This window comes from Idiotropiscis lumnitzeri, unplaced genomic scaffold, assembly GCF_059441095.1.
Source record: "Idiotropiscis lumnitzeri isolate Australia: NSW breed Sydney's pygmy pipehorse unplaced genomic scaffold, RoL_Ilum_1.0 HiC_scaffold_59, whole genome shotgun sequence".
In the NCBI taxonomy this organism is placed as follows: domain Eukaryota; kingdom Metazoa; phylum Chordata; class Actinopteri; order Syngnathiformes; family Syngnathidae; genus Idiotropiscis; species Idiotropiscis lumnitzeri.
The window spans coordinates 78,405-150,493 of NW_028283597.1; the positions used below are offsets into that span (position 1 = coordinate 78,405).

Here is a 72,089-nt window from a genome sequence, read left to right on the forward strand (position 1 = left end):
GAGGAGTAACATGAGTGACACATGTGTGTCAACAGGGGGAAGTATGATATGAAATTGTTCCCACATATAGACTTTTCAACAAAAAACTTTTTTTTAGACAAAGTGTTAGTTGTTTGGGTTGCAATATTGTTTGGTTATAATTAATGTGTTTTCAAAATGGATTACGTTGTTTCCAACAACACATGATGATGTTAAAACAGTTGGAAAAAGTGTTGTGTAATCGAATTATCCTGACATTTGGAATTTCAAGAGTGATTTAAAGTGAAAATGATGCATTTTGTGAATAATGTTTGTAACAAGTGGGACAGTTGTTGCAAAATTGACTCAAAGCGTCATTTTGCATACAGTCTGCAGGACTTGTGGAACGCACGAATGGAACTGACTTATCAAGACAAAGAGAAAAAAAAAAGAGACAATGGCCAGACTGTGTTTCAATCACAGCAATGAGGATAGTGCCAGCCGAAGGAAGGACACTATCCCCTTTTTATCCTATATGGCCTCACACATAGACTCTCAGGTTCATCAGAACCACCAGCAACTGGCACATCTGTCCCAGTCCACATGAAAGACATGTTTGACCACAATTACTGGCCAGTGTGTTTTGATCCACAGATAAACCACGTCCATGTGGGAGACCAACTCTTCCTCAAGGTGCTGAAACGACCTCGTTGGGACAGTGAACGCTGGGACGGCCCTCATCAGGTGATTGCAGTGACCCCGACGGCAGCAAAGGTCGAGGGGCGTGGCGGCTGGAACCATCAGTCGCAGTGCAAGCTTCTCCGGTCCCTGCTGAAGGCTGAGCGACGCAAGTCCCTTGGAGAGGATCTCCACCACGTACACTCCAATGTACCAACAAAAGACCACAGTTGGAAAGAGGGTTTTCCGTGGCAAACACACCCCTCTCGGAAGGATGGAGCAAGCCGCCGAACAGCAACTGGGCACTGCCCTGTCGACCAGATGCATCATCTACTTCCTTGCAGGGCTGTGCCTGGTCAGCGCACAACCTCGAGACCAGGACAACGTCAAACGCAGACGAGTTGCACAGGCGCAGACTGCTGACTACACGCACATCAAATAAAACCTGCAGCCTCTGAAAAAACGCTCAAGGTCACTGATTCATGTAACTTGCATCACAGAAAAGAGTTGCAGTTGTGAATGTTTGATGTTCCGGGTTTATTTTGTACATACATGTATTGGACCAAAAACTGCATTAGCTTTGCTTTATTATCTTTTAATTGTTATTATTTTTTTGGGCTTCTCGTTCGGGGCATGGGTTTCTACCCTTTTCTCCAAGAATTTTTGAGTTTTTGGGTAGTTTTTCTCCCCCCTCAAGCGACAGCCTTTGATGATGAGATTTGAAACTTGATAAACAGGAGGGATATGTTAAAGAAATTTAAGTTTGTATGTTCATCTGTTAGTTTTGTTGTTTAGTTTGTCATCTTAGCAAGTTTCAAACTATAACTAATCTTACAGGCCCCCTTTGTTGCACATGCATTCGTATCTTTCTGGCCTCTAATTAAACTTTCGACAGCTACGGGTGCCAGGTACGGCCTCCTCGCGAATGTGACTCCCCAACGCCAGAACCCTTTTCTGTAAACACCTCCCTTGGGGTGTTGATGACCTCTTTAACCCTTCGTAGATAATGTTGGGGCCCGAGGCCTCTTAAGGCTGTAACTTCTGCATTTAGGGAGGTCCAACACAAGGCTTGGTATTTCTAAAGCAACAATATCGTCATGGCCATAAAATAAGTTCAACACGTTAAGCCTTGTGAAAATACACTACACAGGTCAAATGAAGTTCAGAGTGAACTTTTGCTGTTAGAATAAGCAGAAGTATGAACAAAAGGTGTCTTGTAAGCTGAAACCGTTAGAATAGGCAGGAAGAGGGTGGGCAAGTGGGATGGAGTCAAATGTCAAGTTTTCCATTCTGTATGTATTGCATATTCAAATTGCTTATGCTGATGCAAATAAAAACCATGTGTGCAGTCGAACACGCTGGCTTCGCCTCGGAGTTCGAGGGCTGCCCCACGCGTAAATGACAGACAATCTTGGCTGGTTGATTCATTTGTTCAGGCTTGTTTTGATAGAAACATCCTTAACAGGAAGGTGCTCCTCTACGGCTTAACTGCCACGCACGCCGGCCGGAGCTCTGGTACGGTCCGAACCGCGCGAAACGTCGCCACCGATCGTGTCCGGGGGAACGTGCTCTTCTTCGTCCACTCTCCTCTTCGCCCACGCTCTTCTTCGGCGCACGCCGGCCGTCTAACCGCTCCAGCGCCCTGTCGTGCCGCTCGGCGAAACTACAATGCCCCCGAATATTTTTTAGACCCGCGAAGCACTGAACCCACGAAAGGTGAACCGCGAAGTAGCGAGGGTTCACTGTATGTATAAGACCAAGACCTACAAAAAAGTCTCTTGGAGCAATGAGCTAGGTTTTACAGGAAGTCGGCCACTTTGAATTTACTTAAAAGGGGGCGGGTCACCACAATGGACTTTGTGTAGAAATTATTATTGGGGCCCGAGCAGCGACCGCGGCAAGGTCCCTATTGTTTTTGTAGAAATTATTATTAGGGCCCGAGCAGCGACCGCTACGAGGTCCCCATTGTTTTTGTGGAAATCATTATTATTTTTATTATTATTATTAGGGCCCGAGCAGTGGCCGCTGCGATGTCCCTATTGTTTTTCTAGAAATTGTTATTAGGGCCCGAGCTGCGACGGCGGCGAGGTCCCTATTGTTTTTGTAGAAATTATTATTAGGGCCCGAGCAGCGACCGCTACGAGGTCCCCATTAACCGCGATAACCGAGGGTTCACTGTATTACTCTTACTCGATCTTGGCGCCGCTTTTGACACTTGATCATAACATATTATTAAAACGCCTTGAAACTTGTGTTGGCATTTCAGGTTCAGCGCTTTCTTGGATTAATTCGTATCTGTCGGAGACGACGCACCGTGTAATTCATGGCAATGCGTCTTCTGATCTTTGTAAGATCACACGCGGAGTTCCGCAGGGATTGGTACTAGATGCTACCGCTTGGTGATATTATACGGAAATATCACATTAGTTTTCATTGTTATGCTGATGATACGCAATTATACATGCCGTTGGATATAACGAATCCGTGTGATTGCTATAAATTAGAGGCATGCCTTGCCGAAATTAAACTATGAATGTCTTTCAATTTTTTGCGTCTTAACTCAGATAAAACCGAGATGCTGATCATTGGACCAGCGCGTCATCTGTACCTTTTTCAAAGACACCACTATGAGTATCGATAAATTGCCCAAAAGGATTCAACAAAAAATCTCGGTCTTATATTTGACACAACTATGTCGTTTCAAATCTTAAATCTTAATCCATGCGTTTGTTACGTCTCGCCTCGACTATTGTAACGTTTTGCTCTCGGGTCTCCCCATGTCTAGTATTAAAAGTTAGTTCAAAATGCAGCAGCTAGACTCTTGACTAGAACGAGAAAGTTTGATCATATTACCCCGATACTTGCCAATTTGAATTGGCTTCCGGTCCACTTGAGATGTGATTTTAAAGTTCTGCTACTTGCCTATAAAATATTGCATGGCTTAGCACCTTCCTATCTCGTTGACCTCGTGGTACCATATGTTCCGTCCCGAAACCTTCGCTCACAAAATGCTGGTCTTTTAGTGATCCCGCGAGCCAAAAAGAAGTCCACAGGTTCTAGAGCGTTCTCTATTCGGGCACCAATGCTTTGGAATGTACTACCCTCAGGTATTAGAGGCGCCACCTCAGTAGAAATGTTCAAAACACTATTAAAGACGCATTTATACTCTTGTGCATTTAGTTGAACTATTTGTTGGCCTGTTTACTGCCGCTTTTTCTCTTATCTTCTCTTTTCTGCCCCCTTTTCCCCGGCTGGGGGATTAGGTGACGGTGACCCACTAGGAAATTTAAGGCATTGACAAACTGGGCATGCACCTGTTCCAGTGATGTCGTCTTCCTGCAGCGCGACATTTATTTATATACTTTAGCATCTAATTTAATTATTTGTTGGCCTGTTTACTGCCGCTTCTCCTCTTTTCTGCCCCCTCTTCCCCTGCTTGGGAATTAGGTGATGGTGACCTGCTATGAAGATTACGGCACTGACCAACCGGGGAGGGACCTTCTCTGCCGAAGTCGTCTTCATGCAGCACCTCTTCTGATTTCCCTATATTTCAGCACTTCGTTGAACTACTTGTTGGCCTGTTTACTATTTCTGTTCTTTTTTTTCTGTTCCCAATTCCACGGCTTGGGAATTAGGTGATGGTGATTCACTTGGAAGTGGCTGTTCTGAATTTACCCCAAACTGACTATTTCAAGATCAAAGGCTCAACCTCGGATATGCTGCCATGGCGATTACGGTCCTGGATGAGGACCCACTCCACTAAAGTCATCTTCCTGCAGCACTTCATTTAATTGACTCTCACATTATCTCATCTAACATTGTATAGCATCATTGTATGTGTCAAACGTTGCCCACTTGGCATCCAAAGCAGCCTGGTCATCCTGGAAGGGGGTTTCCCCCCCATCTGTGGTCCCTTCTCAAGTTTTCTCACTTTTCCCCCAATGGGGTTTTGAGTTTTTCCTTGCCCTCCTGGGGGTTAAGATCAGTGGATGTTGATTGTGGTTATGTAAAGCCCTTTGAGACTGTCTGTGATTAAGGGCTATACACATAAAATTGACTTGACTCGACTTGGACCAGAATAGAAGTGGATGAGGGAAAAAGGGAGGGGCGGTGTTGACTGATATTGTGCAGATGGAAGTAGGCTGACCGGGTTGTGTTATTATGCTTATGGAAAGATAGAGTGCTGTCAAGGATGACACCCAGACTCTTGACCTGAGGGGATGGGAAAACAATGGAGGGGCCAACAGGAATGGGAAAACTGCCAACTTTGGATTGTATTGATTTTGTACTGAAAAGAATAACTTCTGTTTTGTCGCTGTTAAGCCTCATGAAATTATTAGAAAACCAGTCATTGATTTCAGATAGACAGGAGGTGACGGAGGTGGGAGGGAGTGATATGCTGGGTTTGCAGGAGAACTAGAGCTGGGTGTCATCCGCGAAGCAATGGAAAGCGATATTGAATTTTCGGAAAATGCTGCCAAGGGGAAGGAGGTATATGATAAATAATAGGGGGGCCAGGACCGAGCCTTGGGGCAAACCTGAGGTGACTGGGAGGGACTTTGATGAGAAATATTTAAGCTGGATGAACTGAGTGCGGTCTTTGAAGTATGAATGGAACCAGTTGAGGGCGGTGTGGGTGATGCCGATGGAAGAAAGTCTTTTGAGAAGGATGGTGTGTGAGATGGTGTCAAAGGCCGCAGTCAGGTTAAGAAGGATGACAATGGAGAATGAATCTGAGTCAGCTGCAATGAGGAGAGCAGAGGTGACCTTGAGTAGAGTTGATTCAGTGCTGTGAAGTGCACGGAAACCGGACTGAAAGGGTTATTGCAGGTGAGATGAGAGTGGAGTTGAGTGGCGACTACATTATCTAGGACTTTTGAAATGAATGGTAGGTAGGAAATAGGGCGGAGGTTCAGGAAATAGTACTGAGCGGCTTTTTCTTAATCTCATGAGAAAATGTACTTGGGCAAGCACAGTCGAAAAGAGTCGTGCGTTATCTCAGCCCAGCCTCACATTCTTCCCCCGGCACGGGTCTACGTCCAAGGGAAGGTCCTCTCCAGATTAATCATTGTCTGGATGGTTGATTCCCAGCTGGTCCCCAAGACTGGTATTCCACGGCTGGCCTTCTCCGGCGGGCAGTCTCTCCGTCTCTCCTGCTGGTATTCCCCTGTAATCTTGTCAGTGTGCATGTATGTGTGCTCCAAAATCAAATTATGTCTTTCAGAATGTGTTTTTGCAATGGCGTCCCCTTGAACCCTCCAATCAATCAATCAAATTTTATTTATAAGAGCACTTTTCATACATAAAATGCGGCTCAAAGTGCTGTACAATAAAAACATCCAAATTACAACGAAAAACTAAAACCCATTCCACCCACTCAACATAAACACAAGACACATCCACATACACGCCTGAACTCGCACACACACAGAACACTCGCATTCACACAACTTAATAAACCATCTTAGTAGAAAGACAGGGTAAGGCACAGAGAAACCATATGAGAAAATGTACCCAGGGTAGGTCATCCGCGCTGAGAGGGATGACGGCTCACGCCCACAGGGAGCTGCGCCAACACACAGACCCCTAGCCCAGACTGACCGGGGTAGACCCTACACATAGTGCAGAGGGCCCCGGTCCGCCGGGCCTAAGGAGCCTCCGGGATGAAGCCCCCTGTGAGAAGGCCAGCCACACCTCCCAGCGCGGAGGCCCCCCTTGAGGAAACACTGGAGCTAAAATATATAAAAGAAAATGATAATGCTAAACAAAAAAGAAGCTAAAAATTAAAGGACAATAATATAAAAAGACGAAGCTAAAATATATAAGAAAAATTATGATACTAAAAGACAGAGAAGAAGCTAAAAATTAAAAGACAATAATATAAAACGACGCAGCTAAAATATATAAGAAAAATGATGATACTAAAAGACAAAGAAGCTAAAAAAAATTAAAGACAATGATAATATATAAAATGACAATCCTGAATTAAAAGACTAAGATAAATTATTTAAAAGCCAAACAAAAAAGGTGAGTCTTGAGCAGGGGTGGGCAATTATTTTTTCCATGGGGCCACATAAGAAACATTAAATATTGTGGAGGGCCGGGCCAAAAGGCTGAACTCAATTCTGCATAATATTAATTGTATTTCTTTTTTAAAAAGCAGTAAATAGCACTGTTTTGACAAGCTGGCATTAAAGTTAAGCAATGAAACTAAATACCAAATAAACTGAAAAAATGAGGTTGCCTTACAAAAATGTATTCATTCAAATTTCTCAACACAATGGTAGACAAAATATTAAAATTTTTTACTATTTGTGACTCATATTAGTAAACATATTCTGTCACATTCACTTCAAAACACATTTTGAGTTCCATATACTGTTGGATAGTTGTGTAAAGGTTCTGAGCATTTTAAAGACATCACAATATTGTCTTTTTGCACCAAACATTAAGCATGATACAACATATTGACTGTCACTGAACTGTGATTTTGAGAAAAAGTGTCCCAGTTCATTGTTATCTGGTGCCGTTTTTATATTTCTCTGCATGTTTCGTCTGGTAATGCCGACTCAAATTGTAGTCCTTCAACACGGCGATCTGCTCCCCGCAAACTAAACACACAGCTTTACCTCTAACTTCAGTAAATAAATACTTCGCTGTCCAATTTTTGTTGAAAATTCTACATTCGGCATCTACCTTTCTTTTTGTAGCCTGAGCGGACATTTTTGAGGACGAACGTTGTCTTGTTGTGATTCAATCGCGCGCATGTCTTGATAAACGCATTACGTCATTATGTGCGACGCACATTGTGCGGGAATAAAAAAAAAAAACAATTTCAGAATAAAAGCAGTGCAGCTTTCGCCCATGAATGAGGTGAAATTAAAAAGTATGTTTATTTTGAAATTTCCAATTAACCTTACACTCGCGGTCAGAGTCAACCAAAGGTATGTGGCCCGGGCCATACAATGCCCAGGTCTGTCAAACGGGCCAGTCAGTGCCACCCGGCGGGCCGGATGTGGCCCGCGGGCCGTGCAATGCCCAGGTCTGGTCTTGAGCCTCCTTTTAAAAATATCAACAGTCTCTGCGGACCTGATGTCCTCCGGCAGGCTATTCCATAGACGAGGACCAGAATGGCTGAATGCAGCCTCGCCATGTGTTCCAGTCCTCACCCGAGGAATAATTAACAGGCCGGTGCCAGAGGACCTCAGGGTCCGCGAGGATGGCCCAAGACCGTTAAGGCATTTAAAAACTAATTGAAGAACCTTAAAATCAATCCTGAAACACACGGGGAGCCAATGCAGCGATTTTAAAACTAAATCCAGTGCCCAATTTGGTATGTTTGCATCTCTATGTCCTATGTGGAGAATGTGCTTTGTCATATTTGTCCATGAAGTGCTGTCTGGCTTGTCATCAGTTTGTAATGTGCAGACTGAATATGTATGATGTGAATGTGAGTGTAGGTCATGAAAATACTATGTTCACACATTTATAAACTAAGTAATATAACTTTAGCATGTGAAAATAATATCATAAATCAGTAAAGACCATGACTACAATCAGTCATTCCTATGCGTAGTAGAATTAGAATTAGAATTAGAAATCCCTTTATTGTCATTGTACTCAAGTGTGCAACGAGATTAGAAGGCTCCCCTCTCCAGTGCAATACAACAATAAGACAGACAAATATATAAATTAGATTAATAAATAAGAGAGTGCAATGGAATTTAGTACAGAATAGGGGATATAAAAACACATCACGATGCTGTTCTGCAAGGTAAGGGTGTTCTCGTGTGTGTGTGAGAGTTCAGAATGGAGATGGCTCTCGGAAAGCAACTGTTTCTCAGTCTATTGGTCCTCGATTTGATGCATCTGTAGCGCCTGCCAGAGGGCAACAGGTCGAACAGGTGTGAGTTTGGGTGGGTATTGTCTTTGACGATGTTGAGAGCCCTTCTGAGGCACCGGGCGGTGTAGATGTCCGACAGTGAGGGGAGAGGGCAGCCAATAATCCTTTGCGCTGTTTTGACTGTCCTCTGGAGCCTCACTCTGTCGGCCTCAGTGCAGCCGCTGTACCAGGTGGAGACACAGTACGTCAACAGGCTCTCAATGGACGAGTGGTAGAAGGCTAGCAGCAGCTTCCTGTCCAGGTTGAATTTCCTGAGGACTCTCAGGAAGTGTAGACGCTGGTGGACCTTCTTTACCACTGCTGTGGTGTTGTGAGTCCAAGAAAGGTCGTCGGAGATCTGTACTCCCAGGAACTTGAACGTGTAGACCCTCTCCACACACATGCCTTCGATGCAGAGGGGGGGCGGCACCGTCTTGTTCCTCCTGAAGTCGACGACAATCTCCTTTGTTTTTGCAGTGTTAAGGTGCAGTCTGTTGTCCTTGCACCAAGCTGTCAGTCTCTTTACCTCCTCTCTGTAGGCTGTCTCGTCACCTTCCGAGATCAGACCGACCAATGTCGCGTCGTCAGCAAACTTGACGATGGTGTTGTTGCCATGGGCCGGGCTGCAGTCGTAGGTGTAGAGGGCGTATAGGAGAGGGCTCAGCACGCATCCTTGAGGGGAACCGGTGCTCAGCATGCAGGTGGAGGACGTGTAGGGGCCGAGCAACACAGTCTGGGGTCTGTTGGTCAGAAAGTCCTTAATCCAGATGCGTGTGAGGGCAGGGAGGCCGAGAATGTCAAGTTTGGCGACGTGGATGTCTGGGATGATTGTGTTGAATGCCAAGCTGTAGTCCACAAAGAGCATCCTTGCATAGCTCTGCTGTTGTTCCAGGTGGCCCAGCACAACATGCAGAGCAGTGTTGATGGCGTCCTCAGTGGATCTGTTAGCCCAGTATGCAAACTGGTAGGGGTCCAGAGTGGGAGGAAGGCAGTCCCTGATGTGCTGGAGAACCAGCCTCTCGAAGCACTTCATGATGACTGGTGTGAGAGCAACAGGACGGTAGTCATTCAGGTGGACGGCTGGTGACTTTTTGGGGACAGGAATAATGGTGGAAGTTTTCAAGCAGGAGGGGATGACTGCTTGAGCCAGGGAGCGGTTGAAGATCCTGCAGAATACATGTGACAGTTGGTGGGCACATGTTTTGAGGACCTTGCCTGGTATTCCGTCGGGTCCAGTAGCTTTCCTGGGGTTAACAGCCAGGAGCGCGCGCCTCACATCGTGTTCCTCTACGGTGAGTGTGGGGGAGTTGGAGCATGAAGTGCGGGGGTGTGACGGTTGGGGCGAGTCAAAGCGAGCAAAGAAGCAGTTAAGCTCCTCTGCCAGCGATGCACTCGGGTCTGCAGAGGTCGTGCTGCTGCCACGGAAGTTGGTGATGCTCCGTAGACCCTGCCACACCTCCCGTGGTCTGTTACTGGCAAGGTGGGCCTCCAGCCTCCCCTTGTAGGTTGCCTTGGCTAGCTTGATGCCTTTGCTCAGGTCAGCACGAGCCACCCTGTACTGGGCTTTGTCGCCTGACCTGAAGGCAGCGTCACGGGCCTTGAGGAGAGAGCGAACCCTGCTGGACATCCAGGGCTTCGCATTTGGGAAGGTCCGTATAGTCCTGTGTAGGGACACAGTTTCCATGCAGAACTTGATGTAGTCCACTACACAATGTGTGTAGACATCAAGGTCCTGATGATCAAAGAGGCCCCAGTTTGTGTCTTGAAAGCAGTCCTGTAATTCACTCATGGCGCCGTCACGCCAGGTTTTCACAGTCTTTGTGGTGGGCCTGAATCTGCGCCTGAGAGGGATGTATGCAGGTGCGAGCTGCAAGGACAGGTGGTCTGACTGGCCGAGGGGGGCGAGTGGGAGGGCCCTGTATGCGTGCTTGATGTTCGAGTACACATGGTCGAGAGTGTTGTCTCCCCTCGTTGGGCACTTGACATGCTGGTGAAACTCTGGGAGTACAGTCTTTAAATTGGCCTTATTAAAGTCTCCCGCTACTACGTGAACGCCATCAGGGTGGGCCCGCTGATGTTTATTGATGACGCACGCGAGTAGCGAGAGCGCCGTGCTAGTGCTAGCGTCGGGAGGGATGTAAACAGCTGTGACAATCACGACCGTTAGCTCCCTCGGGAGAAAATAAGGCCGGCATTTAACGGACATGAACTCGATGTCGGGGGAAGAGTGCTTCTCGACGATCGTGCTATCGCCGCACCAGTTCTCATGCACGTAAACACAGAGCCACCCCGCCCCGTCTCTTACCGGTGTCCCTTGTCCGATCCGCGCGATGTAGCGAGCGCCCGGCCAGCTGGATGCTAGCATCGGGGACGTCTGCGTGCAGCCAGGATTCCGTGACGACGATCACACTGCTGTCTCGCACATAGCGGTTTCCCAGGATTTGTAATCCCAGGTCGTCGATTTTGTGGACCACGGATCTGGCGTTGGTGAGGTACAGACTCGGCAGTGGTTGCCTATGGGGCTGCCGTCGCAGCCGTTGCAAGACACCGGACCTGCAGCCCCGCTTCTGCTTCCTCTCTCTGCGTCGCCTGCGCCGCCTCCCGGTCCCGATGACAAGCCACGGTGAGCCGGGCAGCCTCGCGAGTTCGTCCGGAATTTTGCGATCATAGCATATTCAGTAAATATAAACCTGCTAAATTAAATAATTGACATTCTGTCCCATAAATGTTTAAAATGCCGGTAATTGCCATACAATCCTTCAAGGGTCGACGAGCGATGTTCGGGAGGAGGAGCAGTGGTGGTGGTGCGTTTCCCTCGGGCATGTGTCGGTAAATCCAGCGGAGTTCAGCGGCAGTGGATTGAAGTTGTCCTGACACAGGTTGATGACATGACAGGAACAGGCAGAAGTGCGAGAAGCAGACTGGCCTGCGGGTCCACATGGCAGACAGGTGCTAACTTTGATAGGTAAGCTAAACTTTAGCCACAGTAGACGCGTCAGCGACTATGCAATCGGTGGGTGGCATTCATGAGAATCGGGATCGCTCAACATACAGATAATAATAAATAAAATCACTGTAACTGGAGGGATTGTAAACTGCTAAAGCAGGTACAACAAGCGGATCCAAAAAATTTCTGAGAGTTACCGGTGAGCAGTGGCAGCCAAACGTGCCAGCGTCCACTCAACCGGGAGATGATTCAATATTCACAATATTTTATTATTTTGTCGTACAGTTGTTTAAAAATGGCTCGCTATCGCCCCCTAGAAAAAAAAAACAACAAAAAAAAACAGCCCCATATCTCTGTTTCACCAAACTGAAAATTTGATGTGTACAAAGCCAAGACCTAATAAAAAGTCTCATGGAGCCGTATGCTAAATTGAACAGGAAGTCGGCCATTCTAAATTTATCAGAATCCGAAATCCTTTTATTGTCATTGTACAGTGTGCAACAAGATTAGGGAGCTCCCCTCTCCAGTGCAATACAACAATAATTTAATCAAATATATAAATTAGATAAATAAGAGAATAAATATTGTGATGGAAAATAGTATGAAATTGGAGAAATACAACACAATACGTCGCTGTTCAGCAAGGTAAGGGTGGTCGTGTGTGTGTGCATGTGTGTGAGAGTTCAGAATGGTGATGGCTCTCGGAAAGAAAATGTTTTTCAGTCTATTAGTCTTTGATTTGATGCACCTGTAGTGCCTGCCAACAAATTTACTTCAAACATTGACGAGGCTTTGAAAACAAAAGCTGCTCTAACTTTAACTACAAGCAAATTCCTCTTGAAGATTCCTCACGTTATTTCTCGGAAATATTTCACATTTCCAACGTGCCAGTACCCCAACGTTGTCCGGGTGGCGAGGGCCCTTTATAGCTGCTCGCAGCTCTAGTTTTTAATTAATTTTTTTAAATCAATGGTGATGACAGTGAAATATGTCTTGTCTGGTATCATGATAGCTGGAGGATATTTTGTCATGATATTTTAGTCAGGCCTGATAACAGTGATGTATGCTGATTTAAGGCTACTTTTATTTTGAAATGCCGTATCACATTTTGGTGGGACCGCATTTGATGGACAACTGGGGTTGTCTAGTGTTCCCCAAAATGGGTCTGATATCACGATAGCTCGAGGGTATTTTGAAATGATTATTTTAAAATCAGTGTTGATGACAATGAAATGTGCATATTTCAGGTGGGTTTTTTTTTATTGTGAAATTACACATCAGATTTTGATGGGACCATTTTTGATGAACAGCTGGGGTCGTCTAGTGTCCAACAAAACTAGTCTGGTATTACGACAGCTCCAGCTCTTTTATTTTAAAATGCCTCCTTACATTTTGATGGGACTACTTTTGGTGGAAAGCTGTGTTGTCTTGTGTCCTCCAAACCTGGTTTGGTATTACCATAGCTAGAGGATATTTTTTAATGAAATTTTAAAGTCAGGCATGATAGTGAAATGTGCAGATTTCAGGCAACTTTTAGTTTGAAATTACAAATTAGATTTCGATGGGACCACTTTTTATGGACAGCTGGGGTAGTCTCGTGTCCCACAAAACTGGTCTGGTATCACGATAGCTCGAGCTATTTTTTTTTTAACTCAGTGGTGATGACCGTGAAATAAGCGAATTTCAGGCTACTTTTATTTTGAAGTGCCACATCACATTTTGATGTGACCACTTTTGGTGGACAGCTGGTGTGGTCTAGTATCCCCAATCCTGGTTTGGTATCACGATAGTTTGAGGATATTTTTTAAAGATTTTTCTTTTAAATCAGTGTTGATCACAGTGCATATTTCAGGTGATTTTTTTATTTTTAAATGCCACATCAAATTTTGAAGTGACCACTTTTTGTGGACAACTGGGGTGGTCTGGTGTCCCGCAGAACTTGTCTGGTATCACGATAGCTTGAGGATTTTGTAATGATTTTAATTTTTTTAATCATTGGTGACGACAGACAAATAAGCAAATTTTCACGCTTTTATTTTTAAATATCCCATCAGATTTTGATGGGATCACATTTGTTTTTACGGTTCCGTCACCACGCGAGTGGCTACCTGCTAAAGCAGCACGGCTCACTATTTGAGCCTTTTTCGCGTGTTTTTTCCTTTACCCAGTTTTATTTATTTTACCTCATCGCAGCAATGGACATCCAAATTGCGGTGGTTTTATTGCTGCTGGGGGCTGTTTTTTGCGTGATCGTGTCCGGAGATGTCACTGGGAGCTACGGATCAATCGTTTACACAAGAGATCAGCTGTTAGCACTTCGTGCTAACCCCGTGCCGACTCCCGGAGCGAGACCCGATATCCCCCACGAGTTGAGGAGGAAGAGACGGGGGATGTCGCGCGGGGGCGAAACGCCAGGCAAAGAGGAGGCGTGACCACCCCGTCCTCCTGTCCGTTTTTATGGGAAATGTTAGATACCTTCCCAAGAAAATGGACGCGGCACGAGAGGAACTTCCAATGAGCTAGCTTGCTGATGTTCACGGATTCATGGCTAACAGACCTAACGCCGGACACCGTCGTGGAATTTGACGGCTTCCAAATACTACTTGCGGACAGGACACTGGAAAGAGGAAAGAGGAGGGCTGGCTGTGTTTGTTAATGATAGATAGTGTAACCCTAGGCACATCACAGCTAAGGAGCAACTTTCCAGTCGGGACAATGAGCTGCTAGCTGTTAGCATGCGTCCATACTTGACAAGCATCGCGAGTTAACAAGGACGTGCACGTAACAGGTGCGTGAGTAAACTGCTTAAAACTTTGATCGTCATTCAGCTGACCTACAAATTGAGACGCTACAGTCAGTTTGACGTTTTTGTTTGCTTGATTGTGGATTGACATGGAGGAACAAGACAGTGGAAAGCGGACATTAAAAATGACGGAGAAAAGCTGTAGAAGATCACAAGCCTAAACGGATGCAGGCACGCAGGTGCAAATTTGCTCAATTGACCTCCATGCAACGTCAAATTGAACAATTGATGGAGGATGATGCAAATGTTGACGCTGTAAAAAACTGAGCTTCGTGTTTGCTTTAGCGGCATGGAGCAAGAATTTGTGGACCTCAATTCCGGTGTGCAAAATTTAAAGACTGAAGAGGATTTTGCCGATGACCAAAATAACTGGTTTGATCCAAAAAATGTAATTAATGGAAATGTGAGCAATGGAAGAAGGACGTTTTGAAACGTGCAGAGGAAGGATGCAATAAACAAATATCACCTGATGATAGTAGATCTGCATCAACTAACTACACCCATAGAAGTAGAAGTAAAGAATCTAACAGACAGAAGCTCACTTCTGTCAACGTCTTCAATTAAATTAAAGGCTCAAATGGAACGAGCATGTTTAAAGGCAAAGGCTGCTGATTTACAACAAAGGTTGGCACTTGAGCAAGAAGAAGCTGCAATTAAGGCAAAGAAGCAAATGCATGCAATGCAAACGGCACTCCCTGAGTCTGATGCTAAATTGGATGTCTTGAGAAGATATGAAAATACCCAGGAGGATGGTATCCACATTCCTGATGAGTGTGTTACAATTTAAACAAGGAAAAACATTCAATTACCATCACAGCCTATCAGAGCAACAAGCAGTGTTGACCTGAAATGCTCCCACTTCGACTATTCCAATGGCTAGATTTCCACATCAGACAGAAAGTAGAGAACAACAGGGACATGTGCTTGATGGCCTTTGCCAAGCAATCTCACAGCAAGCCAGTGTCGCAGAATACTTAGCAAAGAGTCAAAAAGCATCGCTACTTCCCGAACTTTCCATTCCTACGTTTAAAGGCGACCCTCTGCATTATAAAACCTGTATAGGTGCCATTGAACATGGGATTGAAGGCCGTACAAGTGATAACCGTGATCATCTTCAATTTTAGCTGCAGTATACTAGTGAACAACCACATGAGTTGGTGAAGAGCTGCATCCATATGGAACCTCTGACAGGATATACCAAAGCAAAACAAATCTTGAAGGAGTTTTATGGTGATGACTTCATGATAGCAGAAGCATATTTAAAGGAAGCCATGGATTGGCCAACAATCAAGTCTGAAGATGGTGTTGCACTTCAGTCTTTCACATTATTCCTTATGGGCTGTTTGAACATAATGGCAGATGTTAATTACATGGAGGACTTGGACAACATGGCTAATATAAAGGCATTGGCAAACAAACTTCCATACAGACTTATAGAATCTTGGAGAAAATTTGCCTGCAATCTCCAAGAAAGAACAAATAGAAGAGTGAAGTTTAAGGATTTTGTTGACAAGCACGAAAGATTCTATAAAACAGAAAACAAAATCACAACACACAGAAACACCAAAATCAAAGAAAGTCTTCACAACAGTCATTGTGCCCGCCAAGATGGAAAACAACAAAACCACCACGCCAAAGGCAGAACCTGTTTCAGTGGATGCTATTGCCAAACCATGTGCTAATTGTAATGGAGAGCAACAGTCTCACAATTTGTAAGGAATTTAGGAGAAAGCATCACAAGGATAAGATTGACTTCTTGAGGAGCAAGGGTCTGTGTTTTGCATGTTTGATGCACGGTCGCATTAGCAGTTGCTGGAAACAAAAGCTTCAATGTCAAGAATGCTCTAGACTGCATCCTACAGCACTACACATTGTCCATAAACTTCTGCAAAGAAACAGCCTAAGACGATTGTGAATAGCAGTACCTATTAAGCGCCCTCGTACAAACAACAGAAACCTGGGGTGTCACTGGGGCCTGTAAATAGGACTGCATCCTTTCAATAATTCCGGGATGGGTCAAGGCACAAAAAGGAACCAAGACAGTGACGACTTACTGTCCGGTTTAAAAATGCCCTGACGCCTTTTTTAGACTGAAATAACTTACTAAAGTTTTCGTTTTGTGCCATTCAGAATGGGAGAGGGAGCCAGGAGGCGAAACAGCCGTCTTGCCAGTTCAATCCCGCACACCCTCTGACTCTCACCCTCCGTTCTGCCTTTTTATTGAAACTAACTCATCAATAACTAATCACCAGAAGACAGAAAAGCATCAACAACTAATCACCAAGAGACAGAAAACATCAATAACTCACGGTATAAAGGTCAGTTTAACTAAAGCATCAATAACTAATCACCAGGGACTCCAGCAGGCAGAAAATCATAACCCAAGGTCAGTTTAACTAAACACATCTTCAGGATACGGTGTCTGTGTGTGTGTGTGTTAAAATAACAAGTAAGTGTCTCTGTGTGTGTTAAACATTAATGAGTGTATAAAAACATGATTATGAATACACAAACTGATTACCTATCCTCAGCCCATCTTACATTTCCCCCCTGTTGTGGATTTAAAAATCATGTCCTTACGGCTTTAAGACAGATCATCATAATGAAATCATACAACAGTGTGATCATCAGTGGAGGAGCGAAAACCTCACATTAGGGAAAAATTCCCCTCCTCCCTTCCGGCGTAGAATGAGATCCTCATAATTTGATGACCATCAGGGAATAAAACTTGTCCCTGGGGTGACTTGGTGGAGGCCCTTGCCTCGTTGTAGGAGAGGACAGTCGTCCTTACCTCCCGGATCTTCGTGTATGGTGTGTGTGTGTGTGCACGTGTGTGGACAGGGGCAAGAAGTCCATGTGTTTTTACGTTTTAGTGTCCAGTTTGAGTTCGTCATTCTCAACATTAATCAGGTTGTAACGGTACATTTGGGCAACAAACCTACGATTAACCATCATCTTTGTCATAAAAATAATGCAACATGAACAGACTAAACATAACAAAATGAAAACTATAATTATCCCTATATATTGTTTTTTTTTAATTCTTCATAGTGGTCATAACATCAATAATTGTTTCGTTTTTATTAAAAATTTAAATGCAGTAATGTACTCCAATCAAGGCTGATATTCCTTTGTTATGTACGTCATTAATTTCCAAACAATATCTAATCTTTTTGTTCTGTGGCTTCAACATATTTATCATCTCATCAATATTAGCACCACAGAGTACTGAGTTTCGAGATCCTCACAATAGTCGTTCTCAAAATGATATTTTTTTTTATCAATTTAGCTTTGTTAAGGTAAGATATTTTATTGACAATCTAACATTAATATGCAAAGAACATGTACATTAGTACGAAATGTAAAAAAAAATTGTGGTGGGGGGGGGGTGCGAATTGTTTTCTTCTTGGTAGGGGGGGCATGACAGGAAATAATTGAGAACCACTGGTCTAGTCACACACCAGCTCGGGTTCATTCCCTACCAGAGAAATTACATTCCATGTCCCCAGAGCTAGGCGCTTTATGTTGCCGGGGATTGGACTGCCTTTGACTGCCTCCTAGCTCAAAGGAAACCCAAATTCTTTGGTCCCGCCCACTGGTAGTGAGCCGAAGCCCTTGTATTAAATAATAAATAAATACATAAAATAAAAAAATTAATAAATTTAAAAAACGGACCGATCCACTGCTTGGGTTAGTTTGACCCACCTTGAGATCCGTTCCCACTCAGTGACAGTGTCTACAAGCCACTGCCACCAGGCCAGTGAACCGACGTCCAGGCAGTGACAAAAAACGTGATCAAATTACATTGCTCATCATAAGGTGTTTGTGAGACGCTCTTTGTATGTTTCCTCAATTAAGACCTGTTTTCCATTGGTGTATTTGAAAAAAGTGGTGAACCTGTTAAATTCACTACAAAACGTTAAGAAGATGAAAGTAATGTTTGAAGGAATATTATTTTTCTATCGACATGCCGGCGGGCGGGCACAGATAGAGAGTGATAAAGCAGCACCTCCCGCGCGGGGCGTGCTGACGAAAGGCAAGCGCTCCTCCTCTCATCGCGTCCTTATTAAGACAGAAAAAAGACGCTGTTGAATTTGACCTATTCGCAGTTCGAGCAGGTGCTTAACGCTGGAGAATATCACCACTTCGAAGTTCGAACTGCTGTTGAAACGGAGAGGTAAGTGTTTTTCGTTTGTTTTTATTCAAAACATGCCTCGAGTGCATTTGTTCATGGTTAGAGATAGTTGTGTGGAAAACACTATACAAAGTAGCACCATGGATGTGGGCCTACAACACTGGCCTAGCAAACATGTGCTCCTACATCGACATAATTGACGAGCTCCAGTTAAGCATTGAATAATTATAAAACGTCATGGTGCTTTTACTCATTTAAAGAACTAAACCGACGCGTATTTTCATCCGGTGGTCAGGTTTGCATTGAATGTGAGCACGAGGGACGCTAGCTTGTTGCGTTAGCTTTGCGGAGCTAACAGCTTGCACTTTTGTTATAGAACAACAGAATGCAAGTACCATGATAATTTCTGTCATTAATTTTTGTGTAAGACACGATGTTCACTGGTTAATTACATGATTCTTAAAGCAAAGGTTACTGTGAATGCAATTTTGGTAAGATTTTTGTAGTCACACTGCATAAATCTGTCTGTCTGTTGTTTAAACTTCAATATAAACTATTATGGTTGAAATCGTTAATTGGGATGGAGGGATTGATATTTTTTTAATTTATAATTTATTTTTCTTACACTGATATTGTTAAAACTCCATTTAGCCTATAGTATTAATAATTCTCAACACAAAACTGTCTTTTTTCTTTATAGAATAAACAATGCCTTCCCTGAGATGCAGGAAGTCCCCAAAGCAGGATACTATTGAACATGCAGTCAAGGGTCTGGACAAGACTGCAGAGTTAGAAGCGAAGTATATAAACTCATTTAAAGGTATGATGTTAACGCTTTTGCTAAGATATATTATTGTTTTCTGATAACCAAGCTGACATCGTTTTTTAAGTGGTTATTTTACATTAAGAGTGTCTTGAACTTTTCTTTTGTCAGTTTCAAGTTATTTCAGTGAGCGTGAAACCTGATGGTAGGAGTTCTATCTAAATTAAGGCTGTACTTGATGACGCCCTCCGGCATTTTTATACCACAATAGACCGGTGAACAAGTCCGATATTGATAGTCTAGTGTAAAGCACGTTATACGTCACAGAGATCACGTGACGCGATCCAATATGACTGTGTATACAGTGTATGTCATTGTTATGAAACTAAATAATCTTAAAGTTTTTTTTTTACGTAACCAGGTGCCATTGACATTTGTACTTTCAGTCCTAATACATACTGGCTAATGCAATGCTGGAAAATGAATTTTGGCTGGTCTGTTCCTTTAAAATCATAAAGAAGGGCTCTGCTCTATCCCTCACAAGAAGCAATGTTTCAAACCACCCTACATTAGTATAGTGGCCCAAATGAATATGATGACTCCTTATTTGTGTGCTTAAAAATATGACGAAGCTATCTTGATTTCCCTGTTAACTAGGTCGAGGAGTATTTACCAAGGCCCCTTTCAGGAAAGATGACTTTATTCTTTATTATGGAGTACAGAGGAAAATTGATAGATTCTGATAAATCTCAACGCAGGAAGATGGATGGAAGAGGCACTGTCTTTTTGGAGGTGAGGCAAAGATTGAGATGTTATCTTATTTTTGTTTTTATTTAAAAAAATAAACACATACTCATCCCATAAGTGTTAGGGGAAAAATCATTCTCTAAGCAAAAATGTATACCGTATTTTCGCACCCAAAAGACGCGCCGTGTCAAAGGGCGCAACACCTGTTGAGGCCGCTATTTCTGTCTTTGTAACATATACTGGACGCACCGCCTGACAAGACGATAGCACAGCTGCTGTTAGCATAGCATGAACTTGGCAGAGCTGCCCACACTGACACAGCCGATAGCAGCCTACTATGCCCCAATAACATGAGCAATCACCCCATTGTTGCAGCAGACGCCAAGTCTCTATTGACAATAGCTGACAATGGCTCAGGCCAATATTAGGTGCATTGGCAATAGCCTACAAAGCAACGTCAGGGGAGGGACTTGGCTGCTCACCACACTCCTTAGAGTCACGGTTTCAAAAAAAAATAAAAAACTCATCATACAAGCAAACAATGAAACATAGAAATAAGATTAACACAAACATGTATCTCTCATGCCATCAATATACCCAAAAAAAATGAAAATAATACAAAAGCCACTCAGCCTTAGCTAATTCAAGCAATGCATTCTGGGAGCAGAGACCCACAATCCCATAGCTGTTTAGAGAGATTTGCATGGCTGTTTAAAGAGATGTGCTGTTATGCTTTGGACTTTTTGTCTGTTGTCTAAACCTGGGACGTTTCTTGCTTGCAATAACATAAATGATAAGACAGACTAAAACATTGTGGACAGCTGCCCTTTGTCCAGCTTTTTCCAACACCATCACCCAAACATTATAGTCAGATGGTGTATTTGTCACGGTCGATTGTAAGCATGGACAACTCACTCTTTGCCCAGCAGGGTGTGCTAACATGCACTTCCAACAGCTCGTTGATGACAAGGGCTGATGGACGTGAGTGGTACTTTGTCCATTTAATGGACGCATCGACTGACAGGGCGCTTTGTTTGCTTATGACTGCGAAAATACGGTAATTACTTTTATTCATGCGTTGAATCTGTACAAATGAAAATATAGACCATGAAGTCTCAAAGACAAGCTGTTAATAGGGTCTGATTCCAATAGAAATTTCTTGTATGATTTGATTTAGAAGATTTAAAAATTGTGGATTTCCTATTTTTATGTTTTGTGTACACAAGATTGTCTCAAAGATTAATTTCTGACATTGATTGAATAATTGTTTTTTTTTTTTTTAAATCTATTTTAAGTGTTGATGCCGCTCAAGAAGATGGCAGTCTGGGAAGACTGGTTAATGATGACCACATGCACCCCAACTGTAAAATGAAGAAGAAGACAACAGAGGACAGACCACACCTCTGTCTGTTTGCGCTCCGAGACATTGATGTTGGCGAAGAAATAACTTAAGACTATGGACCAGCTGGCCTTGGAGAACACAGGTTTGTAAGATGCATCTTTAAGTACAATAACAGAGCCCACTTGTGGTGTTCTGGTGATGTAGTTTCCAATTAGTTTGGCAATCTAATAAATGTATGTTGAGGTTTCTATGGAAGTTGAACATGCTGACTGACTGGGGGAGTTCTCCATTGTCCACTATCTGTAATTCAAATTTGTGGGTCTGAGTCAAAGTTTGGCTCTTCAGGAACAACGAACTGGTCAGGGAGTGACAGTATTACAAAGTTCTGCGTTACTCTTTTCTGGGCGGTGGCCCTGTTAGGCCATCATATGCCATATTGCAAATATACCCATTGTGGGACTAATTAAGGACATCTTTATGTTGTGGTTTCCCTACCAGAACCAGCACCAACCCTGTATATTCATGATATAAAACACTGTTTCAATTTGATATTTAGCCTTTCTATACTGTAAAAATAGAAGACCCCAGGCTTTCCTGCGCCCCCTTGCCCAATTGGTGGTGTTCAGGAGACAACCTGGGACTGAAATATCAGTCACAACCAGTGTTGTTTTCGTCACTGATGACTATGACGAAAATACTTCGTTAACGCCCCTTTTTTAATGACGATGACAAGCTAAACGAGGTTCTTTTATGACGAAAACATGACGTGATGTACATGAATTTTTTTCGTTGACGAGACAAAATTGTTAGCATGTGGTTCATAAATTATTTTATGTTGCTTTTAGTGAAATAAAGCCACAACAGTTGCCCAACAAAATGTTTTGCTTCTCTGCTTATTTTGGAGCAGTGAGCATTGATTCCACTGTTGCCACTTTTTTCTGTTTGTAATGAAGAATCCTTTGTAGTCCATCCAAAAGTCTTGGGGTGGGTCTTGGGTGGAAACCTTGAATGCCTTGTTTTAACTCAAATGGACTTAAACCCATCCATCCATCCATCCGTTATCTGTACCGCTTCTCCTCACTAGGGTCGCGGGGGGTGTTGGAGCCGATCCCAGCTGTCTTCGGCAGTAGGCGAGGTACACCCTTGAATTGGTGTCCAGCCAATCGCAGGGCATACATAGACGAACAACCATCCACGCTCACACTCATGCCTAGGGGCAATTAGAGTGTCCAAGCAACTTGCCATGCATGTTTTAAGAATATGGGAGGAAACCGAATTACCCAGAGGAAACCCACGCAGGAAGGCCGGAGCCAGAATCGTACCTACGACCTCAATATTGTGAGGCCATCCTGCTAACCAGTTGGGCCACCGTGCCGCTTGGACTAAAACCTTTGTGAATAAATTGACGAAAACTAGGGTAAAACTTTTTTTGCGTTTCCGTCGATTAAAACTGGACTAAAACCCTTTTTTTAGTTTTCGTTGACTAAAACTGGACTAAAACTATAACGAATTGGGATGACTAAATGTGATGTAAACAAATCAGCACTTTGTCCAAATGACTTGGACAAAATCTAAAATGCCTGCCAAAAACAACACTGGTCACAACACGTGTCTACAGAAGATTAATTGGCATGGGCGAAATTAATTAGTTTTATTTCATTCATGAGCTTATGTTTTGTTTTGGGTGGCTAAGGCTTAAAATGTGTAAAAATCTAATCCAACCTCAAATATAATTAATTCAATAAATTTATGATGCTACTAAAACATCGAAGCAGCCTCCTCCAGGCTTTACAGACTCAGAAATGGAGGTATGCGTATCGTGTACTCATCCTGTCGTGTCTCGAGATGTTAAAATTGCAGTTAGATAGACGTGTGCTGATTAGACAAGACTTCTAATATATCTGGTGTCACAGGATATTTGTCAGTGAATGTGTATGTCTGGTTTGAGGCTCACTCAGCTTTTTCTTGTGTTGTGGGGTCCAGTTGAGTTGAATTGCGTGTCAGGTATGTTGGCCATCTGACACCCAACTGTCAGGTTTGTGTTTGTGGGGACCCCGTAGAGCCATTTTTATTGTTGACATAAATCATAGCTAATCATCTTTTCCTTCATTATCATATGAAATACAGTTAGGAGTTGTATGTGCCTTTACTATGTTATAATCTTAGAACCTACCAGCCACTACAGGTGTCCGACAAGAAGACTTTTGGCTGTCCTGTGCTCCATTGCGCCCCTGGTGGCGTTCAAAAGACAACCTGTGACTGAAATATCAGTCACAACATATCTCTACTGAAGATTAATTGTCATGCGCTAAAGTAATTGGTTTTGTTTCATTCGTGAACTTGTTAGTTTTTGTTTTGGGTGGCCAAAGCCTAAAATGTGTAAAATTCTGATCCATTTTCTTTTTTTAATTCATTAAATTAATATTCAACTTGTTCATTAGGATGGAGGACAACCGACAATGACTGAATCGGCTGAGGTTGATGCCACCAGAACATCGAAGCAGCCTTCTCAAGTTTTGACAGACTCTGAAAAGGAGGTATGCGTATCATGTGGTCATCCTGTCGTGTCTTGAGATGTTAAAATTACAGTTAGATAGACCTGTGCTGGTTGGACAAGTTTTCTAATATATCTGGACATAAATCGTAGCTAATAATATTTTCCCTCATCATCATATGATATACAGTTATGCCTAGTATATGTCTTTACTATGTGACAATCTAAGAACCTACCAGCCACTACAGTTCTCTCATTGGGAGACTTAAGCTTTCGTCAGGTTGTCGACTGCTGCATTGCCCTCTTATTGGCTTTAAGTACACAACCTGTAACTGAATTATCTGTCAGAACAGAACCTATGTGTCTACAGCAGGTGATTTGGCATGTGGATTCTTCAGATTTTTAGAAAATAGGTAAAATTGTGATCAAAAGTTTAAAATGTCTAAAATTCTGGTATAGTTTGCAATAGTATATCTATTAAATCATTTCAAAACTTCTTAACAAGGATGGAGAACATTGGCTGTGACCGAATTGGTTGAGGTTTAGATTACCAGGACCATTGAGCAGCCTCCTCGGGATCTACAAATTTAGGAATGAAGATATGCATCCCATGTTACAATCCTGTTATGGCCCGAGGTTTTGAAGTTGCAGTTACATATTGGGCTGGGCGATATGGCTGATAAGTACATAGCGATATAAGTATTTCATATGGGTCCATCGATACACATTGAATTCTTTTTTTATATTATTTTATTTATTATCGTTTTTATTTTCCAATATTTTCACTGCCCTGTTAAAAAAACATTTAATGTAGTTTTCCTCCCGGGAGCTTTTTGTTACGGTCAATTAATTTTGTTATTACATTATTTTGTCATATCATTCATCAATATTTTAGTTTTTTTTTTTTTTTTCAAATAGAATTAAGACCTTTTTCTGTGCAGATTCCTCTGGGGATTAAGTATTTAATGGGTTCTCAATTTTCTCTTGGACTCTGATGCAACCCAGTCTCCTCCCTTGGACAAAAAATATGGGCTGAATCTTCCTTGGAATAACGACACAGATTCTGACGAATCATTGTCAAATCCTGCCCCTGAACTTTGCGCCTCAGACCCAGACCATATTACTATCCCAAGGCTCAGGAGGACCAAAAGTATACAGGTAAACAACCCATATAGATTTCAGGGAATCTTACAAGCAAATTGTATATATTTTATTGGTCTCCTGCCTTCTATCCTTTATATTTCGTTGTTGTTGTTTTTTAGATTAAAAAAACAGGCTGACTTTGGAATGGATAAGCATTATTACTCCAACTCAGATGACAGTGGAGATGAATATATTCCGGATACAAGTGAGGCCTCTGATTCAGACGGAAGTGAATCTTTGAAAATTGTGGACCCTCTCTTGAAGTCTAAGAATGCCTTCAGAGATTTTTCTCCCACACCACGAATCTCAAAAGCCACCTCAACGCAGGTTGTTAATCAAGGGCGTTCACCCGTTCGGAGGAGTAGCAGCACTGGTGTGATTCTTGAATTCTATGGCTCTTCAAATATTTGTGCAGTTTAACACAAATCATCCAAAATAGAATTCAAGCACATCTGTGACAGAAATTCAAATTCAGAAGTCAAAGAGAGAGAACAAAAAAAAAAATCTAATGCTGCGCTTCTTCCGAAGACATATACTGTAAACATTAAATGTATGTTAGGACAATCTTGAAAAAAGTATTAGAACACCCTTTACTTTTATTTCTTGTTAATTTTATTAACCAAAATATGTCCATTTTTATTACAGATTAATGAATACAAAATTAAAACTCTAATCAGCTACTTTTTAATCGTTATATTTGTATAAACAAATGTTATACATCTGTGTGTTAACTTATACAAGAAATGACGGAAAAGCAAGGGTGGTTTAGTATTTTTTTATCGTATATAGTCTGTATAATATCTTTAACCTATGCTGATGCTGTTTAATACTGATTTAAATAATAATAATAATGTCATAATCTGTTGGTTTTACATGAACAAAACCTTTCAAGCACTTTTTAAAATTCTAAATACTACCTCTTGTCAGTAAGTTGGTTCACAGCACTGCCTTGGAGTGAAAGTGTGTAGTGCTGAGACAGTCGGTATGTGCTGAGTCGTCTGACGTTTGTGTGACTGGTACCCAGGAAGGTAGCAAAACCAGGCAGTGTGTATGTCGTACCCAGGAAGGCAGAGAAACCAAGCAATATGTATGTGGTACCCACGAAGGCAGAGAAACTAAGCAGTGTGTATGTGGTACCCGGGAAGGTAGCAAAACCAGGGAGTGTGCATAGATACAGACCCCAAAAGTGATTAAAACCAAATAAAGTCCCCAGAAGATCATCTGTAGTCAGGTGAAGGACCCTGTACTTTGTTCAACTCATTTACTCCCTTAGACGTACAAAGACGTCTTTTAATGCAATGGCGCCCTCTACCAAAGACGTATAAGTACGTTTCCTGTCTTTTTTACGTCATAGTGTACATAAGGGTCTGATGCAACCTCTGACTGAGAATCAGCCATGTCCGCATTGTGAATCATGTAAAAATCACCCAGCAGGGGGCAGAGGTGCAAAAGATCCGCCTTGAATCTGCGCCAGAGGTACAAATGGGGGGCGGGATCCTGGGGTAGACTTATAAGTGTGGAGAGCAGCGTGGGTAGCAGCAGCATCGGCAGCACTAGCAGCAGTCGCATTAGTAGCGTTAGCAATGAAATCCTCCAAGCAAATGACGATCGAGGAATGCTTTTTTGTAAAAAAAAGCTTCCTAAAAGCATCAAGGCGATGGAGACGCTTTGGTTGAGAGGATGACGCTTTGTCGTCGTCACAACAAACAGGCGTTTAAAGAGGGTGCGCGTGCCTTGCGGCCTGCATCGCCTGCCTTCGGACAATAGCCAAAGCAGCTGAGAGTCCTCACCAGATCCCCCCGAACGAGGAGGTAAGCGCTCGCAAGTTACCATTGAACATGTGGTTTTACCCCTCATGCTTTTATTGTACATATCATGCATCTTGCGGGCAGAAAATGTCGCATAAATGTGCAGTTAGACGCAAGCGTATCTCCTCCCCGACGAGGAAACAACAATACTGAATGGTGTGGTAATCATGCATACTTTCTAAAATTCACAGATTGTGCATCCCGCGGCAAGAAAGTTCCTCCTCGTCTTGTTGGTGTAAAGAAAGGTAAATTATAATATGAAACTTCACACGCCAGCAATAAAATGCAGCAATAAATATATATTTCCAATTGTTTATATTTCTGTAATTTACAGGTTGTGCATCAGGAAGCAGTGGTTCCGGATGGCGTCACACTGGATGGCAACCGAGGAAAATCGACTTTACAGCAACCCCTGGACCACTGAATGCCGCTGCCCATTTGGAGTCTGAGGAGCCAGCTGATTTCCTGCAGCTGTTTCTCACGGATGAGCTTCTGCAGCACATCGCGGATGCCAGCAATCACTTCCCAGACAATTATTTTCACACAAACCCCAGTGGACAAACACAAGCTCGCCTATTTTCCACGGACCAGCAAAGCCAGACCACAACGAAAGTGTCGGGTCTGTTTGCGCAAAGGCAAACGGAGTGAAACAAGAATGTGGTGTGAACTATGTTGTGTGCCCTTGCATCAAGGCAACTGTTTTATTTTATATCACACAAAAAAAAAGTATGTATGACACTGATGTATTTCATTTTTGTACATAGTTCAACAGTTCAGTCGTTTAGTGTTATGTGCAAATAAATTTATTTTATCAAAAACATATTTTTTGTGCTTTTTTTTGTTATTTTATAGAAGGCATGCATTATTTAGATGTTAGAGGTGTCATAAAAGCCATAAATAATAGTGTCAAAGTTCAAATTATGGTCAAAATGCATCAGTTTACAAAAAGCTCATTTTCTCAGTTTTTTCCCCAGGGATTGGAGTTTTCATGAAATTTAGCTATTTTCAAATGCCGATTGTTCAAGAATGGAAAAAGATAGGAACAAACATTTTTTTTCTGTTGAAAGAAGAGAGTCTCATCTTTCTTCGGGTGTGCTCCATGTCTATATAGCATTAGAATACAATATTCTGTGGGCCTTGCAATATTAGTCAAAACCCAGGAAAACTCTGGGATTGAGTGGGTTGCTCCAGTGAAAATGGCTGGTATTTAATGAGTTAAGACTGGTTAGGACATCCGGCTCGCAGTCCCAAGGTTCAGGGTTCGATCCCGGGACCCAGCTTTCCTGTGTGGAGGTTGCATTTGTGAGTGAGTTTGAGCGCAGATGGTTGTTCGTCTTTGCGTGCCCTGCGATTGGCTGGCAACCACTTCAGGGTGTGCCCCGCCTACTGCCCGTTGACAGCTGGGTAGGCTCCAGCACGCTATCCTTGTGAGAATAAGCGGATTGGATATTACATGTATGTGTTTATGCCCTAGGCCAGGCGAGGGCAAACTACGGCCCGGGGGCCACATGCGGCCCGTTAAAAGTTTTAATCCGGGCCGCCGAACTTGAAAAAAATTTAATGAATAAACCTTGTTAATGTTTTATTTTCTAAACACTGTGGTTTTCAAAGACAAATATTATTGTTGGAATGCTTTTATTCACTTTCATATAAAATTAAATGTATTTTTTTTCTCAGATGAGGTGAGGTTTCCAAAACACTCCATCCATCTGCTCCTGGTCCGGCCCCTCTGTCATATTTTAGAACCCATTGTGGTCCTCCAATCAAAAAGTTTGCCCGCCCCTGCCCTAGGCTTTGTGTCTTTGCTTGGTTGACTGTGTAATGAGTGTATGAATGCATTTCTTTCTACCAGACACCTTGGACTTCCCATGGCAGATTAATAATCTATTTTATCTATCCATCAGGGTCACGAATGTCATTTGATGAGTAGAGAATTTAGAGTCTCCAATTAACCTAATATACATGGATTTGCGCATGGAAACCTGAGAAAAAGCCCTTAGTCCTACTTTTCCATCTGAACCACTTTATCCTCACGAGGGTCACAGCCGTGACATCCCAGCTGACTTCAGAAAGTAATTGGGCGACGACTCATGATCTCTTGGTTGAATAATATTGTTAGGGGCTCAAAATGGCCCTCTACAATAAAATGGCAGAAGAATATTACATACTCTCTGGCAGAAGAATATTGCGTTTTTTTGTTTTGTCCAATTAACTTAAATAAAACTTGGGAAAATTTAATGATTCCATGTAAACCAGCTGGTCTTCCCCATACCAAGCCCTGGCTAAAACTGACTGAAAAATGCATGATGTGTGCCTTTTAAACTCCTCGGCCCATCCACTATGCCAGGGATGGGCAAACTTTTTGATTGGGAGGGGGGGGGGGCACAATGAGTCCTAAAATACATTTAATTTTAAACGAAAGTGAACAAAAGCATTACAACAATATATATGTCTTTGAAAAACCACAGTATTTAGAAAATAAACCATTAACAAGGCTTATTCATTTAATTTTTTTCAAGTTTGGGGGGCTGGATTGAAACGTTTAACGGGCCACAAGTGGCCCCCGGGCCGTAGTTTGCCCAAGTGCCCTAAGCCAATTGATTCTAAAAAATAACAGTTTTCTTCATCAAAACAACATTTTATGATCAACATAAATGTTAGTGAGTACATAAAGGTATACTCATTCGATCTATCATAACCCCATGCACTTAGACTGTACAAAAAAAAGAAAATTTTTATTTTAAAACCTAGTATTTCGCCATGACGTCACACGCTAGCGTCAAGTGCTTGGCGCTAAAAACCCGGAAGTAACAGCGGCGCTCGGTTTGAAAGTGGAGAGTTGTGCATGGTAGGCGAATTCGGGAGAAATGTTTGTTGAACACGAGGACTGTGGCGTAGAAGATGGTTTAACAGCGATCTAGTGCGCACCCAACCGTGATGGCTGACCAACGAAATAAATGTGGACCGACGGAGTGGACTGACAGGACGTGGAAAACAGGTGTGTGGCATGTGTGCGTGTGCACGAATGTGGGAGCGCGTTCACTATGGTGGCAGCGATCGCAAAGCAGCAGCACCACTCCTTGACAAAAGTATTGTACTTTCTCTGATGTTTTGGGTTTGCTCTGCTTTGGGGTTTGTAGTTCTGGCCACGCAAAAGTAACAAAGCAAGTTCTTGGATGTCTGCTTTTTTCTTGAACTGTTAATTGGTTAACATCGTGGCTCTTATTTTTATCTAATGTATGGAGTTTGGTGGCTATCTATATGCACAACTATATTAGTTGCACTTGAAATTGCATACAGAAAATTAGTATAAATAGGTTACGCTATAAAGTATAACAATATTAACAATCGTTATTGTTGTTACTGTTTATTTATTTTATTTTGCAATAACTGTGCTCCAAGCTTAGCTGTTGTGCCAGCTGCCAAGTAAAAATATGTAATCTCACTCAATAATAGGAATAAATACTTAACTAACATCTCAATTTTTCGGGTTGGGCTGTGGGGGAGGGGAGGGTGGCTGCCTGACATAAAGCAGACTGTCCTGCACATGCGCAGACCAGCCGAGTGTGTGAAGTGTGCGTAAGTGCAGTACCGGGACCGACCACTAGACAGCGATCCTGAGTAATTTTTCCGCACACACATTTCTAGCACACTCGTCTTGTTTTTGTGACCTTCCTCGGAAGCCCTGAAACTTTGACAGGACCTCCCCCTGAGCTTCTTATCACTGAATTCAATGCTCTTTTTTGTGGGGCCCAGATTTTTGGTCCCCACAAAAATTTTGGTCCCCTACAGTGGGTGTGCTGTCCGATGTTGGTCCCCAACATGTAGCTTATACAAACACACACACACCCCCCTACTTGTTTTTGTGACATTGTTGGGCCACCTGAGCAAAACTCACATTGTGGGAACCACCCTTTCTAGTGGTTGTACAGCTCTGAAAAAAATCAGGCAGTGTCCAGGAATTTAGTTAAACACAAAAACCTCTTCAAATTACCAATTAATGACCTGGAGGTCAAATGAGTGACTCAAGTGCATGTAATTCAGTCACTGTAGCCCAAAGATTCTCTGGGCCAGTGGATGAACCATTATTCGTCTTGGACAGCATTGAAGCAGGCCGTAGCCTGGTTTCTAAAGCTGAAAGACTTACTGACAGAGTAAAGGAAAAATAGAAAGGAGTTAATCACATTAGGTGAAGAAGGCAAGATGAATTTATTCAAGAGAACTGTCAAAGGAAAGTATTTGACCTGCGACGACTTGGATAAAGCAGAAAGAGAACTTGTGAAATACTGTCAAAGGCGAAGTTTCAAAAAAGATTTAGCCATATTTGAAAAACAAAAAAGGGTGAAGAAAAGTAGCCCACTTTACAAGTTCAATATAGTATTTCAAGATGGTGTCATGAGGGTTGGTGGACAGTTGAGCCACGCAGCCATGCCTGAAACAGCAAAACAGCAAGCCATCTTGCCAAGGATTCACATAACACAAAGCTAGTCCTGAGATACATTCATGAGATTACAGCTCACGCTGGAAGGAACCACATGATGGCTAATCTGCATCAACAGTTTTGGATACCTCGAGCTGCTAGAGTCATCAGAAGAGTGCTACCTGACGATCCGCCTTTCAAGAGAATTGGCGTTGATTATTTTGGTCCATTCTAAGTAAGTAGGGTTAGAGGACAAGTAAAGAGATACGGCGTGATTTTTACATGTCTCGCTGTACGAGCCGTACATCTGGAAATTGCATCTTCACGTGACACAGATGCTTGTCTCAACGCAATCCGAAGATTTCTTGTCAGAAGAGGACAAGTGAGAGAGATGTATTCTGATAACGGAACCAACTTTAGATCAGCTGACAGTGAAATGAAGAAATCAATCAAAGAATGGAACACTAAGTAAATCAAGAAACACTTGCTGCAAAAAGGTATTCAGTGGCATAGCAATCCCCCAGCAGGTTCCCACCACGGAGGAAGCTGTGAGCGACTTATTTGGTCTGTGAGAAAAATCCTGAATGTCACTGTAAAAGAACAAATTTCGGGTGAAGAAAGTCAATATACCTTGCTTGGTGAGGCTGAAGCAGTTATAAACAGCAGGCCTATCACAAGGACATCTTCCGACCTCAACGACTTGGAAGCACTCACACCCAACACTCTGTTGTGGCTGAAGGTCAAACCCGAGTTACCTCCTGGAGTCTTCTGTAAAGACGACCAATACGCCCCAATACGTACCTCTGGGAATGAGCTGGTCAGCTCTTTAAAGAGTATTATGTAAGTTGAAATACATTAATCCATTTTTCTTTTTTGGACCATCTTTAACTGTGTAGTGTGTAATGTCTAAAATACAAAATGATCTGATTTTAGGGTGCAGTTGACGACTGTGGCACAGGTCCTCGCTCTACAAGTGCTAATAGTCTTCGGCAAAGAGAAAAATCTGCCATAAGGTACAGAAAACATTGGCATCAGAGTAAATGGATGCATGTTTTTGCAATGTGCGAGGAAACTGGCGAACTCAGAGAAAACTACGCAGGCTTGGGAGAACATGCAAACTCTACACAGGAAGGCCGGAGCCGGAATCGATCCCACAACCTCTGCATTGTGAGACCATCGTGCTCACAAGTCGCCCACCGTGGCGGCCGTCCATTATGAATGCCATCCCACCATCCATTATCTGTACGGCTTCTCCTCACAAGGGTTGCGGGGGGTGCTGGAGCCTATCCCAGCTATCTTGGGGCAGTAGGTGGGGTACACCCTAAACTGGTTGCCAGCCAATCGCAGGTCACACAAAGACAAACAACCATCCGCGCTCACACTCACACCAATTTAGGGTGTCCAAACAACCTGCCATGCATGTGTTTGGAATGTGGGAGGAAACCGGAGAACCCACGCAGGCGTGTGGGAAACATGCAAACTCCAAACAGGAAAGCCGGAATCAATCCCGCGACCTCTGCATTGTGAGACCATCGTGCTAACAAGTCGCCCACCATGCATCCCTGCTAAATAAATGATTAATTTTTACATTTTAGTATTTGTAAGCGATCTTGTGTTCATGACAGCATTTTCAACAGTGTGGGTGTTTGTATGAAAGCATTTCACTCGTGTATGGGCATGAGCATGTTTCAGTTGTATTTATGAATAACAATAATTTCACAATTGTGCCTGAGCGCCTTTCACTGGTGTGTATGAGAATGTTTCACCTATGTGTATGAGCGCATTTGACGAGTGTATGAGCAACAACTATTTCACTAGTGTGTATGAGAGCGTTTCACTCGTATGTATGATAGCGTTTCATAAGTATGCATGAGCAACAACAATTTCACTGGTGTGTAAGAGTGCATTTCAGAAGTGTGAAGCGATTCCTGACTTTTGTCCCCAACGGCACCTCATACTCCCCATCTCCCGCTCACTTCTCCTGACCCCATGAGCCATCCCCGTTGCTACTACATGGAGATTTGATGTGTTTTTTTGTTATTAGCTTCTTCAACATCTCTTCTGATTCTCATCTCTTCTCTGGCGCTCGTCTCCGCCTGTCTGATTTGAAGTCGACCTCAGAATTTGCACTATTTTGACATGACTTCTGTGGTAATCACTACTGACATATTGTGTCATTTGCTCAATAATACATTAAAATTATAATAAATAATAAAAATGGGTCCGGTGCCGAGCTCTGGCTTCATATCTTTAAAAGTGGTCTTCTCAAATCTGTTACTAATGGCCTCTAAATCGGTTGTGGTAGAGAAGGGGCAAATTAGACCTTATGGCATCTTAATTTGGTCAAGTCTTGTACCCATTTTCAAGGCCAGCGACTATTGCTTTAGCTATATACAAGAAAAGGATTACTCTGAATATACACAACAACAAATCCCAGATGTCCATCCCAAATGTTGTTTCAAAATAATCCAGTTCAGATGATAAACAAATGTATTGGTATGTTGAGGTCATTATTTCAAATCAAAATATACACTTCTTTTTCAGACAATGGGGAGGATCGAAGAAGTGGAAAACTTGCAGGAGTAACTTCAAAACAATGCAAAGAGACAGAATCTGGAAGAATGTCAAGTTTGTCCATGTTTATATTTCTGGAATTTAGTGGGCGTGCATCTCGAAATGTTTGGGGATGGTTCGGGCTGCCAGACAAGACTTTCACTGCGAGCGCTGGACCACTGGATGCTGCGGCAAACAGCGGACTTCTTGCAGCTATTTATTACCAACAAGCTACTCCTGCACATCAATGATGCGGATGGCACAGACTGCTTTGCAGACAATTATTTTGAGGCAAAACCAAGAGGTCTGTAAGCACTCTGAAAACAAAGTAAAATATTTGACACCCACGGCAAAGAAAGCCATGCTACAGCATAGGGCTGGGCGATAAACCGAAAATTTACCGTTACCGAAATTTATTACAATGACCGAAATCATTTTGCCCATGTCGGTAAATTCGATGAATAAAAAAAGAAAAGCCTTTTGTCTGCGGCAATGTTCATGCCCCTTTAAGACCGCTACAGCGCCTCTAGTCATGTGACTCCACCCGTCTGTCGCTCTCGTTGCTGGCGATTCAAATCCAGAAGCTTTCTCACCACCCACAACACAACCATGCTGTGCTGAAAGTTCAAAGTGAGAAGCAAGGTTCGACAAGTGACAACAGCCCATGAACGGAGGCGACACCATACGAGAGAACGTCTCAGAGGTGGACGCGATAGCCTAGCACATAGCTAAAGATAAAGCTCCTCTAGTTACGTGGCGCGCACAGGATTTAAACGCTTCACGAAAGCCGTATTTCCCGATATGGACTACATCGGGCCGGGAGCTTAGACATGTCAAGCATTTTGCATCTACATCCGACTTGTGGTCGGGTCGCAACATGGATCCCTGATTGAGCCTAACTGTGCATTACATAGATGACAAGTGGCGACTGCGCAGCAGAGTACTCGAGACGGCACATTTTCCCCGATAATACCCACTTGTTTATTTGGCTTGCATTGACATTTTCTTTCATTTTATTTCGCGTTTTTTTATTTGCCATTATTTACATCATGAGAGCATCTTGGCGCAATCTATTTGCAGAAAAAGATTTCGCAAGAGGTACCATTTTTCTTTGTGACATTGTTCAAGTCATGCAAAGCAAGCTCAGGGTTCGCGGTTAACCGCTTCCCGATTGCCCGGGGCAAGTGAAATTTGGCCACGGGCAAGGTAAAATTATGGGCAACTTGCCCGACCGGGCAAGCATTTTTTAAAGCAGCCAAATATCTTTAATTTTGACGAAAACGGTGGTGTGATCTGTTTGTGTGCACTGTATGGTGATGGTTTAACCCAGACAACCCCTTATGTTTTGGTATGGTCCATTGGCCTTATCGGGGGTAATGGGCGGGCGCTACGGGGATCAGTTAGTTCAGTGAATGTCGAGTTAAAGTGGACGTCAATAAATCCCGCAGTATTGGAACTCGCTGTCGTAGCATCCTCATTTGAAGTTTGAAAAACACAACAAAAACCTACGATATTTTGGCCGAAAATTGACAGCCGGAAGTTTTCTTACCTTCTGCGCATGTTTACGAGTGGCGACGAGTTCGTTCAAATCCGAACATTTCGGATTCCTCTGACATGACTAAAATAGCTCGAATATTTTTAAGTAGACAATTCAGTTGTGAGTAAGGAAGGGAGTAATATTTGATTATTGGCTGTTAATTCATTAGCTCCATGATGTGACCTGACATAGTGTCAGTGACTGTGTTCTGTTTATGCTATGAAACTTATGGAGGCAGCACCACAGGCACTGGTCTTAAAGGAATACACAAATTTGCCACACTCATAATTTACTCATGTGATTCCTCAATTAATACGCTCTCCTGGACTTAAAATTGATCATCTGGATTGCTGTAATATCATTTTCCCAATTTAACATGCAGATTTGTTAATTATTAAAACTACAATTAACATTTTCAATAACTGCACAGGATGATACATTTGCTCTTGTGAGTAGGGTTTCATGGTTGATGATGAAAACAAGATTAATTTATGCTTATCAGATTATATGTTTATTTACATTTGTGGCGCACATTTTACAACCATAAACATTTTATTCTTAGAGAAAAAAAATTGTCACTTGCCCAAGTCGGGCAAGTAATTTGGCCACTCGGGCAAGGCAAATTTTAGTGGCACTTGCCCTATGGGCAAGCAGTTTTTAAAGTTAACCGCGAACCCTGCAAGCTATTTGGAATGTTCATACAAATGATTTTTGTACTTTTATTTTTCATTGAAAGTAAAGTGTACCAGTTGGTCAATAAAAAAAACAGTCAATATGCAATTCCTGCATTTATTTTGATTTTAGTCCACGTGGGAATTTATTGTGCATTTATCGTTATCGAGGTAAAATTGCTCGATTTCTCGCGATATTGATTTGAGGTCATATCGCCCAGCCCTTCTACAGCATGTATACAGTGTGAGACGTGTTGTGTTCACTTGCTCCAAGGCAATTGTTTTTAAGTGTATACCACATACCCAACGAATTGTGTAATTTGTATGGCGGGGTGTACACATGCGTTGCAAAAACACATGCACACACTGTCACTCACGCACTTCCGTATATAGTTTATTTCAGCACCTTTTGTCATGCTGTTTTTATTTTATAGAAGGAAAGCATTATTTTGATGTCTGAGCTGTCACAAAAGAAAAAATAGAACTGTTGAAGTCAAGTCAAGCTTGTGCTTGAAATGTTTGTTCTTAGTTTCTCAGTTTTTCGTGAGCAATGGGAATTCAGTTATATTCAAACGCTGTCAGGTAAAGGCTCCATATTTTTATAGCATTATAGCACACTATTCTGTGGGCGCTAGAATTGAAGGGTTTGCGTTAGTAAAAATAGGTGGGATTAAATGAGCTGAAGTGTATCTCTTGAGTGCTCCTTAAATATTTGCCTGTGTTGGTATATTTTATTTTGGTCGTGTCATGTTTATTCTTACGCTGAAAGAGACATGAGGTGTTCGAAAAAAATAAATGATTTTTTTTTTTCCCGGTCAAAACTACCAATGGTGTCTGTTTTTTTTTCCTCCGTGAAATGTACGAGTTATCACTTTGACGCACATGATGTCACGTGGCTGGAGGACTGGAAACTTGCACGAACAACATTTACGTTGAAATGTAACAATGACACATATATCGACATCTAACAAACATGCATGGGCATCTAACATTGACACTTACATTGACGTCTATAACATAAACCATTACAATCACATCTAACAAACACGGACATCTAACAGACACATCGACATCCATCATAAACATTTACATAGACATCGACATCTAACCAACCTCTACATAGACATCTTACACACATCGACATCTAACAAACATTTACATAGACATCTAACATAAACACATCTAATATAGACACATAGATTGACATCTAACATCGACACATTGAGATCTAACATAGACATACATTGACATCTAACATAGACTGTTACATCGACAACTAACATCGACACAAGGCTTTGTCAAATGACACGTCATGACGACATATACAGAGACACAAGGCACAACAGCATATTTTTGGTACAAATTGAACCCGATATGTTAGCTACCTCGTTCGACTTAAAGGGTTAGCGAACTTGTTATGGTGGTTGAGGCGTGGTGGCTACCCAGCTCGTGTAGTGTATATTAAACTTAAGTTAATAATTTATGACCAGTAAACACGGATGTTGTAACGCAAAACAATGTTCAAATGTTAGTTTTTTTTCAACACATTTCATGAGAAAAAGCTCTACTTGTCTGTGAGAAATGTATGTTGTAGACCCATTATATAACACAATATTACACAATTTTACATTGGAATTTCATTTAATAAAACATTGACAATTATCTTTACAAACACTGTGTATGATTCATCTTTTCATTTGTTGTTCAATGAGCAAAACAGTGGCGATCAAAACAGTGCAAATTAAATGACATTTTATAGGTATCTGGTTGCAATACAGTGAACCCTCGCTACTTCGCGGTTCACCTTTCGCGGGTTCAGTGCTTCGCGGGTCTAAAAAATATTCGGGGGCATTGTAGTTTCGCCGAGCGGCACGACGGGGCGCTGGAGTGGTTAGACGGCCGGCGTCCGCCGAAGAAGAACGTGGGCGAAGAGGAGAGTGGACAAAGAAGAGCACGTTCCCCCGGGCACGATTTGGGGCGACGTTTCGCGCGGTTCGGACCGTACCAGAGCTCCGGCCAGCGTGCGTGGCAGTTAAGCCGAAGAGGAACAACTTCCGCCCGGGCACTAGCGGGGCGACATTTCGCTCCGTTCGGGACCGTGCGAGAGCTCCGGAGGAGACCGGCCGGCGTGCGTGGTTGTTAAGCCGAAGAGGAACACCTTCCGCCCGGGCATGAGCGGAGCGCGAGGCTGTCAGTTATGAATGAATAAATGAATAAATAAATGAAGAATGCCAGGGCACACCGGACGGCGTACCAGCAGGTAAAAGTCGAAGTAATTAAATAAATACAAAAAGAAGTAATTGAATAAATACAAAAATAATGGCTGGGGAATAAAAAAATGTTTTAATAATTTTTTTTTTTTGTTATAACATGAATTTCACCCTCTCTCTCTCTACCCGTATATATATATATATATATATATATATATATATATATTATTATTTTATTTATTTATTTTTTTAAGCATTTTTGAAGGTGCGCCGCTACTTCGCACTTTTTTTTAAAGCATTTTTGAAGGTGCGCCGCTACTTCGCACTTTTTTTTTTTTTAAGCATTTTTGAAGGTGCGCCGCTACTTCGCGGATTTTCAGTTTTCGCGGGTGGTCTCGGTCCCCATTAACCGCGATAACCGAGGGTTCACTGTAGTAAGTTACATTCTAATTTACATTGACAGGTAATGGAAATGACTACTCGTAACCTCAATTGAACTGTATTTCAGTCAGAATGCCTCAAACATCATAAAAAAATAAAACGTTGAGTATTATTTCTCCTTCAAAATGTCAGAAGAAATACTCTATAATGGCCTGACGACATTAACATAGCTTATAGTATATAGCAGGGGTGGGAAAACTTTTTTATTGGCGGGCCACAGTGGGTTCTAAAATTTGACAGAGGGGCTGGACCAGGAGCAGATGGATGGAGTGTTTTGGTAACCTCATCTCATCTGAGAAAAAAAATACATTTAATTTTAAATGAAAGTGAACAAAAGCTTGTCTTTGAAAAACCACACTATTTTGAAAATAAAACATTAACAAGGTTTTTTTTTTTTTTTTCAAATTCGGCGGGCCGGATTAAAACGTTTAACGGGCCGCATGTGGCCCCCGGGCCGTAGTTTTCTCACGTCGGTATATAGCATAGCGGCATAGGTTCCCTCGTCAACATCAAGTGAGTTACCCTCTTACCAAGACCAAAATACGGGGCTCTCCATCTCCCGGTCACTTCTCCAGACCCCAACAGTCACCCTCGTTGCGAGAACTTGGAGATTCGATGTTTATTTTTTTTCGCTTCTTCAACTTCGTGTCTGATTCTTTTCTCTTCTCTGGCTCCAGGATTCCGCTGTCAATCAGATGACGATTGAGGCGGGACTTCCGGTTCAAAGTCACCCTCAGAGTTTGCAACCATTTGAGATGGCTTCTGTGGTAATAACAACTGTCATAGGTGCAATTTGCTCTATAAAGCATTAAAAAAAAATAATAATAATAAATTACAAAAAATAGTCAAGTACAGCACTCGTCTCATAAACTAGGTAAGAATTTAGCGTTACTAACGTTGCTACACTATAAAGAGTGTTTTACTGACTAGCTAAACCCAGTTTGCTTAAACTGATCGTACACTGGACGAAATCTTACCGTTGTCTTTTTACAAATGGATTATGAAATTGTTGCAGAAATTGTTTTGCTGTGACGGAGGGCAAGTTTTATAAGATTCGTTCATCGGGAAGGTTTTATATTAGACGAGGATGGTCTTGTTCTTCGGATTTTTTTTTTATTTATAAAAGGCCGAGCATTTGTATTTGCGCTCAGACTGTGTTGCACAGTGCACACGAACCAAAAGCTCTAAAGAAAACACAATACCCGATCCAAACGGAGGGACGTGTTATCTTTATCTTCCACACCGCCTATCTTGTACTGGCTTGCGGGGAGGTGCTGCCGCCTATCCCGTCTGACTTTGGGCGAAATGCGGGAGGGACGACCTGAACAGAGAAATACAAAAAGAAGCAGTACAGCGTCAGTGTAACTCCTTACGGGATAATATCCTCGTCGCATAAACAAGGTAAGAATTTCACGGTATGCATTTTGGTGAACTATAAAGCGTGCTTTACTGACTGGAGCGACGTCGAGTTAGCCTAAATGTATCGTGCATTGGACTAAATCTAGCAAGTTAGAATTATACGATTTGTTCTTCGGGAAGGTTTTATATTAGAGGAGGAATTAAGATCTTGCCCTTCGGACATTTTTTGTGATAAAAGGCCGAGCATTTGCATTTGCGCACAGTATTAGTCCACGAAACAAGAAATACCCATGTACAAATAACTTGCAATTATAATAGTTGGAGCTGTAACAAAGTGTTTTTCATACGGTGTTGTATAAATTAGCAGGAAATTAGAACACAAATTAAAACACGTACAGTAGATACAAGAAGAACAACGACAGTCACATGTTGAGTCGAAAGCTAAAGAATAAAAATGTGTCTTCAAAACGTTTTAAAAGTGGACAGAGAGGGGGCTTGCCTAACATTCAATGGAGAGTCAGGGAATGGACTCCGAGTGCAAGTTTCAGGCCATCTATCTCAAGAAAGAGCTTCTGATGCACCTCAAACGGGTACTGCAAATTTAGTAAGTTCAGCGCATAGTTAATTCCCATGAGCAGGAGACTGGCAACATTTCCACAACCTCATTTTCTTAAGCAACAATGGAAACAGAGGCATGGGATGTGTCTTCTTGTCCCTCACTTGCTTGGAAGACATAGAGTACGTGTGTCAAACTCAAGGCCCGGGGCCAGATCTGGCCCACAACCTAATTTTATGTTGCCCGCAAAGGGCAAATCATCTGCATCAACTTCCTGTTTCTAGCATATTTTCTTCACAACAACACTGAGATATGAGATATTGCCAATTATTTGTTACCAATCCTCCCCTTTTAAAAAAAATTGAAAAATTGTTGAACAATTACTTACTAGCTTCTGATTTCAAAACTGGCTTTCCAATCAATTTATATGGGTTCACAGTCCCTCTGAGGGAAACCACAACTACGATGTGGCCCGTCCATAAAAATGAGTTTGACACCCCTGACATAGACCTTCAGTACTTGCTTGGCCTGGTCCTCTTTTGCTTGTTCTCTGCTGACTTCCTGAAAGAGCATATACATCCATGGTTAGGTGCATAATGTCCCAAATTTGTGTTTGCTTTTTATAGTTCTGAATATCGCTGTCTTCAGGCAGTATCCAAGAAGCTCCAGAATCTTCACCTTGCAGGAGACTTCCAATGGCACGTTTTTGCAATCATTAACACTGCATCATCCAAAGAGAGCAAACCATTTTCAACATTTGAGATTGGTCAGTAATATTTACAAGTAACACCCACTCGTGTGGATTGACCAATAGATTAGATCTAGAAAAACATGAAATTACTCAAATTATGACAACATGTTTCAGCCGGACACCAGTGATATGTGACAGTATTTGCAATCTGCATTACATGTTTATAACAGCATATATGAGAATCAAAAAATAAATAAAAAGGGCAATGAAAACGGAAATTAAAATAGAAACCTCAACCTCAAGGATAGGATTTTTGTCGAAATCTCAAAATCGAAACTTTGGACCTTCTGATTTATTTTGTCAATTACCCGAAAGTAACCTTTGCCAAATGCCAACCCTTTAGCCAGAGCAGGTCACATACTGGCAGCAATTAATTTATTTGAATATTGTGACAAATAAAAATGTTTGCTGCACAGTCTATGAGTTAATTGCAGCTTTAAAAACGTAATACTGTTGTAATTTACCTGGTAGTCCGTGATGAGTTCCTCTGCAGACTGTCCGAGGAATTTCATCAAGGAATGGATTATGCCCTCCCTTCCAGCTTCAACGTTTTGCTATTTAAAAAGACACAAGATGATTAAGTGTCTTAAATAAATAAAAGCTCACATATGCATTGCTTACATCCCAAAAAGTGCATCTCAACTTTAAATAAAAAAAATAGCAAGATATCCATAAGCTCTAACAGATCTTTTATTGTTTTATTCTGTTAATGCTTATGATGGACTTATCCAAAATTGTTTGATGCAAATTCTATTTGCAGTAATAAAACACAACCCTCTTACATGACTGAGTGAACTGAGCATAGGTCTTATTTCAGTGCCAGTAACTCGGCCTTTTTTTCCAAGTATCTCCTTCAATTCCAGGGTGTAAAGTTCCATCTTGGTTAGCCAGGTTCTCTCAAATTGAACATATGTAATTTGTTTGAACTCTTTCTTAATCTGAAACATTTTTCCCTCAATTAGAACATTTTCAAAATTAAGAAATCTAAATCACGATTTAAATTTTGATTAATCGTCCAGCACTAGAAGATACAGCAGCAGGTATTACTCCTCCTCTAAAATAATAAAGGCAGTACAATCATCACTTAATTTGACACAGAGTTTGGATTAATTGCTGGACTATGGTCTGATATTTGTCCCACTTGAAACTAAATCTGAATATTGGTTATTTGAATGTGAATATCTTAACTTTGATATTTGAATTGAAACCTGAATGTTTTGAATTGAACACTGAATTATTGAATTGAAAAACTGAATTCGAATTACATAAATTGTATATTTTTAATTTGATTCTGAATTTTTCGATCATAATGTTTTTGTTAAGAACTATATCCCAATAAACTTGAATGTAGGACTTTAAAATGCGTTTTTAATTCCTCAAAAAAAAGGTCTCCTCACCAAAAATTCAATGCTGCATATGCTCAAATTCAGTTTACTAAGTAAAAATTCAAGACTCAGTGACAGACATACGGGAGCTTTAGGGTGCCTCAAGGATGTGCAATGGATTCCAATCACCTTCCACCTATCACATCAACCCCCCATCCTTCAGCAGATCCACTGGCTTCCAGTCAATCAACAAATCATTTTCAAAATTCTTCTATATATTTTCAAATCTATGGCTGGCGACCAGTTCAGGGTGTAGTGCGCCTTTCGCCCGTAGTCAGCTGGGATAGGCTCCAGCACCCTCCCGTGACCCTGTACCGGATAAGCGGTGTGGATAATGACATGACACATGACTTTCAAATCTCTTCACAACCTCGCCCCTCCCTACCTTTCAGACATCATCCATATTCCCACTCCATCCCGCGCTCTCCGGTCTTCATCCTCCTCACTCCACCCCTTGCCTGCCACCATGGGGGACAGAGCCTTCAGCGATTCGGTTCTCCAGCTCTGGAACTCTCTCCACCTGACCTCTGTAATTGCACCACCCTCCCTGTGTTTAAAACTAAACTCAAAACCAATCTGTTCCGCCTTAATTACTCTCTCCAATTCCAGATATGTCCCTCATCCACTTTATTGTATTTTATCCTGCTTGATTTACGTGTTGGTGTTTCTACCCGTATTTGTGTTTTTACTTTCGTATTTTACTCTGTACAGCGGCCTTGAGTGTCCTGAAAGATGCTTAAAAAAAAAAAAAAAAAAAAAAAAATATATATATATATATATAAACACACACACACACACACACACACACACACACACACATATATATGTTGTTTGTTTTTTTTTCATGGTGGAAAAAAATTTCATCTAAATAACTCTAATGAATTTGTCTTTTATCATGGTGGTCTGTAGGATGAATTGGATCAAGAGCCTGCCAAGTGCACCATGGTGGTGTTTGTTGTCCGGGAGGAAGAGGATCTTCAGCCACCACATTACATCGGGGCAGTTATTGTAGGTGTGAAGGTTCTTTGTCAGTTGCCATCTCTTGCACATAGATGTGTGATGCTGTTTGGCCTCATCTCTCCACTAAACCTGTCTTACCTAAGTAAGTTAAAACACGCTTTTGATGCACCACAAAAAAATACTCATGGAGATAGAACCAAACAAATTGACACGAATAGTGTGCGGTTTGAGTGTCAAACTAAATATTTGATAGCCCAAAAAAAAACCATTTCAGAATGTCCTTTTTAACCGTTTGTAGGTTGTATTCAGAGAAGAAAAACTACAGCATTTTTCTAAAACAAAATTACATCAATTTAATGTCTTTATTCCAAAGTAACAAATATATATATATATATATATATATATATATATATATATATATATGTGTATATATATATATATACACAGACCAGTTGTCCTTTCATTTTACCATGAAGAGTCCTGAGACCTCTATGGCCCTGGTTAGACGACCACCCACCGCTGTGTTGTTGGGAATAAATGTGCAACATTGTTCACCGAACATAGCACAAACACCACCTCTCTCATCCAACAATACATCAACAGTCATCCTGTTTCGGAATGCCATTAGAGATTGGTTGATAGCCGTTCATGCACAGTTTCAAACCCACTTTGCGTCCAATTACCTAATTTTTGCACGTTGTGATGATGCAGTTGACCTGTCTGCGTTCTTTGTTCTTCGTTCGAGGACTCAAATCCTGTTACTTGATCTGTTAATTTACACTTACTTACTTACTTACACTAAGGAGAACACCGATGGCTTCCATGTATGTTGAATCATTTTTTTTTTTTTTTTTGCCGTGATACTCTGCTTTCTCTTTTTTAACGTCACCGATGTCCTGTCATGACATTGGACAGTTCACACAGTTTATTAACAAACAATATAAAACATACCATTTACGATCAATCAATTACATTTTGTGAAATGGCACTCTCCAGAAACTACCAATAATTTATAAGCAGGGCCTAGTTATGAAAAACACATACAGATATGCACTAAGTCTCAAAACCTTTTACATTTTTGGGTGATTTATCAAATGATCTATCATATCCACACCACCACCAGATTTCCCCTCTTGATAGTGGATTGAAGTTTATTTCAACCACTATCAAAACCAGACACAGTGGTGGTGAAAAGATTCCTAACCGCTTAGCTCTGTCAGCAACATTAATGCTATTTAAATTTTCAAGAGCAACTATCATAGAAAACATGTTCATCTACATCAACTCTAGTCACAGGATACACGCTGACCCAATCCATACATGTATTATCAAGATAAGCATTAATATAATATCAATAATACAATTTCATTTGCTTATTTTGGATATCTCGTTGTCCAATTGCTATCTTTTCACGAAAGTACAGACTTTCTCCTGTAACTTTGTTCTGTGGACCAATAGTTGCCCACTTGAGTATTACTCATGGTTCCAACTCAAATCTATCAACATGTCGTCCAAGCTCCACAAATATGTCCCATCACTTTTTTTTTTTCAATTATCTGCTTGGTGTTTGCAAATCCATTTTGATTAGTAATTGGGATTCTTACTGTTGGTATTGTACTATAGTCACATCATAGTTTGTTTATGTAACTCTGGGTTGTTCCCACATATAACACAACAACAAAAATATCAGAATAAAATTGTATACATCCAACATAGAACAGCTGCTTTTAACCACTTCAGGGTCATTTTGTCTGAAATATCCCCTCTACTTAGTCTGGTGTCTTATGAAATAAGACCACCCTATCATCAGACTTCCGCTCATCTCCTTTGTAGGAGATTTCAACCAAAATGACCTTTTTACATGTGTCAAATGAACCAATGTTGACTCTTCTACTATATTTACAGCTGTGAGAGCTGTCAATAAAACTAAACATGGCATTCCCCCTTGGGTAATTACATATGTCTTATCTTCAAACTTCTTTCAAGCATCCAGTCTCCTGGCTCCACTAGTTTAGTGCCCTGCTAGGAGACAGAAAGATCCTCACCACTCTAAATTTGTGCCTGTCTTTGTTTTTCTAACACTTTTCACATGTAGTCAGCTAAAGTTGCTTCAGCATCTATTTCCCATTTGTTCTTAAATTTGAGGTATTCTATAAGGCCTTCCAAGCAATGTTTTACAACGTCTCGGTCCTAAATACAATGAAATACAATACAGTGCAACTCTCTGTATATAACTCAAATTAACTCACATAAACACATTTACAGTAGATACCAGAAAAACAACAGAACAGCAACAGTCTCATGCTGAGTCAAAGGCCCGAATATTCATCTTCAAGCGAGGTTTAAAAGTGGACAGAGAGGCGACTCGCATAACATTCAATGGAAAGTCACAGTGCTTGTCGTTTTTACAAACAGTTTTACTAATTTCCATACACTGTGTCCACTGCCTCCCCGTTTCCTCAATGCATAGCCTTTTCACTTTTTTTTTTTTTGTTCATTCTTTTCACCAATCCAGAGCTTTGAGGGTGGTAAGCACAATTATCTTTCAAATCAACGTGAAACATTCCTATCTCTTTCACAAGTTAGTTAACAAAATGGGTACTATTATCACTGTTTATTATTTTCAGGAATACCATATCTCGGAATGATATCCTTACAAAGTACTTTTGCCACTGTCAATGCATCTGGATTTGTTGGTTAGAAAGAGTTCTAACCATTTCGAATTCACATCTATGATGACCAAACATTTATTTTATTTTTTTTCTTCACTTTGGTTTTTATCAAATAAGTCCATATGAATAATTTGAAATGGATATTGTGGTGTAGGAAAGCGTCCTCTGCGTGGACTCAAATTACCTTGTGAATTGTGTTTCGCACACGTTAAACATGCCCTACAAAAATGTTTCGAATAAGCATTAAAGCCGTAAGCCGTATAATAACGTAATATCTGATGCACCATTTCCCCTGTTGAGACATGTGTTATCCCATGACTCAATATAGCAGCCCATTTGTAAAGATTATTGTTTGGTCATACAGAGATCACGTAGCGATGTTACACCATTTTCCTCCAAAGCCTTTGTTTAACTTTGGGACTTCTATCACTAAAACGTGTATGTCCGCAACAGCTTCTTTAGCTGTATTGTCTGCAATGTGTATTCAAGGAAAACACTTATGCAATGTATGCGCTACACATTTTAAGACGACTATATGTGTAAATAGTAACACAATTTACTCTCTTTAGTTTACACGCTTTTGTTTAAGATACTAATTCTGTTGCATGAGCTGAGTAATTTGAGGAGTAACTGCTAAGTTCTTTTTCCCAGTGTCATTTGATACAACTACAGTATTTTATTTATTTATTTATTTATTTATTTCCATCTACAAATAGCACTTCTCCGTTTTCTGAAGGCGAATCTTTTTGATGCCTTTACTTTTGGTTACTTTTTTCTACTAACTCATAACAATCTAGTTTTGTACCATCCTCCTGACATAATAATGACAGCCGGGTTTAATGTTGTACATCTCTCTATAATCAGATGTGGTTTTGATAACAATGTATTCATACACTATAAATGTCCCGCCGGTGACAAAAACGTCATGTTCATCAGCAAAAGCAATGCAGAAACCGCAGGTGGTACTCTCAAAACCAGAGGATGGAACAAAACTATGGTTGCTTTTGTTTCTGCAATTTCCAGATTGTGGGACTAATAAAAGACCATCTTTATCTTAATCTTATATCTACAGCAATAGATACTGCATTAACTGTTCTCATGCAGTGCTTCAATGCACATTCTACGTTGTCTAGTTTGGAATAGAAGTATGCGATTGGTTTCATCTTATCTCCATGTTTCTACACTAAAACTAAGGCCTTTTGCATCTGGACAAAGGGTCAGTGCCATACTTAATACGAACACTTGTTTCCTTTCACAAAAGCTGAATATGCTTTATCAGTCCAGTGTAAGGACAATGTCATTTAGAGGTTTTCCTCATTCATCATTTTACTCAGTGGCACAGTAATTTCTGCATAATTTGGAACTCAGACTTTACAATAATTTGTTAATCTGAAGCATGTTAATTTTATTTTTATTTCCTATTTTTAGTACACATCAATGTTATTTGTAGTCTCTAATTTCTTCTCTGCTTTAATTCCTTGGATGTTAAGATGGCGGCGCGCATGGACGCAGCGGCTAACAGCTCCCCCTCACAGTGCTCCTTATTACTTTTTATTAGTGTTTGCTTGCTCTTATTGGCATCAACTGAGGCACAACATCGATATACCCGCCAGGACATCGTGAACATTGGATATCGATGCGAAATAACCATCACAGAGGAATTTTGCTATGATCGCAAAATTCCGAACGAACTGGCGAGGCTGCCCGGCTCACCGTGGCTGGTCATCGGGACCGGGAGGCGGCGCAGGCGACGCAGAGAGAGGAAGCAGAAGCGAGGCTGCAGGTCCGGTGTCTTGCAACGGCTGCGACGGCAGCCCCATAGGCAACCACTACCGAGTCTGCACCTCACCAACGCCAGATCCGTGGTCCACAAAATCGACGACCTGGGATTACAAATCCTGGGAAACCGCTATGTGCGCGATAGCAGTGTGATCGTCGTCACGGAAACCTGGCTGCACGCAGACGTCCCCGACGCTAGCATCCAGCTGGCCGGGCGCTCGCTACATCGCGCGGATCGGACGAGGGACACCGGTAAGAGGAGGGGCGGGGGGCTCTGTGTTTACGTGCATGAGAACTGGTGCGGCGATAGCACGATCGTCGAGAAGCACTCTTCCCCCGACATCGAGTTCATGTCCGTTAAATGCCGGCCTTATTTTCTCCCGAGGGAGCTAACGGTAGTGATTCTCACAGCTGTTTACATCCCTCCCGACGCTAGCACTAGCACGGCGCTCTCGCTACTCGCGTGCGTCATCAATAAACATCAGCGGGCGCACCCTGATGGCGGTCACATTGTAGCGGGAGACTTTAATAAGGCCAATTTAAAGACTGTACTCCCAGAGTTTCACCAGCATGTCAAGTGCCCGACGAGGGGAGACAACACTCTCGACCATGTGTACTCGAACATCAAGCACGCATACAGAGCCCTCCCACTCGCCCCCCTCGGCCAGTCAGACCACCTGTCCTTGCAGCTCGCACCTGCGTACACCCCTCTCAGGCGCAGATTCAGGCCTACCACAAAGACTGTGAAAACCTGGCGTGACGACGCCATGAGTGAATTACAGGACTGCTTTCATGACACAAACTGGGACCTCTTTGATCATCAGGACCTTGATGTCTACACGCATTGTGTACTGGACTACATCAAGTTCTGCATGGAAACTGTGTCCCAACAAAAGACTATACGGACCTTCCCAAATGCGAAGCCCTGGATGTCCAGCAGGGTTCGCGCTCTCCTCTAGGCCCGTGACGCTGCCTTCAGGTCAGGCGACAAAGCCCAGTACAGGGTGGCTCGTGCTGACCTGAGCAAAGGCATCAAGCTAGCAAAGGCAACCTACAAGGGGAGGCTGGAGGCCCACCTTGCCAGTAACAGACCACGGGAGGTGTGGCAGGGTCTACGGAGCATCACCAACTTCCGTGGCAGCAGCACGACCTCTGTAGACCCGAGTGCATCGCTGGCAGAGGAGCTTAACTGCTTCTTCGCTCGCTTTGACTCGCCCCAACCATCACACCCCCGCACTTCAAGCTCCAACTCCCCCCCACTCATCGTAGAGGAACACGGTCAACCCCAGGAAAAGCTACTGGATCCGACGGAATACCAGGCAAGGTCCTCAGAGCATGTGCCCACCAACTGTCACATGTTTTCTGCAGGATCTTCAACCGCTCCCTGGCTCAGGCAGTCATCCCCTCCTGCTTGAAAACCTCCACCATTATTCCTGTCCCCAAAAAGTCACCAGCCGTCCACCTGAATGACTACCGTCCTGTTGCTCTCACACCAGTCATTATGAAGTGCTTCGAGAGGCTGGTTCTCCAGCACATCAGGGACTGCCTTCCTCCCACTCTGGACCCCTACCAGTTTGCATACCGGGCTAACAGATCCACTGAGGACGCCATCGACACTGCTCTGCATGTTGTACTGGGCCACCTGGAACAACAGCGGAGCTATGCAAGGATGCTCTTTGTGGACTACAGCTCGGCATTCAACACGATCATCCCAGACATCCTCGTCGCCAAACTGGACACTCTCGGCCTCCCTGCCCTCACACGCATCTGGATTAAGGACTTTCTGACCAACAGACCCCAGACTGTGTTGCTCGGCCCCTACACGTCCTCCACCCTCATGCTGAGCACCGGTTCCCCCCAAGGATGCGTGCTGAGCCCTCTCCTGTACGCCCTCTACACCTACGACTGCAGCCCGGCCCACGGCAACAACACCATCGTCAAGTTTGCTGACGACACGACAGTGGTCGGTCTGATCTCGGAAGGTTACGAGACAGCCTACAGAGAGGAGGTAAAGAGACTGACAACTTGGTGCAAGGACAACAGACTGCACCTTAACTCTGCTAAAACAAAGGAGATTGTCGTCGACTTCAGGAGGAACAAGACGCTGCCGCCCCCCCTCTGCATCGAAGGCGTGTGTGTGGAGAGGGTCCACACGTTCAAGTTCCTGGGAGTACAGATCTCCGATGACCTTTCTTGGAGTCACAACACCACAGCAGTGGTAAAGAAGGTCCGCCAACGTCTGCACTTCCTGAGAGTCCTCAGGAAATTCAACCTGGACAGGAAGCTGCTGCTGGCCTTCTACCACTCGTCCATCGAGAGCCTGCTGACGTACTCTGTCTCCACCTGGTACAGCGGCTGCACTGAGGCGGACAGAGTGAGGCTCCAGAGGACAGTCAAAACAGCGCAAAGGATTATTGGCTGCCCTCTCCCCTCGCTGTCGGACATCTACACCGCCCGGTGCCTCAGAAGGGCTCTCAACATCGTCAAAGACAATACCCACCCAAACTCACACCTGTTCGACCTGTTGCCCTCTGGCAGGCGCTACAGATGCATCAAATCAAGGACCAATAGACTGAGAAACTCCATACTGAACTCTCACACACACACGAGACCACCCTAACCTTGCAAAACAGCATTGTGATGTGTTTCTATATGCCCTATTCAGTCTTATTTATTTATCTAATTTATATATTTGTCTGTATTATTGTTGTATTGCACTGGAGAGGGGAGCCCTCTAATCTCGTTGCACACTTGAGTACAATGACAATAAAGGGATTTCTATTTCTATTTCTATTTCTATTTCTAATGTAAATACTAGCCCTTCTTATCAAATTACCATCTTTTTTTCCCGTGTCATTTCCATCTGTGCATTTCATTCCAGTTACTAACTACAGTTACCTTAATAGAAAGATCATCAACTGAAGTATGAAACATAACATATTTATTTCTTCAAATCATCCTTACAGCAGAACCTAATTCTTATCCTTATTCATTTGTTCAAGTCACACCTTCTTCAATCACCAAACTCTCTCTCTGACTTCCTCCCCCTACTTGGGAACGAGCATCTAACTTCAAAGAGCTGTTAACTCTTTGTTACAGCACACTCATGAGTTACGATTACACCAATACCCATTGCCCTCTGTCAAACTTTCCTCACTCCTTTTTTTTTTTTAATTTTCCAAATTCACTGTAGCCTTACCAAAGCCACTCAAAACTATCAAGGTATCAAATCAAAAACTACAAAATCAGGAAACACCTATGCTCCTACAAGGGTTTCTCATGCTCACTTCTTCATTCAATTAAGATTTCACAACACCTACTCCTCTCTTTCTGAAAAAGACACAAGTATACAATTAAGTAAAACCCATCATCAGAATGATATACCTTGTCTGTCGGATCATGTAAGTATAAATTGTGCCATCAATAATCTTTTTCTGTAAATTAATCACATCCCCACAACTTGGGCTCTCATTGTTCTGTAAAAGTAAACCTAATTTCAATTCATGCAACCAACTCAGTGTCCTTCTGGGTCCCTCAACCACGCAGGTTCTAATTCTGTTACTCTAGACAGTTTTCCACTTGCAAATCTGACTATGACACATTTCTCTTGCTCTATCATTTGGAATTAATTTATTACAAGCAATCCTACATGCACCAGTGTCACATAAAAAGGTAATTGGTGACCCATTTACCAATAAGGTTATTTCAGCTCAGTTATTTCATCAAAGGCCAATATCTCTTGTAAATTTAGGAGGACCTCTTCATCTAGAAACTCATCTGTTCCTTGATCAGCCTCTAAATCCTGTTTAGATGCTTCCTATCCTAGTCATGCTGAAGGTTGCTTTTTCTCAGGGCAATCTCTTGCTATATGGCCTTCTTTACCACAACGCCAGCAGCCTGATGTATTTTGCCTGTTTGCTCCTCTTCCTATTCTTCCTCCTTTCTGTCGTCTGCCCCTTTGTCCTCTAAAGCTACCTAGGCCCTTTCCACCTCGATAAAAGACCTCCTGTCCTACCTGTCCTACCTGACCTGTCCTGTCTATAGACCTCTGCTTCTTTTTATTTTCTATCTTCTCAGCATGGAGGGCGTGATTTACATACTCCTCCAGGGTACCTGTTGGCAGGCAAATGAAATGTTTATTTACCCACTTATGAATTACCTCTCTTGAGCCTGCATGTAAAGCATTCTTCAACTGCTGTTGAAATGGCCCATTTACATTACCATTTTCCTGTAGCCCGCTGTGATTTTTAAACACAGCTGTCATTCTCACTTTGTGTTGCTCAAAAGTCTCATCATCCTTTTGTTTTACTCTTCCTATTTCAGTGTAATTTGCTCTATCTGACTTTTCGCATTCCTTTCCTTTGCTTATTTTGTTTTCATTCTCTTTTTGTTTCCTGTATCCCTCTTCTCTTTTTAAGGCTACCCTCATCCAATATTCTGTTTCCTCAAAGCCATTTTTCTTCATCTTTTTGGGGTCTTTTTCGTCTTTCCTATGATTGATCCCTGCAATGCGGCTATTTTTTGTGTATTTAACTGACCATTAAAGCCATGTTCAGTTATCCATGTATCTAAATACTGAGTTTTATCAGGATCCTGTTTTTCGATGAACTTCCAATCTCTACACTGCAGCGTATCCCTGGGTTTTATTTTACTACCTAATATCCCCATTTTAGAAAATTTGGACCAGTTTGTCAACACCTAAGGTGTTCTAAAAACTGGTTTCTCATCAGTAGGACAGCAACTCAAATTTCCTGTTGTGGTAATTCTCAATTCAACCTTTTCAGGTGGAGAATTATTGCCTTTGCATCCACACCAGTCTGCTGTGTACAACCCTACTGTATTACATCGGATAAAATACCAAGTGGTATTTGTAATCCCCAATCACACCGTTCACTCACTTTACATACGGTTTGCGCAAACATTCACACACGGAATTTAAGTGTACACACAGACTCCGCCGTCCTACTTTCTCCACGGAATTTCTCGGACTCCGCCGTCATATACCTGCCATTGACTAGTATTCACAGGGTTTTTTTATTTCTCACTCCACTGTCCTTCATGGACCTGCCATCGACTAGTATGCACAGGATTTCTTATCTATACACAATTTCTTTCTCTTTTCTCTATCTTTCTTTCTTTCTCTTTTCTTATTTCATCTCTACTTCATGTCTTTCTTTGCTTTTTTTTCTTTTTTATGTTTTATTTTTATTTATTTATTCTTAATGCTCATTTATTTATTCTGAACACTTATTTATTTATTCTTAACGCGCAATGACCTCCAGTCAGTCACTTCCCCCCTAAAAAAAAATATCTCACCACTGTTGTCTTCCCTCCATTGGATCGCCGTCAACCGTCAGATCCCAGCTGGTGGGGTGAGGTCCAGTCCTGGAAAAGGATTTTTAGGCTCTCTCTAGTGAGCCTGCCATGGCCATGGTCTTTCTGGAGTTCACCACACCCGCTGGAATCCTCAGGTATCTTGGCTTCCCGCTCGAAGGACCAAAATAATGTCAGGTTCAATCACCTAAGCATTCACTGAACAAAGGCAAAATGAATGAAAGGAAGACAAGAGTTGATCTTTTACTCGCGAGGAGAACGAACGGAGGTGTGCTCAGTTACATCTCCAACTTCGTTCTGGAGCACACTCCGCCGAGCCCTCTATTTTATTTGGGAAGTCCCTAAACAATACAATGTATTTGCACTAAGGAACGAAGGGGGGAGCACCAGCAGGAACATGTAAACATTTCAGACACAAGAGGAAAGACAGACATCAATGGCAGTCATTTACTGATTGAAAAGGCAGATATGCCTTTTAGTGCTCTGGCACTAAAGTCTCAGTCCTTTTGGTTCAGAGGTGTGTCTCGGCACACCTCCTTTGATGTTGTAGACGTTCATCCTGTCTTCAGGCATCCGCTTCTCTTGAAGTCTTCTCATCCATATGGTCAAACATAGGTCACGCTGTGGAACAATTCTTTTGCAATACTAATAGAGTAAAATATGGGATAAAATATATCTTCAACCTAACAATAGTGTAAACTGACATACTGAAGACTGGACAGTCATTAATTTGATTGTCCAGTCTTTCCCTCATGAGATAATGCTTCACTTAGAAAATGTGTACAGCGCGAGCTGAAAATGCATTTGCAGTACTAAACTACCACATTTCTATAACAGCTTAATTCAACGTTTCCAATGTAAATTTCTTCCTTTATATAGTGTAAACTGACATACTGAAGACTGGACAGTCATTAATTTGATTGTCCAGTATTTCCCTTATGAGATATTGCCTCACTTTGCAAATGTGCACAGCGCAAGCTGAAAATGCATTTGCAGCACAATAAAAACCCAAACTTCTATAACAGCTAAACCAAACGTTTCCAATAAAAGATTCCACCTTTATATCGTGGAAAAAGACATCCTGAAGCCTGGACAGTCATTAATTTGATTGTCCAGTATTTCCCTTATGAGATAATGCCTCACATAGCAGAATCATAAAAACATGGACGTGATGGTAAACTGTCCATTGTGCCGATAGATGGTATTCTCATGAGGTTAGGCTTGCTATGGAGAGTGGCATGGGGGTTGTGTCTCATGGTTGGAATGGGAAAGATGTCAATTTGGGACACATCGTCAGTAGTGTTCCATCAAATCACTGGGTGTTTCGGCCTTTATCACTAGACACCCTCATCGATGGTGGCCAGCGGCCGGTTGATCACGCCCGCGCTTATGTCCCATGCCCAATTAACTGTGGTGGATGGTTCTGCCCTGGGTACTCAAGTGGGATGACGCAGATTAGTGGTGGGATGGGGAGGGGGGACGGGGGTCATGTTGCTGATCTATGAGCCCAGTAGGGGTCCTTCCTCTTCATCCAGATCCACTGGCTGCTTCTTTCAGCCGCTTTAGAGAGCGATCTGACTGTGTGCCGCAGAGCCTGTCCATGGATTCCCAGGTCTTTCAGCAGCTTGATGGTTGATGAGGCCAGAAACCCTCTGCATCCAACTTCGACGGGATAGACCTTGGCTTTCCACCCTCGTTGTTGTGCGTCCGCCGCCAGTTCAGTGTAGCGCAACTTCTTACGCTCATAGGCCTCTTCAACTGCATTTTCCCACGGGACTGTGAGCTCTGCAATGTAGACAGTCTTCAATGAATGGGACCACAGCACTAAGTCTGGCCTTAGGGTGGTGGTTGCAATCTCTGCTGGGAAGATTAGTTGCTGACCTATATCGACCAGCATCTTCCAATCCCGAGCCTTGGTTAGCTGACCAACTTCTGGCTTGAGAAAAGGATGGTTGGGCTTTTCCTGTCCCTCTCGGACAAATTTTGGTGCTGTAATGGTAGTGGTGGCTCTTAAGGGCAAGGAGTTGATGGTAGTTCTCCTGCTTTCAAGCACTGCTGCCAAGCTCTTGAGGACCTGGTTGTGCCTCCAGGTATAGCGGCCTTGTGTGAGGCTGGTCTTACAACCAGTCAGGATGTGTTTGAGAGTTGCTGGTGTTGGGCAGAGGGCACAGGTTGGATCTTCGCCATACCACTGGTGGAGGTTTTTTGGGGATGGCAGCACGTCATTGGTAGCTCTGATGATGAAGCTGATGTTGCTAGCTTCCATCTCCCAGAGATCCCTCCAGCCAAGCTTTCTTTTCTCCAGGCCTTCCCACCTCATCCACTGTCCCTGCTTGGCAAGTGAGACAGCCTTTGCAGACCTTTCAGCCTCTTCCTGGCGGCGCACCTCCTCCACGACCATTTTTTTCCTCTCTACGGTTGAGGCCTTACACCAAGTTGGTTTGCTTGCTGTAAGGCCAAAGCCTCCTCTTCCCCTCTGGACGTGTCCCACAATATCGCTGTGCCTCAGGGCTGCTGTGGCATGCTGCACTGCACTGGATGGTGTCCATTTCCGTGCAGTTGACAGGGGTGGTGCCGTTTCACTGATGGTCCGGTCTCTGGAGTCCGTCAGCGTCATCTGTAGTCTCACTTTAGAGCACTTGTATTCTTCAGTGAGACTTGTGATGGGCAGTTCGAGGACTCCTTTGCCATAGAGGCTGATGTTATTCAGACAGCGTGGGACACCAAGCCACTGTTTCACATATACTGTGATGGCTCGCTCCATCTTCTCCACAGTTGTTAGTGGGACCTCGTAGACAGTGAGTGGCCACATCACGAGAGGGAGAAGCCCAAATTGCAGACACCAGAGCTTGAGCTTCCCTGGTAGTGGAGTCTTGTTGATGTTGTTCAGGTCGTTGATGATATCCTGTCTTAGCTGCTGCACCTGGTTTTTATCCTTAAGACTTGAGTCATACCATCTGTCCAGGCTTTTGACAGGTTGTTCTGCCACCGTTGGTATTGGTTCGTCACCAATGCAGAACTTCACGTCTTTTAGCTCTCCCTTGATTATCGAGATGCTACGTGACTTGTTCGGCTTGATTTTCATCCGGGCCCAGCTGATGTTTTCCTGCAGCTTACCAAGTAGCCGCCTGGTGCAAGCTGCAGTGGTGGTCAGAGTGGTCATGTCGTCCATATATACTCGGACGGTGGAAGGCGGATCCCGTTCCTGGTTCGCTCACCCCGCCACCCATTTTGAGGCCCTGATGATGACCTCCATGGCCATTGTAAAGGCCAGGGGTGAGATCGTGCAACCTGCCATGATGCCTACTTCTACTTGCTGCCATGATGTTTTGAAGTCGGGTGTTGTGAAGCACAGCTGCAGGTCTTCAAAGTAGGATTTTACCAAGGTAGTGATGGATGTTGGAACGCGGAAGAAGTTGAAGGACTCCCAGAGAAGGCTATGCGGAACTGAACCAAAGGCATTGGCTAGGTCGAGAAAGATGACATGAAGATCCCCTTTGTTCTTCTTCGCTGCTTGAATCTGATGCCAGATCATACTGGTGTGCTCCAAGCAGCCAGAGAATCCAGAAATTCCAGCCTTTTGTACGGATGTGTCAATGTACTCGTTTTTTCTCCAGGTAGGTGGTGTGTGTCAAGACGCTGAAAAAGATTTTCCCTTCAACGTTGAGAAGGCTGATTGGCCGAAATTGACTGATATCTGCGTCCTTCTCTTTTGGAATTAGTACACCTCCAGCCCTTCGCCATGCCTTTGGTATTATCCCCTTCTGCCAGACGATTCTCATTAGCCTCCAAAGATAGCGTAGGACATCTGGTGAGTTCTTGTAGAGCTTATATGACACTCCATTTGGTCCTGGTGCAGATCCTGATCTTGCACGCCCACCATGTTCTCCACTTCTTTCCATTTTGGAGGGCCGGTCTCGATGTTGACCTCTGGTGGTCGAATGGGGGGGATATCATGTGGGATGGCTAGCTGTTCATGCCTTTTCGTGTCTTGGTAGACCTTTTCCAGGTGCTCTTCAAGTTCCTTCTTTGAAGTTTGCAGGAACCCGCTTTTGTCCTTAGCGAAGAGATCTTTGACAAACTTGAAGGGATTTTTATAGAACAGGGTTCTTGTGTGTTCCTTCTTCCTGCGAAGTTTCCTCAAGTTCTCTGCTCTTCGTAAGGTTTTCAACCGGAGCTTGATGTCCCCATGGAGCAGCATGAGACCTTCTCTCTCTGGATCAGAGGCTTTTCTCCACTGTTTCCGCAGGTCCCTTCTTTCCCTGATCAGTCTCTCTATCTCTTGTTGCCTCCTAGGTTTGGTTGGTGGTGGTATTTTGTTGGTGGTTTTCCAGCTGTTCACTCCAAAGCGCTCCTCTCCATAGTGGTAGATGATGTCACCGATGTGTTCCAGCTTTCTCTCTGCAGTGCCCACTTGTTGCTCCAACATTTTCACCAGGTCGTTATTGACGGTTTCCCACTCTCTCTTCTCAATAGTTTTGGGCCACCTCACACTCTGTCTGTGCCCTTTGATCTTGTTCTCTTTGGGAGGTCTCTGTGGCTGGGTGGGTTCTACCTCCTGCAATTCTGTGTTTATAATACCCTCCTCAGTGACAGGGGGGCTGATGCTCTGCGAACTTTGGGTTTTTTCCCGTCGCTGTGCTTCACTCGACTGATTTGACGCATTACTTCGTAAGAAGTATTGGTCAATGCGAGGCCCTTGACTCGGCTTTCCCAAACACCGCTTCTTTCCTTGGTGGATCTTCAACCCTGTAACTGATGTTACTTTTGCCCAGCCACAGGTGCAGACCTGAAGTGAGTGTCCTGCTGCCATTGTCTCATGCACCGTGTTCTTGCTCATAGTCATGTTTGTTCCTAGGTCTGTAACCGTGTGGTCAGTCATTGAGCCATCTTGCGCCCCCGCTCTCGCAGGCTGTAGGGGTGTCATTCTTTGTAGACTTTCTGTAGCACTTGGCGGGTGTCTCCAACAAACTGAACACAGTGTCAGAGACTGCCAGCATGGGTAGCTAGCCCATGTCAGCCCCAGTGGGGTCTATTCCCTCCTGTCAGCAGTCTCTCCAGGCTGTCACACAGACTTTTTCTAAGTGTTGCTGTATCTCATGAAGGAAATACTGGACAAAGAAATTAATGACTTCCCAGGCTTCAGGATGCATTTTTACACTATATAAATGTGGAAATTTACATTGGAAACGTTTGGTTTAGCTGTTAATGAAGTTTCGTTTTTTTAGTGCTGCAAATTCATTGTCTGCTGGCGCTGTACACTTTTTCTAAGTGTTGCAATATCTCATGAAGGAAATACTGGACAATCAAATTAATGACTTCCCAGGCTTCAGGATGCCTTTTTACACTATATAAATGTGGAAATTTACATTGGAAACGTTTGGTTTAGCTGTTAATGAAGTTTCGTTTTTTTAGTGCTGCAAATTCATTGTCTGCTGGCGCTGTACACTTTTTCTAAGTGTTGCAATATCTCATGAAGGAAATACTGGACAATCAAATTAATGACTTTCCAGGCTTCAGGATGCCTTTCTACACTATATAAAGGTGGAAATTTACATTGGAAACGTTTGGTTTAGCTGTTATAAAAGTTTGTTTTTTTAGTGCTGTAAATGCATTCTCAGCTCGCGCTGTACACATTTGCTATGTGAGGCATTATCTCATAAGGGAAATACTGGACAATCAAATTAATGACTTCCCAGGCTTCAGGATGCCTTTTTACACTATATAAAGGTGGAAATTTACATTGGAAACGTTTGGTTTAGCTGTTATAAAAGTTTGGTTTTTTAGTGCTGTAAATGCATTTTCAGCTCGCGCTGTACACATTTGCTATGTGAGGCATTATCTCAAAAGGGAAATACTGGACAATCAAATTAATGACTTCCCAGGCTTCAGGATGCCTTTTTACACTATATAAAGGTGGAAATTTACATTGGAAACGTTTGGTTTAGCTGTTATAAAAGTTTGGTTTTTTAGTGCTGTAAATGCATTTTCAGCTCGCGCTGTACACATTTGCTATGGTGAGGCATTATCTCATAAGGGAAATACTGGGCAATCAAATTAATGACTTCCCAGGCTTCAGGATGTCTTTTTACACTATATAAAGGTGGAAATTTACATTGGAAACGTTTGGTTTAGCTGTTATAAAAGTTTGTTTTTTTTGTGCTGTAAATGCATTTTCAGCTCACGCTGTACACATTTGCTATGAGAGGCATTATCTCATAAGGGAAATATTGGACAATCAAATTAATGACTGCCCAGGCTTCAGGATGCCTTTCTACACTATATAAAGGTGGAAATTTACATTGGAAACGTTTGGTTTAGCTGTTAATGAAGTTTCGTTTTTTTAGTGCTGCAAATTCATTGTCTGCTGGCGCTGTACACTTTTTCTAAGTGTTGCAATATCTCATGAAGGAAATACTGGACAATCAAATTAATGACTTTCCAGGCTTCAGGATGCCTTTCTACACTCTATAAAGGTGGAAATTTACATTGGAAACGTTTGGTTTAGCTGTTATAAAAGTTTGGTTTTTTAGTGCTGTAAATGCATTTTCAGCTCGCGCTGTACATATTTGCTATGAGAGGCATTATCTCATAAGGGAAATATTGGACAATCAAATTAATGACTGCCCAGGCTTCAGGATGTCTTTTTACACTATATAAAGGTGAAAATTTACATTGGAAACGTTTAGTTTAGCTGTTATAAAAGTTTGTTTTTTTAGTGCTGTAAATGCATTTTCAGCTCGCGCTGTACACATTTGCTATGTGAGGCATTATCTCATAAGGGAAATACTGGACAATCAAATTAATGACTTCCCAGGCTTCAGGATGCCTTTTTACACTATATAAAGGTGGAAATTTACATTGGAAACGTTTGGTTTAGCTGGAAATGAAGTTTCGTTTTTTTAGTGCTGCAAATTCATTGTCTGCTGGCGCTGGACACTTTTTCTAAGTGTTGCAATATCTCATGAAGGAAATACTGGACAATCAAATTCATGACTTTCCAGGCTTCAGGATGCCTTTCTACACTATATAAAGGTGGAAATTTACATTGGACACGTTTGGTTTAGCTGTTATAAAAGTTTGGTTTTTTAGTGCTGTAAATGCTATGTGAGGCATTATCTCATAAGGGAAATATTGGACAATCAAATTAATGACTGCCCAGGCTTCAGGATGTCTTTTTTACACTATATAAAGGTGGAAATTTACATTGGAAACGTTTAGTTTAGCTGTTATAAAAGTTAGTTTTTTTAGTGCTGTAAATGCATTTTCAGCTCGCGCTGTACACATTTGCTATGTGAGGCATTATCTCATAAGGGAAATACTGGACAATCAAATTAATGACTTCCCAGGCTTCAGGATGCCTTTTTACACTATATAAATGTGGAAATTTACATTGGAAACGTTTGGTTTAGCTGTTAATGAAGTTTCGTTTTTTTAGTGCTGCAAATTCATTGTCTGCTGGCGCTGTACACTTTTTCTAAGTGTTGCAATATCTCATGAAGGAAATACTGGACAATCAAATTAATGACTTCCCAGGCTTCAGGATGCCTTTTTACACGATATAAATGTGGAAATTTACATTGGAAACGTTTGGTTTAGCTGTTAATGAAGTTTCGTTTTTTTAGTGCTGCAAATTCATTGTCTGCTGGTGCTGTACACTTTTTCTAAGTGTTGCAATATCTCATGAAGGAAATACTGGACAATCAAATTAATGACTTTCCAGGCTTCAGGATGCCTTTTTACACTATATAAAGGTGGAAATTTACATTGGAAACGTTTGGTTTAGCTGTTATAAACGTTTGGTTTTTTAGTGCTGTAAATGCATTTTCAGCTCGCGCTGTACACATTTGCTATGTGAGGCATTATCCCATAAGGGAAATACTGGACAATCAAATTAATGACTTACCAGGCTTCAGGAGACCTTTTTACACTATATAGAGGTGGAAATTTACATTGGAAACGTTTAGTTTAGCTGTTATAAAAGTTTGTTTTTTTAGTGCTGTAAATGCATTTTCAGCTCGCGCTGTACACATTTGCTATGTGAGGCATTATCTCATAAGGGAAATAATGGACAATCAAATTAATGACTTCCCAGGCTTCAGGATGCCTTTTTACACTATATAAATGTGGAAATTTACATTGGAAACGTTTGGTTTAGCTGTTAATGAAGTTTCGTTTTTTTAGTGCTGCAAATTCATTGTCTGCTGGCGCTGTACACTTTTTCTAAGTGTTGCATTTTCTCATGAAGGAAATACTGGACAATCAAATTAATGACTTTCCAGGCTTCAGGATGCCTTTTTACACTGTATAAAGGTGGAAATTTACATTGTAAACGTTTGGTTTAGCTGTTATAAAAGTTTGGTTTTTTAGTGCTGTAAATGCATTTTCAGCTCGCGCTGTACACATTTGCTATGTGAGACATTATCTCATAATGGAAATGCTGGACAATCAAATTAATGACTTCCCAGGCTTCAGGAGACCTTTTTACACTATATAATTGTGGAAATTTACATTGGAAACGTTTGGTTTAGCTGTTATAAAAGTTTGGTTTTTTAGTGCTGTAAATGCATTTTCAGCTCGCGCTGTACACATTTGCTATGAGAGGCATTATCTCATAAGGAAAATATTGGACAATCAAATTAATGACTGCCCAGGCTTCAGGATGTCTTTTTACACTATATAAAGGTGAAAATTTACATTGGAAACGTTTAGTTTAGCTGTTATAAAAGTTTGTTTTTTTAGTGCTGTAAATGCATTTTCAGCTCGCGCTGTACACATTTGCTATGTGAGGCATTATCTCATAAGGGAAATACTGGACAATCAAATTAATGACTTCCCAGGCTTCAGGATGCCTTTTTACACTATATAAATGTGGAAATTTACATTGGAAACGTTTGGTTTAGCTGTAAATGAAGTTTCGTTTTTTTAGTGCTGCAAATTCATTGTCTGCTGGCGCTGTACACTTTTTCTAAGTGTTGCAATATCTCATGTAGGAAATACTGGACAATCAAATTAATGACTTTCCAGGCTTCAGGATGCCTTTCTACACTATATAAAGGTGGAAATTTACATTGGAAACGTTTGGTTTAGCTGTTATAAAAGTTTGGTTTTTTAGTGCTGTAAATGCATTTTCAGCTCGCGCTGTACACATTTGCTATGAGAGGCATTATCTCATAAGGGAAATATTGGACAATCAAATTAATGACTGCCCAGGCTTCAGGATGTTTTTTTACACTATATAAAGGTGGAAATTTACATTGGAAACGTTTGCATTTACAGCACTAAAAAAACAAACTTTTATAACAGCTAAACTAAACGTTTCCAATGTAAATTTCCACCTTTATATAGTGTAAAAAGACATCCTGAAGCCTGGGCAGTCATTAATTTGATTGTCCAATATTTCCCTTATGAGATAATGCCTCTCATAGCAAATGTGTACAGCGCGAGCTGAAAATGCATTTACAGCACTAAAAAACCAAACTTTTATAACAGCTAAACCAAACGTTTCCAATGTAAATTTCCACCTTTATATAGTGTAAAAAGGCATCCTGAAGCCTGGAAAGTCATTAATTTGATTGTCCAGTATTTCCTTCATGAGATATTGCAACACTTAGAAAAAGTGTACAGCGCCAGCAGACAATGAATTTTCAGCACTAAAAAACGAAACTTCATTAACAGCTAAACCAAACGTTTCCAATGTAAATTTCCACATTTATAGAGTGTAAAAAGGCATCCTGAAGCCTGGGAAGTCATTAATTTGATTGTCCAGTATTTCCCTTATGAGATAATGCCTCACATAGCAAATGTGTACAGTGCGAGCTGAAAATGCATTTTCAGCACTAAAAAACCAAACTTTTATAACAGCTAAACCAAACGTTTCCAATGTAAATTTCCACCTTTATATAGTGTAAAAAGACATCCTGAAGCCTGGGCAGTCATTCATTTGATTGTCCAATATTTCCCTTATGAGATAATGCCTCTCATAGCAAATGTGTACAGCGCGAGCTGAAAATGCATTTACAGCACTAAAAAACCAAACTTTTATAACAGCTAAACCAAACGTTTCCAATGTAAATTTCCACCTTTATATAGTGTAAAAAGACATCCTGAAGCCTGGGCAGTCATTAATTTGATTGTCCAATATTTCCCTTATGAGATAATGCCTCTCATAGCAAATGTGTACAGCGCGAGCTGAAAATGCATTTACAGCACTAAAAAACCAAACTTTTATAACAGCTAAACCAAACGTTTCCAATGTAAATGTCCACCTTTATATAGTGTAGAAAGGCATCCTGAAGCCTGGAAAGTCATTAATTTGATTGTCCAGTATTTCCTTCATGAGATATTGCAACACTTAGAAAAAGTGTACAGCGCCAGCAGACAATGAATTTTCAGCACTAAAAAAAAACGAAACTTCATTAACAGCTAAACTAAACGTTTCCAATGTAAATTTCCACCTTTATATAGTGTAAAAAGACATCCTGAAGCCTGGGCAGTCATTAATTTGATTGTCCAATATTTCCCTTATGAGATAATGCCTCTCATTGCAAATGTGTACAGCGCGAGCTGAAAATGCATTTACAGCACGAAAAAAACAAACTTTTATAACAGCTAAACCAAACGTTTCCAATGTAAATTTCCACCTTTATAGAGTGTAAAAAGGCATCCTGAAGCCTGGGAAGTCATTAATTTGATTGTCCAGTATTTCCCTTATGAGATAATGCCTCACATAGCAAATGTGTACAGTGCGAGCTGAAAATGCATTTTAAGCACTAAAAAACCAAACTTTTATAACAGCTAAACCAAACGTTTCCAATGTAAATTTCCACCTTTATATAGTGTAAAAAGACATCCTGAAGCCTGGGCAGTCATTAATTTGATTGTCCAATATTTCCCTTATGAGATAATGCCTCTCATAGCAAATGTGTACAGCGCGAGCTGAAAATGTATTTACAGCACTAAAAAAACAAACTTTTATAACAGCTAAACCAAACGTTTCCAATGTAAATTTCCACCTTTATATAGTGTAGAAAGGCATCCTGAAGCCTGGAAAGTCATAAATTTGATTGTCCAGTATTTCCTTCATGAGATATTGCAACACTTAGAAAAAGTGTACAGCGCCAGCAGACAATGAATTTTCAGCACTAAAAAAACGAAACTTCATTAACAGCTAAACTAAACGTTTCCAATGTATATTTCCACCTTTATATAGTGTAAAAAGACATCCTGAAGCCTGGGCAGTCATTAATTTGATTGTCCAATATTTCCCTTATGAGATAATGCCTCTCATAGCAAATATGTACAGCGCGAGCTGAAAATGCATTTACAGCACTGAAAAACCAAACTTTTATAACAGCTAAACCAAACGTTTCCAATGTACATTTCCACCTTTATATAGTGTAGAAAGGCATCCTGAAGCCTGGAAAGTCATTAATTTGATTGTCCAGTATTTCCTTTGTGAGATATTGCAACACTTAGAAAAAGTGTACAGCGCCAGCAGACAATGAATTTTCAGCACTAAAAAAACGAAACTTCATTAACAGCTAAACTAAACGTTTCCAATGTAAATTTCCACCCTTATATGGTGTAAAAAGACATCCTGAAGCCTGGGCAGTCATTAATTTGATTGTCCAATATTTCCCTTATGAGATAATGCCTCTCATAGCAAATGTGTACAGCGCGAGCTGAAAATGCATTTACAGCACTAAAAAACCAAACTTTTATAACAGCGAAACCAAACGTTACCAATGTACATTTCCACCTTTATATAGTGTAGAAAGGCATCCTGAAGCCTGGAAAGTCATTAATTTGATTGTCCAGTATTTCCTTCATGAGATATTGCAACACTTAGAAAAAGTGTACAGCGCCAGCAGACAATGAATTTTCAGCACTAAAAAAACGAAACTTCATTAACAGCTAAACTAAAAGTTTCCAATGTAAATTTCCACCTTTATATAGTGTAAAAAGACATCCTGAAGCCTAGGCAGCCATTAATTTGATTGTCCAATATTTCCCTTATGAGATAATGCCTCTCATAGCAAATGTGTACAGCGCGAGCTGAAAATGCATTTACAGCACTAAAAAACCAAACTTTTATAACAGCTAAACCAAACGTTTCCAATGTAAATTTCCACATTTATAGAGTGTAAAAAGGCATCCTGAAGCCTGGGAAGTCATTAATTTGATTGTCCAGTATTTCCCTTATGAGATAATGCCTCACATAGCAAATGTGTACAGTGCGAGCTGAAAATGCATTTTCAGCACTAAAAAACCAAACTTTTATAACAGCTAAACCAAACGTTTCCAATGTAAATTTCCACCTTTATATAGTGTAAAAAGACATCCTGAAGCCTGGGCAGTCATTAATTTGATTGTCCAGTATTTCCCTTCTGAGATAATGCCTCACATAGCAAATGTGTACAGCGCGAGCTGAAAATGCATTTACAGCACTAAAAAAACAAACTTTTATAACAGCTAAACTAAACGTTTCCAATGTAAATGTCCACCTTTATATAGTGTAAAAAGACATCCTGAAGCCTGGGCAGTCATTAATTTGATTGTCCAATATTTCCCTTATGAGATAATGCCTCTCATAGCAAATGTGTACAGCGCGAGCTGAAAATGCATCTACAGCACTAAAAAAACAAACTTTTATAACAGCTAAACCAAACGTTTCCAATGTACATTTCCACCTTTATATAGTGTAGAAAGGCATCCTGAAGCCTGGAAAGTCATTAATTTGATTGTCCAGTATTTCCTTCATGAGATATTGCAACACTTAGAAAAAGTGTACAGCGCCAGCAGACAATGAATTTTCAGCACTAAAAAAACGAAACTTCATTAACAGCTAAACCAAACGTTTCCAATGTAAATTTCCACATTTATAGAGTGTAAAAAGGCATCCTGAAGCCTGGGAAGTCATTAATTTGATTGTCCAGTATTTCCCTTATGAGATAATGCCTCACATAGCAAATGTGTACAGTGCGAGCTGAAAATGCATTTACAGCACTAAAAAACCAAACTTTTATAACAGCTAAACCAAACGTTTCCAATGTAAATTTCCACCTTTATATAGTGTAGAAAGGCATCCTGAAGCCTGGAAAGTCATTGATTTGATTGTCCAGTATTTCCTTCATGAGATATTGCAACACTTAGAAAAAGTGTACAGCGCCAGCAGACAATGAATTTTCAGCACTAAAAAAAACGAAACTTCATTAACAGCTAAACTAAACGTTTCCAATGTAAATTTCCACCTTTATATAGAGTAAAAAGACATCCTGAAGCCTGGGCAGCCATTAATTTGATTGTCCAATATTTCCCTTATGAGATAATGCCTCTCATAGCAAATGTGTACAGCGCGAGCTGAAAATGCATTTACAGCACTAAAAAACCAAACTTTTATAACAGCTAAACCAAACGTTTCCAATGTAAATTTCCACCTTTATATAGTGTAAAAAGACATCCTGAAGCCTGGGCAGTCATTAATTTGATTGTCCAATATTTCCCTTATGAGATAATGCCTCTCATAGCAAATGTGTACAGCGCGAGCTGAAAATGCATTTACAGCACTAAAAAACCAAACTTTTATAACAGCTAAACCAAACGTTTCCAATGTAAATTTCCACCTTTATATAGTGTAGAAAGGCATCCTGAAGCCTGGAAAGTCATTAATTTGATTGTCCAGTATTTCCTTCATGAGATATTGCAACACTTAGAAAAAGTGTACAGCGCCAGCAGACAATGAATTTTCAGCACTAAAAAAACGAAACTTCATTAACAGCTAAACCAAACGTTTCCAATGTAAATTTCCACATTTATAGAGTGTAAAAAGGCATCCTGAAGCCTGGGAAGTCATTAATTTGATTGTCCAGTATTTCCCTTATGAAATAATGCCTCACATAGCAAATGTGTACAGTGCGAGCTGAAAATGCATTTTCAGCACTAAAAAAACAAACTTTTATAACAGCTAAACCAAACGTTTCCAATGTAAATTTCCACCTTTATATAGTGTAAAAAGACATCCTGAAGCCTGGGCAGTCATTAATTTGATTGTCCAGTATTTCCCTTATGAGATAATGCCTCACATAGCAAATGTGTACAGCGCGAGCTGAAAATGCATTTACAGCACTAAAAAACCAAACTTTTATAACAGCGAAACCAAACGTTTCCAATGTAAATTTCCACCTTTATATAGTGTAAGAAGACATCCTGAAGCCTGGGCAGTCATTAATTTGATTGTCCAATATTTCCCTTATGAGATAATGCCTCTCATAGCAAATGTGTACAGCGCGAGCTGAAAATGCTTTTACAGCACTAAAAAACCAAACTTTTATAACAGCTAAACCAAACGTTTCCAATGTAAATTTCCACCTTTATATAGTGTAGAAAGGCATCCTGAAGCCTGGAAAGTCATTAATTTGATTGTCCAGTATTTCCTTCATGAGATATTGCAACACTTAGAAAAAGTGTACAGCGCCAGCAGACAATGAATTTTCAGCACTAAAAAAAACTAAACTTCATTAACAGCTAAACTAAACGTTTCCAATGTAAATTTCCACCTTTATATAGTGTAAAAAGACATCCTGAAGCCTGGGCAGTCATTAATTTGATTGTCCAATATTTCCCTTATGAGATAATGCCTCTCATTGCAAACGTGTACAGCGCGAGCTGAAAATGCATTTACAGCACGAAAAAAACAAACTTTTATAACAACTAAACCAAACGTTTCCAATGTAAATTTCCACCTTTATAGAGTGTAAAAAGGCATCCTGAAGCCTGGGAAGTCATTAATTTGATTGTCCAGTATTTCCCTTATGAGATAATGCCTCACATAGCCAATGTGTACAGTGCGAGCTGAAAATGCATTTTAAAGCACTAAAAAACCAAACTTTTATAACAGCTAAACCAAACGTTTCCAATGTAAATTTCCACTTTTATATAGTGTAAAAAGACATCCTGAAGCCTGGGCAGTCATTAATTTGATTGTCCAATATTTCCCTTATGAGATAATGCCTCTCATAGCAAATGTGTACAGCGCGAGCTGAAAATGTATTTACAGCACTAAAAAAACAAACTTTTATAACAGCTAAACCAAACGTTTCCAATGTAAATTTCCACCTTTATATAGTGTAGAAAGGCATCCTGAAGCCTGGAAAGTCATAAATTTGATTGTCCAGTATTTCCTTCATGAGATATTGCAACACTTAGAAAAAGTGTACAGCGCCAGCAGACAATGAATTTTCAGCACTAAAAAAACGAAACTTCATTAACAGCTAAACTAAACGTTTCCAATGTAAATTTCCACCCTTATATAGTGTAAAAAGACATCCTGAAGCCTGGGCAGTCATTAATTTGATTGTCCAATATTTCCCTTATGAGATAATGCCTCTCATAGCAAATGTGTACAGCGCGAGCTGAAAATGCATTTACAGCACTAAAAAACCAAACTTTTATAACAGCTAAACCAAACGTTTCCAATGTACATTTCCACCTTTATATAGTGTAGGAAGGCATCCTGAAGCCTGGAAAGTCATTAATTTGATTGTCCAGTATTTCCTTCATGAGATATTGCAACACTTAGAAAAAGTGTACAGCGCCAGCAGACAATGAATTTTCAGCACTAAAAAAACGAAACTTCATTAACAGCTAAACTAAAAGTTTCCAATGTAAATTTCCACCTTTATATAGAGTAAAAAGACATCCTGAAGCCTGGGCAGCCATTAATTTGATTGTCCAATATTTCCCTTATGAGATAATGCCTCTCATAGCAAATGTGTACAGCGCGAGCTGAAAATGCATTTACAGCACTAAAAAACCAAACTTTTGTAACAGCTAAACCAAACGTTTCCAATGTAAATTTCCACCTTTATATAGTGTAGAAAGGCATCCTGAAGCCTGGAAAGTCATTAATTTGATTGTCCAGTATTTCCTTCATGAGATATTGCAACACTTAGAAAAAGTGTACAGCGCCAGCAGACAATGAATTTTCAGCACTAAAAAAACGAAACTTCATTAACAGCTAAACCAAACGTTTCCAATGTAAATTTCCACATTTATAGAGTGTAAAAAGGCATCCTGAAGCCTGGGAAGTCATTAATTTGATTGTCCAGTATTTCCCTTATGAGATCATGCCTCACATAGCAAATGTGTACAGTGCGAGCTGAAAATGCATTTTCAGCACTAAAAAAACAAACTTTTATAACAGCTAAACCAAACGTTTCCAATGTAAATTTCCACCTTTATATAGTGTAAAAAGACATCCTGAAGCCTGGGCAGTCATTAATTTGATTGTCCAGTATTTCCCTTATGAGATAATGCCTCACATAGCAAATGTGTACAGCGCGAGCTGAAAATGCATTTACAGCACTAAAAAACCAAACTTTTATAACAGCTAAACCAAACGTTTCCAATGTAAATTTCCACCTTTATATAGTGTAAGAAGACATCCTGAAGCCTGGGCAGTCATTAATTTGATTGTCCAATATTTCCCTTATGAGATAATGCCTCTCATAGCAAAAGTGTACAGCGCGAGCTGAAAATGCTTTTACAGCACTAAAAAACCAAACTTTTATAACAGCTAAACCAAACGTTTCCAATGTAAATTTCCACCTTTATATAGTGTAGAAAGGCATCCTGAAGCCTGGAAAGTCATTAATTTGATTGTCCAGTATTTCCTTCATGAGATATTGCAACACTTAGAAAAAGTGTACAGCGCCAGCAGACAATGAATTTTCAGCACTAAAAAAAACTAAACTTCATTAACAGCTAAACTAAACGTTTCCAATGTAAATTTCCACCTTTATATAGTGTAAAAAGACATCCTGAAGCCTGGGCAGTCATTAATTTGATTGTCCAATATTTCCCTTATGAGATAATGCCTCTCATTGCAAACGTGTACAGCGCGAGCTGAAAATGCATTTACAGCACGAAAAAAACAAACTTTTATAACAACTAAACCAAACGTTTCCAATGTAAATTTCCACCTTTATAGAGTGTAAAAAGGCATCCTGAAGCCTGGGAAGTCATTAATTTGATTGTCCAGTATTTCCCTTATGAGATAATGCCTCACATAGCCAATGTGTACAGTGCGAGCTGAAAATGCATTTTAAAGCACTAAAAAACCAAACTTTTATAACAGCTAAACCAAACGTTTCCAATGTAAATTTCCACTTTTATATAGTGTAAAAAGACATCCTGAAGCCTGGGCAGTCATTAATTTGATTGTCCAATATTTCCCTTATGAGATAATGCCTCTCATAGCAAATGTGTACAGCGCGAGCTGAAAATGTATTTACAGCACTAAAAAAACAAACTTTTATAACAGCTAAACCAAACGTTTCCAATGTAAATTTCCACCTTTATATAGTGTAGAAAGGCATCCTGAAGCCTGGAAAGTCATAAATTTGATTGTCCAGTATTTCCTTCATGAGATATTGCAACACTTAGAAAAAGTGTACAGCGCCAGCAGACAATGAATTTTCAGCACTAAAAAAACGAAACTTCATTAACAGCTAAACTAAACGTTTCCAATGTAAATTTCCACCCTTATATAGTGTAAAAAGACATCCTGAAGCCTGGGCAGTCATTAATTTGATTGTCCAATATTTCCCTTATGAGATAATGCCTCTCATAGCAAATGTGTACAGCGCGAGCTGAAAATGCATTTACAGCACTAAAAAACCAAACTTTTATAACAGCTAAACCAAACGTTTCCAATGTACATTTCCACCTTTATATAGTGTAGGAAGGCATCCTGAAGCCTGGAAAGTCATTAATTTGATTGTCCAGTATTTCCTTCATGAGATATTGCAACACTTAGAAAAAGTGTACAGCGCCAGCAGACAATGAATTTTCAGCACTAAAAAAACGAAACTTCATTAACAGCTAAACTAAAAGTTTCCAATGTAAATTTCCACCTTTATATAGTGTAAAAAGACATCCTGAAGCCTAGGCAGCCATTAATTTGATTGTCCAATATTTCCCTTATGAGATAATGCCTCTCATAGCAAATGTGTACAGCGCGAGCTGAAAATGCATTTACAGCAATAAAAAACCAAACTTTTATAACAACTAAACCAAACGTTTCCAATGTAAATTTCCACCTTTATATAGTGTAAAAAGACATCCTGAAGCCTGGGCAGTCATTAATTTGATTGTCCAATATTTCCCTTATGAGATAATGCCTCTCATAGCAAATGTGTACAGCGCGAGCTGAAAATGCATTTACAGCACTAAAAAACCAAACTTTTATAACAGCTAAACCAAACGTTTCCAATGTAAATTTCCACCTTTATATAGTGTAGAAAGGCATCCTGAAGCCTGGAAAGTCATTAATTTGATTGTCCAGTATTTCCCTTATGAGATAATGCCTCACATAGCAAATGTGTACAGTGCGAGCTGAAAATGCATTTACAGCACTAAAAAACCAAACTTTTATAACAGCTAAACCAAACGTTTCCAATGTAAATTTCCACCTTTATATAGTGTAGAAAGGCATCCTGAAGCCTGGAAAGTCATTGATTTGATTGTCCAGTATTTCCTTCATGAGATATTGCAACACTTAGAAAAAGTGTACAGCGCCAGCAGACAATGAATTTTCAGCACTAAAAAAAACGAAACTTCATTAACAGCTAAACTAAACGTTTCCAATGTAAATTTCCACCTTTATATAGAGTAAAAAGACATCCTGAAGCCTGGGCAGCCATTAATTTGATTGTCCAATATTTCCCTTATGAGATAATGCCTCTCATAGCAAATGTGTA

At 41.3% G+C, this 72,089-nt stretch overlaps 1 long non-coding RNA gene across 2 annotated transcripts; it reads left to right on the forward strand.

Annotated features, from left to right (window-relative positions):
• Positions 1-18,282: 18,282 nt before the first annotated feature.
• Positions 18,283-25,141, forward strand: LOC148315684 (uncharacterized). 2 transcript variants are annotated; one of them, XR_015840686.1, is made up of 7 exons: positions 18,283-18,445; positions 19,104-19,223; positions 19,824-19,958; positions 21,209-21,397; positions 23,697-23,792; positions 24,691-24,907; positions 25,012-25,141. It is a non-coding gene; the product is annotated as an uncharacterized LOC148315684 (long non-coding RNA). The 2 variants fall into 2 exon arrangements; XR_015840685.1 differs by having other exon boundaries at positions 24,755-24,907.
• Positions 25,142-72,089: the final 46,948 nt, after the last annotated feature.